The sequence below is a fragment of the Euleptes europaea genome, chromosome 11 (genome assembly GCF_029931775.1).
Source record: "Euleptes europaea isolate rEulEur1 chromosome 11, rEulEur1.hap1, whole genome shotgun sequence".
Classification (NCBI taxonomy): Eukaryota; Metazoa; Chordata; class Lepidosauria; order Squamata; family Sphaerodactylidae; genus Euleptes; species Euleptes europaea.
The window spans coordinates 3,159,816-3,231,904 of record NC_079322.1 but is presented as its reverse complement, the minus strand read 5'-3'; positions in this window follow the sequence as shown (position 1 = coordinate 3,231,904).

The following is a 72,089-nucleotide window of genomic DNA, read 5'->3' as shown; positions in this document are numbered from 1 at the left end:
CATATCTGGAAGGTTGCGCAGACGAAGGTTGGCCTCTCTCACTCTCATCTCCATCATGGCTATTTGATCTTTTACTGTTGTCTGATTTAATTGTATTGCTTCAATCTGTTTTTCTTGGCTTGCTAATTTTTTCTTTGTATCCTTATGCTCTTCCATCACTTGCTTTATTGATGAATCCATTGCTTGCATATCTGACTGCATAGTACTCATTTGAGTTTTTACTTCTTTAAGATCTCCTGTTACCACATCCAATTTATGGTCAATAGCTTGAGATGCTTGGCCTAGATTTGTCATCATAGAAGTTAACTGTGCCATCTGTGTAGACATCTGTGTAGACATCTGTTCAAGCTGCTTATTTGTTGCTTCTGTTTGTTTGGCTAACATATCCTGTAATTTCTTATCCATAGCTAAAACTTGTGCTGAGTCCTTCAGTTTAGTATAGGCAGGGCTATGCAGTGAGCCAGAACGGGTTCGGGTTCCAGACATTTACATATAAGGCTGGTAAAAGTCATGTCCTCAGACAGGGCCCTCCAGATGGTGGTTAATAGAGGGTAATTCAATGATCAGCTTAATAATTTTTCGGGTTGAATAGAGCTGAATTTGGCTTTAAAACAGCTTAATAAAGTTTTGAAATACCAACGTGTTTTACTGGACGCTCTAGGTCGGATCTACCAGGAAGTATTCCGGAAGTTGTATTTGCCGTGGACCTTCTACCGCCTCATCTCGATGGTTGTTTCCTTCAGGAATTATTTCTGTGTTACTCAAGTGCGACGCATATCCGGTCCTCCAGCTTGCTTCCTGTTGTTGTGACTCAGATGATAGAGAGGGTGGTATAGAGGGGCTTCCGGTCTGATGAATCCCTTGCTGCTAACGTGGCAGGAAATTCTTTTTCACCAGAGAATCAGGAAGAAATTCGCCCTCCCCTTCCCTCAGAGTTGCTTCTCATTGGTAGAGATTTTAGTCCGTCATCTAAGCGTCCTTCCAACTCTTTGTTTTGATTTAAGCTGATCTGTTTGATAAGGCTCCTGCCGCTAATCCTGATGGAATTTACAAATCAAACTTTCCCGATTAAAATAAGGGAGGAGCAGAGGTACTGGGAATATCTTCATCTACCCCCCGGTTATTCGAAAATGCCAGTAAAAGACGAAGGGTTCTTTGTACTCACTTAGGCATCGAGAGGTGAGGTTCTTCTCTTAAAATAGTCCTTTATGTTGGTATTAAGGTGGTGGAGGGTAGAGCCTTATGCCAAAGTTGCGTTTTGGCGTTTTGGCGATTCCTTTCCCTATGTGCCCTCGCAGGACCGGCGTCCAGAGCTCTGGGGGGCTTATAAAGCTCCCTCAGAGTCTTTGGGAGGTCACACTGCGTTTATGGGCTGCAGGGAGTTCCTGCTGTCCGACCCACTTGCAAGGGTCGAATTGGGGTGCATATATCACCCCTAAATTAGCGCAAACTTGGATTTCCCCCAGGACAGCCTGAGGGAACGTCTTACTCGTCCAGCGCACCACCCCATTTTCCAGTGGGATACTTCCTTTAAAATTTTCCATCCACTTGATTACACAAGTTTTTATCTGTTCTGCTTCCGTGTCGTGTTTTAGAAGTAGTTTGTATATTTGTATATATTGTGTATATTTTACCCAACAGGTGCTGTTTGGATTTTATTATTATTTTCTCAAATTCTGTTTCTTCTTTCCACTTCCCTGCTATCGTGCAATCACTTTTAAGTCTTGATATCAGTTGGTAATGAGCAAACCAGCTAAGTTTAGGATTCAATATTTGCATGTTTTTATGTTAATCTTACACCACTAAAGAATGGGAGATAAGTTCATTTCTTAACCCACTACTTTCTAGACAGGCTCCAATATTCAGTTGAATGGAGCTTTTTAAAACAAGAATGGAATGATGAGAAGTAGGCTTGCCAACTTCCAGGTAGTAGCTGGAGATCTCTTGCTATTACAACTGATCTCCAGCCAATAGAGATAAGTTTCCCTGGAGAAAATGGCCGCTTTGGCAATTTGGATGCTATGGCATTGAAGTCCCTCCCCTCCCCAAACCCCGCCCTCCTCAGGCTCCCCCCCAAAAAAACCTCCCACCGGTGGCAAAGAGGGACCTGGCAACCCTAGGGAAAAGTGAGGCTGGAGACAAACGTTAGCTTTTTGGTATGGTGACACCAGCCAAGGCTGTCCCTGTGTTTGTTTATATGCCACAGTTTTTGTCAAAGTTTTAATAACATTATGAGAAAAGGTTAGGATTAGGATTTAGGGTAGCAATAATTAGAAAATATGTCCGTTAAAATACATAAATCTGAAGGCTGAAAAATCTGTCTGGCTCTTAAATATTTGGGCTAGATCTAAAAGAAGTTTTGTAAGGCCTCCCCTATTAGTTCACATCCTAGTTCCTTTTATATGGAATTCCAACCTGGAACCACACTTTAAACCAGGATATCAGAAAAATGCAATCCAAATTCCTACAGAAAATTCTCGGAATACCTTCCTGTGTTCTTCATGCATCCTTGTGCCTAGAAACATGCCAGATTCACTTGGAAGCCAGAGCCTGGTTTATGACAACAAAATTCTGGTTACAATGGCACTTTAAGTCAAATTCAAATAGCTTTGTCCATCATATGCTAACAGAATTTGAATGATTCAGTTGGATAACCCATATTGAAACCAAAATTAGATCAATGAAATCCCCTTGGCCTCTCTGCTCTGTCTTACAGAGAATTCAGAGTTTGAGTTGATTAAGCACAGATTTTTAGACATAGAATTGCAGGAGCTCAGAAGATCAGCAAGCAGTAGAGGTTCCCCTCTATGTTGGGAAACCTGGCCACATAATCAGGCTTTGGCACATTACACTACGTGTTTTACTGATCTCCAACTGAGAAGAGCTTATATGCTCACTAGATTTCATGTCCTTCTATCAGCCCTGCTCCACAGAAGATTTAATAACGTCCCATATTCAGACAGGGTTTTTCCCTTTGGGGAGAGCGTAATAGAATCAGTCCTCCATGTCCTACTTAACTCTTCATTGTATGCTAGGGGTCGATCACAATTAATAGACCGATTTTTGCAGACAGGGAATGGTTACCCGTCAAAAACAAGGTGTCCCGTCTTATGACCATACAGGACCCAATAAAAATTGAATTGGTGGCAAGGTTCTTAAAGACTGCAATCAAAGAATGTGATCGCCTTTGTATTAAATACGGGCGGCTTACGACTGCAAAAGCAAGTAATCCACTTAGCCTATTAAATTGATTTTATTGCAAAGCCAATGGGGATTAGATGTACCTGTATACTATGGTTTTAGTGTAATTGTTTTGTATATTTTACTCCAATGCCAATAAAGGCGTTTGTTTGTTCGTAGTTCACATCCTAGCAGCGAGGGCAACTCTCCCTGCCTGGCTAGTGCTCCATGCCATTCCCTCTTTCCAGGGTGATCATCTAGCTCAGAGGTCCCCAGTGTGGTGCCCATGGGTGCCATGTAGTGTCGCCAGGTCCCCTCTTTCCACTGGCAAAAGGTTAGGGTGGGGTGGCCAGCTCCAGGTTGGGAAACCTCTGGAGATTTGGTGGTGGAACTGGGAAGGACACCTCAGTGGGAGAGAGTGTCATAAAGTCCACACTCCAAAGCATCCATTTTCTCCAGGGGAACTGATCTCTGTAACTGAATATGAGCTGTAATTCCAAGCATCCCCAGTAGGGTTGCCAGCTCTGGATTGGGAAATACCTGAAGATTTTGGGGGCAGAGCCTGAGGGCCATAGAGTCCAATTGCCAGAGGGGCCATTTTCTCCAGGGGATCTGATCTCTATCGCTGGAGATCAGTTGTAATAGCAGGAGATCTCCAGCTACTACCTGGAGGTTGTAACAAAGAATAGTACTCGGCTCCCAAAAATGAGCAAAAGTACATCAAGTGCAAGCATATATATTGAGTGCGAAACAACATCAAACACCCGCTCTAAGTGATAAATACAAAATTACAAAATACACACAACTGAACAAGACAAAAGAACGACAAAATGTAGCTGAACACAAAGCTACAGCAATATAATGGTAAGTTCAGAGAATATGTTGTTCCATTATGGTAAGTATAATGTAGGGCTGTTGAATTAAAAAAAATTCGGTATAGTTCGGGTTCTGCTGAATTCAGCCCGTTTAGATTCGGGATATGCTGAAGTCCGAACTCCCCCGCTTCGGGTCCGTGCAATTCGGCGGGAATTCAAAGTTCGGGAAAACAATTCGGCCCAATAAAGCCATTAAAAACACAACCGCGCCTTTCCGCGGCTCTGGGGGGGCATTTTTGGAGGTAGAGGTCCCAAACTTTCAGCGGAGCTTCAAAGGATGTTTCTTGAAAGACCCCCCAAGTTTTGTAAAGATTGGGTCAGGGGGGGCTGAGATATGGTTCCTGAAAGGGGTCCCCCCACCCTTAATGTGCATGTCTGAGCAGAGCTTGCCGCCCACGCAAAAAGCTCCCAGCCCCGACAAACAGCTCAGAAGTTTGCAAAGCATTGCAACACCACTACAAAGTGACACAACCTTGTAAGCAACACCTTTGCAACTGTGCAATGCAACACCTGACACCTGGGAGTTTGCAAACCATGGAAAGGGACAGAGGTAGCTAGCTACGCATAATGAGCAGGAGGGGTGGAATTTCCCCTTTTGCATGGGACTCCAAATGCATTCTTTAAGTCACCATTTGAAAACCAGTTTTGAGCAAGCATCCAAATAGACCTAACCGCTCTTATGAATGAGGGAAAGCCTGAAGACACACAACTGAAACCCCCCCTCAAACCAGGGAGAGAGAGACTCAAGGGGGAACACCCCCCCAGGCAGAACCAGAAAAGCCCCCTTTGGCTTCCCCCCCACCCACAGAAATTGCTCCCTCCCCACACACACACAGACTCTGCTTCCCCCCCCCACACACACACACAGGAGAAAAATTATAGATTAAAGCCCCCAAAGGGGTCTTACTGTGGCTGTCTTCTGTTCCAGCAGGAGGGGCTGGGGAGGACTTGTAATCCAAGACGATTCCAATTAGGCACGGGACGTTTTGCTCTGGAGATGCACAGGATCAACTGATCCATTCATCCCAATAGGGGAAAGGGGAAAGCCCATATCTCGAAACCTGACCCAATGTTTACAAAACTTGGCTGGTCTCTTAAGAAGGCTTGTCTGAAGCTCCGCTCAAAGTTTGGGATCTGCACCCTCAAAAATGCGCCCCCTGCAGCCACGGAAACAGAAAAGGGGGGAGCCAATATTTCTGCCCCCACTGAACCCATCTTTACAAAACTAGGGTGGTATCTTAAGAAGGATTGTCTGAAGCTATGCTGAAAGTTTGGGGGCTGTATCCCCAAAAAAGCGCCCCCTGCAGCCACGTAAATGGAAAAGGGGGAAGGAAAAGGGGTGGAGCCCATATCTCGAGACCCCCTGACCCAATGTTTACAAAACTTGGCGGGTATCTTAAGAAGGCTCATCTGAAGCTCCACTGAAAGTTTGGGGTCTGTACCCCCAAAAATGTGCCCCCTGCAGCCATGTAAAGAAAAAAGGGGAGAGCCCATATCTCGGGACCCTCTGACCCAATGTTTACAAAACTTGGGTGGGCTCTTAAGAAGGTTTGTCTGAATCTCTGCTGAAAGTTTGGGGTCTGTACCCCCCAAAATACGCCCCCTGCAGCCACGGAAAGGAGTGAATGTGCAAAAACACCCCCCCCCCACACACACACACGAGGATTTCCCTCTCTCTCTCTCTCCCCGGCCGGGCCGCACATCAGCTGATTCCTCCAGTACTCAATCCTGACTGATTGGGCAGAAGAAGACCCAGCTTGGCCACCGATTGGCCGGGGAAGGAGAATGCTGCTTACTGACGGTTATGCTGCTTACTGCCGCCCCGAATTGGCCGGATTTATTCGTGAACTCCCGAATTCGCTGAATTTGGTTCCCCGGGTTGCCCGCCATTTTTGAGTTTGGTTCATCCCGAACTAAAAACCACCGAATCAGGGGAAATTCGGATGTTTTTCAGTTCGGGCCGAACCGAATCAACAGCCCTAGTATAATGTTTATCTTCAAAAATCTTCCAGGATTTTTTTTGTCTTGTTCTTTTGTCTTGTTCAGTTGTGTGTATTTTGTAATTTTGTATTTATCACTTAGAATGGGTGTTTGATGTTTAGCACTCAAGATATATGCTTGCACTTGATGTACGTTTTGCTCATTTTTTGGGAGCCGAGTACTATTCTTTGATACAGCCAGTTTACTTAGTACCAGTGCTTAACTTTTTCCAGTACCTGGAGGCTGGCAACCCTAGTCCCCAGGTCCCACCTGGACGCTGGCATCCCTAGCACCATGGCACCCTTTGACACCTTTCCTAGTCCTGCCAACTGTTTTTAGGAAGTGAAAGGGGCTAGGTGGGGCTTTTGCCCAGCAAGGCTTCTGACTGGTCACTGGAGATCTGATTGGCTGTGCAGATTTTTAAAAATGTTGCTTCAGCAGTAGCCACCACAAAGGCAAACTATGCGACTGAAGGTAAGCCCTGGCAGCCGTTTTGTGGCTGGCTCCACCTCCTACAGCAGCCATTTGGTGGAAGCCATTTGGTGGCTGTGTCCCCCTCGCTGTGTGTCAGGCTGCTATCTCGGTTTCGTTATTGCCTCTGTCTCTGTGCTGTATTGTCTGCCCCCCAAGGTCGCATACCTAGGCCTGGGAACTCAGCTCCTGGGAAACTGTATTCATGCGTGTAATCTCCCGCCTTTCCTGCCTTATAATATCTCCCAGCTAGTGAGCCTCTCATAGCTGTCATTTTATTCGTTTGCACTGTATGCCTATTTGATCAGTAAAAGCCATCTGTTTGGACTCTATATGACTTTGTGGTGATTTCTGGTTCTGTGGGCCAAGGGCTGACATTATGACAGCTATCTCTCATCTTCACCGTTCTCCTAGCCAGGCTGGAGCCCAGGGGGGTTCGCCTGCCACTTGGATGGGAGCTGTGCAGCTCTCCAGGTGATCTACTACCCTGGAGCCCTTCTCAGAGGACCCTACTCTGTTACAAGACTTAATCGCTGAACTTTTCCGGACGACCCGAGAGGTTTGCCGCTTGAGGGGACTGGTACAGGCGCAGTGGCAATCTCTTACAGGACGTCTCTGGATGTTAACATCGGAGGATACTGATGCTCGTTTAGATCTTCAGGACTTGGATCAATTACTGGACGATGCCCGATTGGCGACTGAGGATTTACAAATATTAACTGGACTTTTGGATAATCTTATTTCTCGACAAACTCTTTCTACCATGGCGGGAGCCCCGCCGGAGGGTTTTTCCCTGATCCCGGATGCGGCCAGCTGCCAGGCTGAGGCCAAGCGAGTCGCTATTAGCACCGCTCTTCTCCTTGTGGAATGTACAAAGGACACCCCGGTAGCCACCTTGGCTCAAGTTTTGACCCCGACGTTTGGAGCCGAGGCATCCGCACTGGCGGTTCGAGTACAACCTCTGCTGGGCGGGGAACCTGACCCCATACTCTTGCTCCTCGAGACAGAACTTTTGCCGCGCATTACGGCAGAGACTGCCCTAAGACTTGAGAACGCCAAAGTTCTTGCGGATCAGCAAGCCGCCGAAGCGGCTAGGGTCGCAAGAGAGAGAGAGGCGGCGGAAGCAGCCAGGGCGGCTGCAGCAAGGATTAGGAATCAGGCGAACGTGGACACGCGCCCCAAGGACTATGTACTGGGACTATCAGGTCTAACTTTTTCCCCGGCGTTTGTCCCGTCGCGTGCGACCCAACGCGCACGCCGTTTGGCTGACCGACGTCGAGACTCAGATGAGTCTGAAGACGAGGATTTATATGGGGATAGCTCTCAATGGGCCACGAGCTTCCGAACCAGTAAGCCTCATCTTACTGGTGGCCCAAGTGAGGAGGTTCATCTTTTACGAGCCCAGAATCGGGAGCTCTCCGACCGTGTTGATCAACTCCAGGAAGTAATGGAACTTATGCTTCAAGAGAGCAGGCAATTACAACAAACCCTGATAGCTCAGAGACAGCCCGTTCCGATACCGGGTCAGGGGGTACCCGTACAACCACCCGCTAATGTGCCTGCTCCACCCTTACCTCCTGGAGCTCCTGTTGCTCCTCCGCCCGGACCACCCATGCAACCGGGTCAACCCGCGCCCGGCCCTTGGAAGCAACTCAAATTGAGGACTACGTATGACGGATCTCTTGAGACTTTGCCTTGTTTCTTGCATCAAGTGGACAGTTATATGCGAGAACAAGGTCAACTTTTCCCCACGGAAGATAGCCGGGTGCGGTACGTAGCTTCCCTCCTGACAGGCAAAGCGGCTGACTGGATGGTCCTCCAGTTTGACACCCGCTCTCGTGCGATTCGTTCCCTCAACAACTTCATGACTGCCCTGAGAAGGAGGTTTGAGGACCCCTTCCTGGGGGAAAGAGCCAAAACGGAACTCTTACAATTAAAACAAGGCTCTGCTACAGTTCGGGAATTTGCCGATGAATTTCAGCGACTGGCAAGTAAAATTGTAGGTTGGCCCGAGACCACCCTAATCCATCATTTCAGGGAAGCCTTGCATCCTGACATTCTGAACTGGTCTTACATGCGGGGCGATCCCGATACCCTCGAAGGCTGGATCCTATTAGCCGAGGAAGTGGAAAGCCGCCGCCGCTTTATTTCTCTCGTCCGTCAAAAGCACAAGGAGAAGGGCACCCAAAAGCCTCAACCCAAGGCACCACTGCTCGTCCCACGAAATCCCCCACGTCCGCTCCAGGAACGTGAAGCCCGATTTCAGAGGGGTGCCTGTCTTACATGCGGAGAAATGGGCCACTTTGCAGCCGTTTGCCCACGCCGCCAGGAATTATTTCGTCCCAGCACGACAACCCGCGCCCGAGGTCGTCCACCACGCAGAGGCACCGCGGCCACCCGCAGCGCAGCTCCGGGAAGGCCCACACCCTCTGCACTCCATGCCGGGGACCCAGCCTCCCTGCCTGCTTCCAACGACCCCGCCGGGTCTCGGATTACAAGTGCCCCATTGGGGGACAGCTTTCCCTCTTCGGATGAGGAAAACCCTTGGATTTCTCCAGCCTTAAACCTGGAATCTCCCCTCGACTTGTCAAAAAACGGCTCCGGTCTGTGGTGAATGGAGCATCTCCACAGACCTCTCAGGATCTTCCTATCAAACCGAATGCTCCTACCAAAATCAAAGAAGTGGACTCCACCGTCTACGTGGATGCAGTTTTACAACAACTTAACGGAGGTCCACAAATCCCCGTCAAAGCACTAATTGACTCCGGTTGCTGTCGCACTCTCATAAGCGAAGCCACGTTTGCTGCACTCAGAGCCGACTCAGAGGCTTTACCCGCCCCCGTCCAATTTGCTCAAATGGACGGGAGCCAATTCCAGGGGGGTCCAGTTGATCACCGCACCATAGGGGTGGCAATGGGAATTGGTTCCCACTGGGAACAAATAGACTTCACTATAGCCCCTATCCGATTTGAAGTGGTCTTGGGAATTAACTGGATTAAAGGACATAGTCCCAGTATTGATTGGGAAACAAACACTATCTCTTTCGCTAGTCCCACCTGCGACCAGCATCGGCAAAACTTTGCTCTGCCATTTCCGCCCGTTCCAGCATTAACCTCTACTACCCCAGTACCACCGGCTCTACCCGCTGTATACCGGGACTTCGAAGATGTCTTCGACCTTAGGGAATGTGATGCCTTACCCCCCCACCGGGCCTCAGACTGTGCGATTGAAGTAGTAAAGGACTGCACATTAACCAAAAGTAAGATTTACCCTATGAGCGCTTCCGAGCGCACTGTCCTCCGGGACTTTTTGGACAAAAACCTCGCCAGAGGGTTCATTCGCCCTTCGAATGCCCCAAACTCGGCCCCCGCATTTTTCGTCCGGAAAAAAGAGGGCGACCTTCGCCTGTGCATTGACTTCAGAAAGCTCAATGCGGTTACCCAGACCAACGCCTATCCTATCCCATTAATATCGGATATTTTGGGACAATTACAGGAAGGCCGTGTGTTCTCTAAATTAGACTTGGTGGAAGCCTACTACCGAGTCCGTATCCGCGAAGGAGATGAACACCTCACTGCCTTCTCTAGCTGTTTCGGAATGTATGAATTCCTTGTAATGCCATTCGGATTAAAAGGGGCCCCGGGGGTCTTCATGCAACTCATCAATGAAATCCTACATGACCTTCTATATCGTGGGGTGGTGGTCTACTTAGATGACATTCTCATTTATTCGAAAACTGTGGACGAGCATGTGACTCTGGTCAGGGAAGTTCTACAACGCCTGCGTAACCATCAACTGTTCGCTAAACTAGCTAAGTGTGAATTTCACCAAAGCAAACTCACGTTTTTGGGATACATCATCTCCCACCAAGGTCTTCGCATGGACCCCGCCAAAGTCCAAGCCGTCCTCGATTGGACTCCCCCCACCAACCGTAAGCAAGTACAGCAATTTCTGGGATTTGCAAACTTCTATCGGGGATTCATCCCTAACTTCGCCCAAGTGGCTCTACCCATTACGGACCTGCTGAAAACTAAGGGAAAAGTAAGCTCGGCTGCCTTGCCCTCCGCAAAAATCCTATGGACTGAGCAATGCCAAGCCGCCTTTCTGGCCCTCAAACGCCTCTTCACTTCGGAGCCGGTGCTACGGCACCCAGACCCAAATCAAATGTTCATTGTGCAAGTCGATGCTTCCGATGTAGCCATGGGAGGGGCTCTCCTCCAGCAAGGACCGGACGGTCTTCTTCACCCTTGCGCTTACTTTTCAAAAAAAATTGCGCACGCTCAATTAAACTGGCCCATCTGGGAGAAAGAGGCCTCTGCAGTTCATCATGCACTGACTTTATGGCGGCAATTCTTGGAAGGGTCTAAAGTACCCTTTGAAGTTTGGACCGATCACAAAAATCTAGCTGCCCTCACGGGGTCCCATAAGCTATCGGCGAAACAACAACGGTGGGCGGAGTTCTTTGCTCAGTTCCGTTTCACCCTGAAGCACGTCCCTGGGAAGCAGAACGTTCTCGCGGATGCCCTCTCCCGTTTACCACAATATCCGGTAAAACTCGAAAGACCCACCAACTCTCTGTTCACCCCTATGCAACGTGGGGCCCTACCTATGCTGGCTGTGCAAACCCGATCCCAGCATCAGCACACCTTCCCTAACTCGCAAGCTCCGCCAGCCCAACCGGCTGCCCAGCCGCCACCGCAACAGACCGGAGTTCCCGCCCCTCCTACCCCTCCGACCGCTCAGCCGCCTGCAGTCTGCGCGCCGCCGCACGTAAGCACTAGCCCTATAACTGTTTCTCAGATCTCCATGACCGACGGGGGGGCTCCCTCCAAAATCCCCATCTCCGAATCCTTTTTAACTGTCCTTCGGGACCAGTGCCTTTTAGAACGTTCCGCTCATACCCTACCTCCTGGTGTTTTGGAACAAGGGGGGTCCTGGTACAAAGACTCAAAATTGTATGTACCCAAAGCTCTCCGGAAGGACGTTTTACATTTAGCTCATGGAGCCAAAACAGCTGGGCACTTTGGGTTTCTGAAGACCCTTCACTTATTGCGCAGACAGTTCTGGTGGGGGGGAATGCGTTCCGACATTGACTCCTTCATCCGCAGCTGTCCCGTTTGTGCCGCTGCGAAACGATCGCAGGGCAAACCCCCGGGACTGCTACAACCTCTTGAAACGCCCAGCAGACCTTGGGAAGTGATTGCTATGGACTTCATGACTGATCTCCCTCTCAGTGGGGGTAAAACTGTGTTGTGGGTTGTTACTGATTTGTTTTCTAAGCAAATACATTTGATTCCATGCACAGGGATCCCCTCTGCTCAGAAACTGGCCCGCCTCTTCGTGACGCATATCTTTCGTTTACATTCGTTTCCGCGTAAAATAATTTGTGACCGCGGAAGTGGTTTCGTTTCTAAGTTTTGGAAAGCTTTCCTCAAGTTGGTGGGGGTGGAACAGGGATTGTCTAGTGCATACCATCCTCAAACTGATGGTCAAACTGAACGTGTCAATGCTGTACTTGAATGTTATTTGCGTTGTTATGTTAACTACCACCAGGATAACTGGGTGGAACTGTTACCTTTAGCAGAATATGCCTACAATAATGCCATGCATCAATCCACAGGTTTTAGCCCGTTTTTTGCTGTGTATGGACAAGATTTCAGTCCCATCGCTCCTACAGATGATGTAGAGGGGGAGGGGAACCCCGACATTGCCTCCTGGGCACACGCCCTCCGTACCACTTGGCCCTGGCTCGTTAGCAACCTCGACCGGGCCAAACGTAAATACAAAGCGCAAGCTGACAAACATCGCTCCCCCGGGGGTGATCTGCAAGTGGGTGCTTTGGTTTACCTTTCCACCAAAAATCTCCGTTCCACCCAACCGTGCCATAAGCTCAGCGCCAAATTCATTGGCCCTTTCCCCATTACTCGGGTCATAAACCCTGTCACAGTGGAACTGGCTCTCCCCAAATCCTTGAGGCGTGTGCATCCTGTTTTCCACATAAGCCTCCTCAAACCCCATGTTGCCTCTCCACGGTGGCATCCGGACCCACCGCCTGCGCAACCCATCATGGTGGGGGGGGAAGAACACTTCGAAGTCTCCAAGATCCTTGACTCCCGTATTCACCATGGCAATCTGCAATATCTAGTTCGTTGGAAACATTTCCCCCCTGCCTATGACGAATGGGTGCGCGCACGGGATGTCTCCGCCCCCGACCTCGTCGACGCCTTTCACATTGCTTACCCGGACAGGCCAGCCCCCTTGCGAACTGGGAGGGGGCCTTGAGGGGAGCAGAATGTCAGGCTGCTATCTCGGTTTCGTTATTGCCTCTGTCTCTGTGCTGTATTGTCTGCCCCCCAAGGTCGCATACCTAGGCCTGGGAACTCAGCTCCTGGGAAACTGTATTCATGCGTGTAATCTCCCGCCTTTCCTGCCTTATAATATCTCCCAGCTAGTGAGCCTCTCATAGCTGTCATTTTATTCGTTTGCACTGTATGCCTATTTGATCAGTAAAAGCCATCTGTTTGGACTCTATATGACTTTGTGGTGATTTCTGGTTCTGTGGGCCAAGGGCTGACACTGTGTCAGAATTCCAAAGGTTCTCGCAGGCTTAAAAAGACTGAGGCCCCCTGGTCTAGCCCCCGTGCTTCCCTCTGATCCAAGGCCAGCCAGCTGTTGCTTGTCCGCCCAGTCTGTTGCTTTCCCATCCTGTACCCTTGGCTTAATTGCAGGGCATCTGGCTTCTGGAGTCTGACACTCACACTCCTAGTTTGTATCACAACCCGGGAAGAAAAAGACAATCAGAATTTGGAAAAGCTTCTGCAGCTGGCTGCCCAGAAGTAATGTATGCAGGCGACATCCAGTTGTAGGTGGAGAGTGGATGAAAAGCTTATTGAGGCCTGTTAGAGAGGTGTGAATATTCTTTGTGAAACTGTCTGCCTCTCCTCCCCACCCCCTAATTCCAAGTTTGGGGGAGACTTTGAGGTTTAGGTTATCGCTTTGGACCGACTATTGCTTGTATTTGCAGCTGCAAAGATTTTTCTCCTTGACAGAAAGGTGTGGTTTCATGTCCTAGGAGCATCGCCTGGCCATCAGTACTCATTTGTCAAGCTCCTTGAATTATTGAGTTCCACAAAACCTAGAGCAGGTGTTCCCTGGATGCTCATTTTGCCCCACAGAGCAGCAGATCTCATTTATATAATTCTGTTTCTTTCCTTCCTCCAAGGATCGCAGGGAAGCATTCTAAAGTTGTCAACCTCCAGGTAGTAGCTGGAGATCTCCTTATATTATAACTGATCTCCAGCTGATAGAGATCAGTTCACCTGGAGAAAATGGCCACTGGGGCAATTGGACTCTATGGCATTGAAGTCCCTCCCCTCCCCAAACCCTCCCCTCCTTGGACTCCAAGAACCTCCCGCAGGTGGCGAAGAGGGACCTGGCAACCCTAAGGCATGCATAGTCCTCTTCCTCCCTGTATGATTGGCTAGGCTGAAATGGAATGATTGTCTCATGGAGTCCTCAATGAATTTCGAGACTGTGGAGATTTGAACCCCAATCACCCAGGTAACATTCCAGCCCTGTAACCGGTACACCAACATGTTTTGCAGACCTTTCTGTCATTTGGAGTGGAACTGTGCCATCTCTTGAGGCAAGAGTGGGTGAATAAAACATTAAAAGACAGGATTGCCAACTCTGGGTTAAGAAATACCTGGATATTTTGGGGGTGGAGCCTGGGAAAGGCAGGGTTTGGGGAGGGGAGGGACCTCAATGGGGTATAGTGCCACAGAGACCACCCTCCAAAGCAGCCATTTCCTCCAGGGGAACTTATCTTGTTGTCTGGAGATCAGTTGGAATGCTGGGAGATCTCCAGGCCCCATAGGAATGTTGGCAACCATATGGGGTGGATGGCCATTGGCCTGGTTATAACAGCCAAGGCCATCTTACATTGTTAAGTTTCCTAATTCCTTTCTGCAACCCACCCTTTCCACTGCTTCCCAGTTCTTCCAACACTTGGCAGCTAGCCCCACCTTTAGCGAATCCCAAAACTTTCTTTCTTTCTTTCTTTCTTTCTTTCTTTCTTTCTTTCTTTCTTTCTTTCTTTCTTTCTTTCTTTCTTTCTTTCCTTCTTTCCTTCTTTCCTTCTTTCCTTCTTTCCTTCTTTCCTTCTTTCCTTCTTTCCTTCTTTCCTTCCTTCCTTCCTTCCTTCCTTCCTTCCTTCCTTCCTTCCTTCCTTCCTTCCTTCCTTCCTTCCTGTGAGGGGTTCCAATCCCCCTGTGCAGTTTCCATAAAATCACTTGCTCAGACGGTCATTCAGAAACAAGGAAGTTTATTAGAAGCTACAGGAGACTAGGCCCTTACAGGATCAAAGTTGCAAGTGCTTTCTATTTCCCAAAGACAGCAATATAACCCATTCTACACAGCAAATGCCCGTTACATGTTTTGAGAACTTAAGAGATAATCGTGTCTAGCACAGGAACATCAAAAGGTCTCAAGAAGCTCGTTACTGCAATCTACAAACGCCAAGGCCAGAGAAAGCAGGGGGGAGCTGTAGCAAGCGGGGGAAGCGGGGAGAGACATTCCAGCCTGGGGCCTGCTAGAGTTGACAGTTGCAACAGCCTGAACCAAAGTTAGCAAAAGGGCCGCTTGGCTGCTTTTACGAGCCAAAGCGGAAACACACAGAAACGAAGCATACAGACCCTCACACTTCCTTCCTTCCTTCCTTCCCCCTCTACCTTTGACATAACCAAGAATTCATTCATGGGACCAGGTACAACTATGGGTTGGTACAACCTGTTGCGGTCAAATGCCTGTTTCATGAAACACCTGGAAATTAGTATTTCCCCCTCCCCAAATGTGCCTCTCTCCCCTGCCCCCAAAGTGCAATGAAAGAGATTTGTGGGTCGTAATTGGAGAGTACCAGCTCAGGCTCTATCAGGCTCCATCCCTTGCAGTAATTTACAGCCTGGCCGCAAGATCCTTTTTCGGCGCAAATGGTACCATTTGTGATGAATTATTAATGACAAAGAGATGTGTGCCATACGCTCAACCTTATGCCTCCAACGCTTTTGAAGCAGCATTTAGTGCATCACCAAGGAAAAAAAAGAAATGCTTGACACCTTGTAATTTCAGAGACAATGAAAGAGGAGGGGTTTCTTCCTCCGTCCTCCTTTTCTTGTAAGGCAGAGATCCTTTCTGCAGCCCGGCAAAAGTGGGTGGGTGGTCCCATGAGGATACTTGCAAGTAAATGAAACAGTAACCTTACAATCCATCATCCCCAAAATGGTTCCACTGAATGTTTGAGACTGGGGATTCCAGCCTCCAGGTGGGACCAGGACCAGTTGTGCGGTGGCGGCAACTTTTAAAAACTCTGTGCAGGCATTCAAATCTCCAGCTGCAAAGCAGAAGCCCTGCTGGGCGGAGAAAACCCATCTGCCCCCATCCACTTTCTAAAAACACTTGGCGGGCACCAGGAAAGAAGTCGGTGGACACCTTGGCACCCTTGGCATCCTTTGGGAGACCCCTGCCCTAAACCATCTAAGTGAAAACAATGTGACTTTTGAAAAGTATTGTCTAGTCTCACTCAGTAAAACCCATAAATTATATGAGAGGTGACTTCACATTTTAAGACAGAATCCACGTTTGCTAGGAGAAGCGATGCTTACCTGCGTTGGAGAATATGATCCTTATGGCTGAGAATGCTTGCAAGGGGGATCTGGCAAAGTGAATGTTGTGGTTCTGCTTCAGCAGTCAATTATCCAGTTAACTGACTGTCTCATTTGATCCAAACTACTTTCTGTCAGGCAAAAAAAAAAAAAAATGGCCGTGGGTGCAGCAACCTAGCCAGGATTTAAGAATGGGGGGCACATGTGAATTTGTGTACCACTGGAAACAAGCACAGCAGTGACATTTGGACAAGAATGTGGATGCAACAGTTGGGGACAAAGAAGAAGAAGAATTGGTTTTTATATGCCAACTTTCTCTACCTTTTAAGGAGAATCAAACCGGCTTACAATTGCCTTCCCTTCCCCTCCCCACAACAGACACCTTGTGAGGTAGGTGGGGCTGAGAGAGTTTGGAGAGAACTGTGACTAGCCCAAGGTCACCCAGCTGGCCTTATGCATAGGAGTGGGAAATCAAACCCAGTTCTCCAAATTAAGAGTCCACCGCTCTTAACCGTTACACCACACTGATGTAGCCTCTTGTCCTCCAGGATCAGTTCTGTGCTCATGGATTGGCTTAAAAAATAATTTAACACAGCCATCATGTTTAAGCAAGAGCCAGCGTGGTGTAGTGGTTAAAGTGTCAGACTAGAATCTTTGAAACCCAGGTTCGAATCCCCTCTTCCATGGAAACTTGATGGATGACCTTGGGCCAGTCACACACTCTCAGCCCCGACCCTGGCTAGTATTTGGATGGGAGACCTCTAAGGAATACCAGGGTGAGGCTGAGTATAATGGCATCCAGTCCACCTACCTAAGCACCCATTTTCTCCACAGGACCTGATTTCTGTTGTCTAGACGTCAGTTGAAGTTCTGGAAGAACTAGGGTTGCCAACCTCCAGGTAGCAGCTGGAGATCTCCTGCTATTACAACTGATCTCCAGCTGATAGAGATCAGTTCCCCTGGAGAAAATGGCCTCTTTGGCAATTGGATTCTATGGCATTGAAGTCCCTCCTCTCCCCAAACCCCACCCTCCTCAGGCTCTGCCCCCAAAACCTCCCACCAGTGGCGAAGAGGGACCTGGCAATCCTAGGGAGAACTCCAGGCCCCACCTGGAGGTTAGCATCCTTCACTCAGTGGCATTATATCCTGCTATAAACTCTGGCCTCCCCAGTTTCCACCCCCAAGTCTCCAGGGATTTTCTGACCTAGCAAGCCTACAAACCCTCTTGTCCGAAATGCAACAGATCGGGCGGTTGGTTAATTCAAAGGAAGCTGTCTCCCCCCTGTGTCTTCCTGGACTGTGTTCCTTTGGAGGGAAGTTTGGGGCAGATTTTCAAGACAGGTTTAAAATTGCTCTCCAATGATGCCAAACTATTTTAAGGCTCATCCGCCCTGGCATTAATGAGAAGGCTGCTGATACTGTCGCTAGGCAACGGCAATTTGGTTGTGAAACCTCTCGTGGTGCATGTGTCTGCCTGAAAACAAAAGAAAGTTGAGAGGAAGAGCATTTTAATTTGGAGCAGTGGCTATTTCACCACCTCCTAGGCAAGCTCTGAGGCCCAAGGACCACATTGCGTGCGCACGACTGGATTTCTTGCAGCTCGGTTATGCTTGACCAGCAGCTGAATGCATCACCCGCATTACGCTCTGAGTGTGGTGGAAAAGCTGTGACGGTTTGTTCATGTTTGCAATTTACCACTTCTTGCTGCAGCCGTGAGGTGATGGACGTGCATGAATGTGTGAAGCGGCCCTCAATTGAATCGAGTCATTTTCTGCTCTTTTCCTATACCTGGAAGAGAAATGTTCAAATCTTAGTTTCCCTCCCACCGTTTTCCAGCTGCATTGCAGAGCCTAAACCTTCACAGAAGACCAGAATTTGGTTCCATGTAGTCAGTGTTATTTAAAACCTAATGCTAGAGAATTAAAACTTAACAACAGTGGGAAAGCAGGGACTCACAAGAGAGGGGAAATTCTATTTTTCTCCACTCCCGGTTCAGTCTAGGCTTGCCAACCTCCAGGTGGGCCTGGAGATCTCCTGGAATTACAAATGATCTCAAGACTCCAGAGATCCATTCCCCTGGAGGAAATGTCAGCTTTGTTGTGTAGACTCTATGGAATCTAGGGTTGACAGCTCCGGGTTGGGAAATACCTGGATATTTTGGGGGTGGAGTCTCAGGAGAAGAAGAAGGGGAGTTGATTTTTATATGCTGACTTTATCACTTAAGGAATAATCAAACCGGCTTACAATCGCCTTCCCTTCCCTTCCCCCCAACTGGCACCCTGTGAGGTAGGTGGGGCTGAGAGAGTGTGACCAGCCAAAGGTCACCCAGCTGGCTTCATGTGTAGGAGGGGGGATACCAATCCAGTTCACCAAATTAGTCTCCTCCACATGAGTGGAGGGAATCAAACCCTGTTCTCCAGATCATACTCTACCACTCCAAACCACTGCTCTTAACCACTACACCACACTGGCTGGTAGAGTTTGGGAAGGGGAGGAGCTTCAATAGGTATAATACCATAGAGTCCACCTTCCAAAGCTGCCATTTTCTCCAGGTGAACTGATCTCTATCGGCTGGAGATCAGATGTAATCCCAGGAGATTTCCAGCTACTACCTGGAGGTTGGCAACCGTAATGGAATCTTACCTCTACTGAGCTCCCCCGTCCCCAAATTCTGCCTTCTCCAAGCTCCACCCCCCAAGTCTCCAGGAGTTTCCTAAACCCGTGTTGACAACCCTAGTTCAAGTATTCTTCCATCCTCCAGGTTCCACTTCTTCCCTCCCCGCAAAGGGTCATCTGTGTTTCTTTCTTTAGTATAAAAAATAACGATTGTTTGCCATGCCTATGGGTTTGAGATAACAGAGAATGGTGTAATGGCTGCCAATGTCCCAGAGATACCCCTATGGCTCCCTAAAGCAGAGGAGGAAGCGAGAAAGGAAAGGATCTCAACAGGTGCCAGGAAATGGTTTGTCACAAAGAAATTGTCCAATCATTTCTGATTAAAATCCTCCCTCAGGGCATCTCAATTCAGTTCTGTCTCCCGATTATGCTACTTTTTGCTCTCTTGTAAACTATATGTTTGCCTGCAAGAAAGCAAAGAGGAAACATTGTTTTATTTTCTTGACAGGCATCAAGTATGGTATTGGTTCTTGTAGGTTATCCGGGCTGTGTAACCGTGGTCCAAGACCACGGTTACACAGCCCGGATAACCTACAAGAACCAATGAACTCTGACAGTGAAAGCCTTCGACAATATCAAGTATGGTAGTTTTCTAATATGGAAATATAGGCCTTGGCAGAGATTCTTTAACAGAAGGCCAACATTTGCTTTCTGGCAACCTTCATCTCTTTGATCCCCTTTGCTTCTTCTATCATATTAAATACTGTAGTCAAGGTTAAATTATGCTAGGAAGGAGGGGGGGACCCACACTGTTTTAGTATTTATCAACAGCCCAATGGGAATAACCCTTAGAGGGTATTACTAGAGCAACATTTTTAAATGAAACCTCAAATTTGCTTGTGTTCATGGTACAATGCATGATTGGGTGGGTAACTGGGAGACCAATAAGTTGCTATGGAAACTGATATGGAATTCAAAGGCTCAACTTCCCTCTAGCATTGAAGGGAGATTTGGCTACAAGCTTGGAATATCAGAGGGAGAAAGCAGAAACAGCAGGAAAGGCCGTGTGGTTTTGTATAATGTGGGCACAGAAGCACTTCTTTCTTATGTAACATGCGGGTTGATCCAGCCCAAGTTAAACACTGGTAAGTCCCACCGGTAGGGTTACCAGGTCCCTCTTCACCACCAGCGGGATGTTATTGGGGCGAAGCCTGAGGAGGGCGGGGTTTGGGAGGGGAGGGACTTCAATGCCATAGAGTCCAATTGCCAAAGAGGCCATTTTCTCCAGGTGAACAGATCGCTATCGGCTGGAGAGCAGTTGTAATAGCGGGAGATCTCCAGCAAGTACCTGGAGGTTGGCAACCCTACCCAATGGGCAGCAGTTTCAATGTGTCTGTATGGGGGTTCCTTTTCACCAATGGTCAGAATAGCAACTGGGGGGGGGGAGATTTTGCCTCCTTCCGCAGCCTGAATAGCCTAGACTAGGCTTAGGTTGTCCGGATTTGGCAGCTGAGCAGGGTAAACCTTGGTCAGTATTTTGAGGGGAGACCACCATGGAAGACCAGGTCGTTTCAGCCATGTGGGTCTGCAGTAGAACAGCTGGGTTTAAGTCCAGCAGCACCTTTGAGGACCAACAAGATTTTGGGGGTATGAGCTTTCGAGTGCCAAAGCTCCCTTCATCAAAATATAGATGGAGACCCCTGAGTTCTGACTGGGATACAAGTACTCAGTGATCTGCTTTGTGATGTCTCCCCTTTAAAAATGTATTACTTTTATTATGCTTTTTTCAGTTGTTCCTGGATTGATGGAAATTGATTTAGTCTGCAATGTTTATAAAAATTAATTAATTTTGAAAAAAGAACTCAGGGATCTCCGTTCCCACTTGTATCTGACAAAGGAAGCTTTGACTCTTGAAAGCTCAACCCCCCCCCCCCCCCAAATCTTGTTGGGCTCTAAGGTGCTGCGCGACTTGAAGTAGAGTTGCCAACCTCCAAGTAGCACCCGACAATCTCCCACTCTTACAATTGATCACCAGATGACCTAGGTCAGTTCCCCTGGATAAAATGGAAGATTTGGAGGGTGGCATCTATGGTATTAAGTCTCTTCCCTCCCCAAACCCTGTCCTTTCCAGGCCCCACCCCCAAAATCACCAGATATTTCCCAACCCAGAGCTGGCAACCCTAACTCCAAGGAAAAGCAGGGTTACTAAGTGGAGGAAGGCAAATGGAAAACCATCTCTGCTTATCTCTTGCCTTGAAAACTCCACAAAGGGGTTGCCTTAAGTTGCTTGCAGCTTGATAGCACTTAATTATTTTTACTGTAGGCTGAGACTTTGAAATACCCAGTCTGTTTCTTCTGTTGCCTGCCTGACATCCTGCGGGGCAGATCTGGAACTGTACTGAGCGAGAGGTGGATGACCCACCGGGGGCGGAGGGGAGGGAAGTGCAGGCTCGGCCATGACAGCTCAGTCTCCTTTGGCATCATGCTAGACTTGATGTTCTTGAGAGGGAAAAATATACAGAAGACCCCCAATATTCTAAAGATTGGCAAGAAATTATGGATCTTCTGCTTTTAGCTGCAAAAGTGCAAATTGCTAAAAAGCAAACTTACAACTGCTAGAATTACTTGGCATGATTTTTAGTTGTTTTTTGTCAGGGCTGGATCTACATTTTTTTTTTTTTGTAGGGGGGCAAAAGTACAAAATGATGCCCTATATATTATATACACGTTTTTCTTTATATATACATATATAATCACCAACTCTTTTAAACAATGGAATAAATTGTATTAACTTCGATGAATTGTTAATGAATAATTACATGTCGGGGAATGTCAGCTGACTTGCATTGACTCCACTGAAATACATTACAGGGGATGTATTAAAACGAATGACAGGCTAGCTCATTTGAAACAACAGAAGCGGCTGCTCAGCCCATTAGAACAATAGGAACCAGCCAGAGAGAGACTCAGTGACCCACAGTTAACTCCACACAAAGTTGGCAACCGGTGGAAACAGTAGAAAGCACAGTCCCACACAGAGGCAATCAAGCCCACCCCCCAGCAGAACAGGTAAACCCACCCCCTTTTGGCTCCCTCTCTCTCTCTCTCTCTCTCTCTCTCTCTCTCTCTCTCTCTCTCTCTCTCTCTCTCTCTCTCTCTCTCTCTCTCTCACCCACCCACACACACCCACACACACACACACACACAGAATCTCCCCCCCCACATACATACACACAGGAAAAAATTATAGAGAATTATAGAGAAAAGCCCCCAAATGGGTCTCACTGTGTGGATGTCTTCTTCTCTTCCATCAGGAGCAGGGACTGGGACTCAGGAGTAATCCAATACGATTCTACCAGACTCACACACACATACCTTCTGGCCATTTATGCATGGGAGGTTTTGCCTTGGATTTGCCGCTCTTTAGATGCACATTAAGGATTGCCTGATCCCATTCATTCCAAAGGGTGGATGGGGGGGACCCCATAACTCAGGATTGATTAATTGCCTTTTAGTCAGACCCCCGGGCCGGGGTAATGGTACGGCCCAACTGCCGAGGCAACCAGACCCCCTGGTGGGGTAACGGTATGGGCCAACTTGAATGTGTTTTTAAAGGCTTTATTCCAATGGGCAGATGGGTGGGGGGACCCCTTCCGGGCCCCATAATTCAGGACCCCTGACCCAATCTTCACAAAACTTGGGGGTTCTTGAAAGAAGGGTCCCCTCCAGCTACATGGAAAGTGTGGGATCTCTACCTCAAAAAATGCCCCCCCCGGAGCCGCAGAAAGCCGCGAATGTGTTTGTAATGGCTTTATTGCAATGGGCAGATGGGGGGACCCCTTCCGGGCCCCATAACTTAGGACCCCCTGACCCAATCTTTACAAAACTTGGGGGTTCTTGCAAGAAGGGTCCCCTCAAGCTACACTGAAAGTTTGGGACCTCTACCTTCAAACAAGCCCCCCCAGAGCCGTGGACAGGCACAAATGTGCACACTCACCCCCCCACAGGGATCTCTCTCACACACAAACAGACACTCTCTCTTTCTCTCCCCAGGCCGCGCAGCTGGGCTCACACACTCAACCACGACTGATTGGTCAGAAGAAGACCCGGCTTGGCCACCATTGGCTGCGGGAGAATGCTGCTAGTTGCTTACTAACTGACAGTTATGCTGCTGATTTGGAGCTTCCGAATTTGCTGAATTTATTCGGCGTTTGCCCAAACTTGCCAAATTTGGCTCCTCGTTTTCCCGCCTTTTTTTTAATTCGGCTCTATCCGAACCGGAAACTGCCAAATCGGGGGAAATTTGGCTGTTTTTCGTTTCGCGATGAACCGAATCGACAGCCCTATTATGCACCACTAATATTGTAAAGCCACTTTATTGTGAAAAAATTGTGAATTGTGATGCTTGTTAACAATTGTACAGTGGCGGGGCGCTCCCTTGCTAGCTGGCTACACACTGTATTTTACAAGTGTCAAGGACCTAGATAAAGGTTGCACTACTCTGAAATAGGCTTAACAGCTTTTTTATGCCATAAGTGCTCGATTTTTTGATTTCACAGTCTCCTTTGTGTGTGTGTAAAGTGCCGTCAAGTCGCAGCCGACTTATGGTGACCCCTTTTTGGGGTTTTCATGGCAAGAGACTATCAGAGGTGGTTTGCCAGTGCCTTCCCCTGCACAGCAACTCTGGTATTCCTTGGTGGTCTCCCATCCAAATACTAACCAGGGCTGACCCTGCTTAGCTTCTGAGCTCTGACGAGATCAGGCTAGCCTGGGCCATCCAGGTCAGGGCAGGGCACTAGTTATTTCTGTTTGACTACCAAACCTCCAGGTGGTGGCAGGAGATCTCCTGCTATTACAACTGATCTCAGGTGATAGAGATCAAGTCACCTGCATTGGGCAGGGGGTTGGACTAGATGACCCTGGTGGTCCCTTCCAACTCTATGATTCTATGATTCTACACCTGGAGAAAATGGCTGTTTTGGCAATTGGACTCTATGGCATTGAAGTCTGTCCCCCCCAAACCCCACCCTCCTCAGGCTCTGTCCCAAAAAGTACTAATGAATGCATTGGGTTGCCAGATCCAGGTTGGGAAATACCTGGAGATAGGGCTGTCAAAAAAAAAAAATTCGGTACAGTTCGGATTCAGCCGAATTTGACCCTTGTGGGGTCGGTACGGTCCGAAGTCCGAACTCTCCCGCTTCGGATCCCCGGTAATTCGGGGGGATACGGAGTTTGGGGGAAAATTCGGCCGAAGCGCGCCTTCAGGGATTTCCTGAAGGCGCGCGGGGGCCCTTTAAACTGATCTGAGCCTCCCAGCTGGGAGGCGCAGATCAGTTTAAAGGGCAGCCCGCCCCCCTTCAGCGGGCTCCGCTGGAGAGGCACGGGGTGTCATTTAAACTCATCTGAGCCTCCCAGCTGGGAGGCTCAGATGACTTTAAAAGACAGCCGCGCCTCTGCAGCGGAGCCCGCTGGAGAGGCGCGGCTGCCCTTTAAACTCATCTGCGCCTCCCGGCCGGGAGGCACAGATGAGTTTAAAGGACAGCCCGCCTCCCTTCAGCGGGCTCCCCTGAAGGGGGGGCTGTCCTTTAAACTCATCTGTGCCTCCTGGGCGGGAGGCACAGATGAGTTTAAAGGACAGCCCCCCCCTTCAGCGGGCTCCCGTGAAGGGGGGCGGGCTGTCATTTAAACTCATCTGTGCCTCCCGGGCGGGAGGCACAGATGAGTTTAAAGGACAGCCCGCCTCCCTTCAGCGGGCTCCCCTGAAGGGGGGGCTGACAGCCCCCCCCCTTCAGCGGGCTGCCGTGAAGGGGGGGGCTGCCCTTTAAACTCATCTGCGCCTCCCGGGCGGGAGGCTCAGATGACTTTAAATGACAGCCGCGCCTCTGCAGCGGAGCCTGCTGGAGAGGCGCGGCTGCCCTTTAAACTCATCTGTGCCTCCCGGCCGGGAGGCACAGATGAGTTTAAAGGACAGCCCGCCTCCCTTCAGCGGGCTCCCGTGAAGGGGGGCGGGCTGCCCTTTAAACTCATCTGCGCCTCCCGGGCGGGAGGCACAGATGAGTTTAAAGGACAGCCCGCCTCCCTTCAGCGGGCTGCCGTGAAGGGGGGGGCTGTCCTTTAAACTCATCTGTGCCTCCCGCCCGGGAGGCACAGATGAGTTTAAAGGACAGCCCGCCTCCCTTCAGGGGAGCCCGCTGAAGGGAGGCGGGCTGCCCTTTAAACTGATCTGAGCCTCCCAGCTGGGAGGCGCAGATCAGTTTAAAGGGCAGCCCGCGCCTTTCAGCGGGCTGCCCTGAAGGGGGGGCCGAATTGGCCGAATTTATTCGCGAACTCCCGAACTCGCTGAATTCGGCCCCCCCGGTTGCCCGCCAGATTTGAGTTCGGATCCGTCCGAACTGAAAATCACCGAATCAGGGGAAATTCGGTTGATTTTCAGTTCGGACCGAACCGAATTGACAGCCCTACCTGGAGATTTTGAGGGTGGAGTCTGGGGAGGGCAGGATTTGGGGAAGGGAAGGACCTCGGCAGGGTACAATATCATAGTGTCCACCCTCCAAAGTAGCCATTTTCTCCAGGGGAACTGATCTTTATTGCCTGTAGATCAGTTGTAATGTAAGACATGGGGAAACTATATGAAAGCTGATGCAGAGTTTTAAACCCATTTGACTAGCTCAAATGTTGATGCAGATATTTGTTGTATTGAACTATTGTTTTAATGATGCTTTAACTTTGTAATACTGGTCAAGGACTGCAATAAATTATATTGTTATTATTATTAGATCAGTTGTAATAGCAGGAGATCTCCAGGCCCCACCTATAGGAAGGCAACCCTGGCGATGCATGAACCTGGACAGTATGTAGTTCTAGGAAACTAAAAGAAAAAGGGTAAAAGGTGGAGGATTCTTCAGTTCCTCCCAGGTGCTACCATGTTGTGTCTTTCCGTGTTCTCCTAATAAAACCAGTAGTGTTGTTATGAGGAGGGGGATTTATTCTTCTGAAATTTGCTTTTTTAGATATAGGAGATAAAAATGAGGCCGAGGCCAATGGTGCAAAACCAGTTAGAACTAAATGAACATATAATTCTGGTTTCTTCAAAGGTATAGACTAAGACTGTGAAATACTTCGAGGCCAGGCAAACAGACCTGTTTCCATTACTCACAATACAGCTACATTTTCCAGCCAGGAGATGGAGAGGAGTTCTGTAGAATGCAGAGAGTGATGGAAGCAAGTCATTCTCTCCTCAAATGTGTAAATGATATGAAACTTTGCTGCAGAGACAAGTTTACCTTTTCACCTCATCTGTGGAAAAGCTGCCACATAAACGAAAGCGGATCCTTCTTGTCTGCGGGGCGTGTTTGGCATAACTCACAATTTGTAGATGGAGCTGCCATTGCGTACCGTCATATCACGGCCTCAAAGTAAGAGCCTGACATGTGGGAATGATAAAAGTCTCACAAGTGATTGCATGGCGGGATTGAGAGGAGAGAATTGTTTATCACAAGAGAGGGGAAGAAAGGCTATTGGGATGCACAATATTTTTTTTAAGACACATGGGAAGTGTTCATTACTTTCCAAACACCTCTGACACTAGAACTTTAAATATCATGAAAGAAATATGAAGTGCTTATGGGGAACATCTCTGCATGTGGAAAGTTTTGGGAACGAGATAGACATTCACAAAATTAACCCCCTCCCTTTCAGTAAATACTGGAGTAAAATTAAATGTAAAAAATCAGCAAAAAATGGCAATATTGGATTATGTTTAGATTGCTTGGTATTTATATATTGGATGTAGGCGTTTATGATCTTCTGTGAATTATTGTTTATAGACTACGTATCTGAGTCTAGATATGATATTATATGTATTTTATTTATAATCTGCCTGACTCACTAAGATCTAAGTTGTATAAATGTGTGTTTACTAAGTGTTGTACTGTATTGTGTGTATAAAAGTACCTTTTGTTTAAAAAAAATGTTAAGTGAGGGAGCACATTTTAAAGATGTTTTCATAGTGTTTGCTACCTTTGTTATATTTCCCAGATTTTTTTATTGATACTATTAACCCAAAAGAAAGTAGTAGGCCCTAAAACCTCCCGCCACCACCTGGAGGTTGGCAACCCTACTCCAGGCCCTGCCTGGAGTTTGGCAACTCTAGAGTTTGAGATGCCCGCCTCCAGGTGAGACCTGGGGATCTCCTGTAATCACAGCTCATCTCCAGACTACGGAGATCCCTTCTCCTAGAAAAAATGGATGCTCTGGAGGGTGGACCCTTCTTCTTCTGGTATTACATACAAAGTATCTATATCAACATCTTTTTCCAGAAAGATATGTTTAAACTACATTCCTTGGAGGTGTGTTTTTACAATTCAAAACACATTTCAGTAAAATTCTGGTACCATAAGCACAAAGTCCACCTGGAATAAATCTAATAATACATACCCAGGCTCATATACAATTATTTATTTGTTAATTAAGGTTTATGTGTGCATAATATGTTTTATTAGACCACTGAAGAAGGCCTGGTGGCCGAAACACGTTTGTCATGTGATTTTAGATGATCAACCCTGTATTTGTTGCCATAAGGATTTGTTTCTAATATATGTATGAGTGCTTTATAATAAGTATACTTCCTTGTTTAACTGTACTTAATTTCACCCAGCCTTTTGGGTACTCAACTTAATTTTTGACCATCATAGTGAGCCTTGTGAGAGCAGAAAATGGGCATATACATTTTGTAAAAAACAAAAACCCTATTTAAAAAGGCTGTCCTACAGAGACTTCTACTATCTGACCGGGTTGTGTACATTGATTAAAAACAGTTAAAATATTTATTGCAGTGTGCATTACACTTAGGGTTGCCAACCTCCAGGTAGGGCCTGGACATCTTCTATAATTACAAGTGATCTCCAGGCGACAGAGATCAGTATCCCGGGAGGAAAGGGCTGCTTTGAAGAGTGAACTCTATGGCATCCTACCCTGCTGAGGTCCCTCTTTCCTAGGGTTGGAAGCTCCGGGTTGGGAAATATCTGGAGATTTTGGAGGTGGAGCCTGAGGAGGCTGGGTTTGCAGAGGGGAGGGACTTCAGTGTGGTATAATGGCATACAGTCTTCCAAAGTGGCCATTTTCTCCTGGTGAACTGATCTGTGTTGCCTGGAGATCAACTGTAATCCCAGGCGATCTCCAGCCACCAACCTGAGATCGGAAACCCTACTCCCTCCCCAAACTCCATCCTTCCCCTACATCCATCTCCGGGAATTTCCCAACCCAGGGCTGGCAACCCTAACTGAAGTTTATATGTTTATCTGAATTAACACCTTTGTATTGATCTCAATTTATAAAGCACAGAACTGGATTGCCATGTATGTATATGGTCTCCCTGAAATACCAAAGAAAAAACAATATCAATTCTTCAGTCTTTACTGTAGGGTTGCCAGGCCCCTCTTTGCCACTGGCGGGAGGTTTTTGGGGCAGAGACTGAGGAGGGTGGGGTTTAGGGAGGGACTTCAATGTCATAGAGTCCAATGGCTAAAGAGTTTAACCTCATATACGTAGTTTCTCAAAACTATCTCTTGGTAGAGGTTTTGTTAAAATGTCTGACCATTGTTGGACAATACTGCAATTTTACAAACCCCTTCTGGTTCAGATCTCTTATAGCATGATATCTTATATTTATATATCCCCTTCTGCAGCTTACAAACCAGCCTTCACTATACTTTTGTGCATACCCTTTTGCTACCTATAGCCTTTTTACCCTTTAGCAATTGAGTAAGAGTCCAAGGGTTGTCATTATTCAGTGCTTCAATTTCTTCCTTTGCTCCTTCCGTCCACCTGGCAGTTTCTTCTGCAGGAAGGTTGTCGACTTCTTTCCAAGTGGAAGGAACACCATTAGACACTGATCTTGCAACATATGATAGTCGCTCTGCTGGCACTCTTTTGTTAATTTGGGATGAGCGTCTAATAAAAGGCTTTGCTTGTTCATCCATGTATTTACACTAATTTCTTTCTTCTGACTCTGTTTCCCCTTCTGCTTGTAGATTATCTTTACTTGGTCTAAGAATCTCAATTTTTTCCCATCTTCTTCATTTACCCATAAATCATATTCTTTTTCATCAGTCTGTTCTTCTTTGAGATTTTTCTGATTAGGATCAAACCCACAAGATTGCTCCCCTTCTTTAAAATATACAACACTTCTCACTCTCACTTCTCCTGTCTTCGGATTGAGAAATCCATAACCTTTACATCCTTTTTCATATCCAAATATTATACCTAACTCAGCTCTATTGTTAAGTTTGGACCTTTTCTGTGCTGGCACATATGCAAAAACCTTTGATCCAAAGGCCCTGATAAGCTTGATATTTGATACTCTTCCAAACCAGAGTTCAAATGCTATCTTATCTGTAGCTTTTGTTGGCAGTCTGTTTTGCAGATATGTTGCTGTCATTACTGCTAGGGCTGTCTATTAATTTTTTGGGGGTATATTTTGGGTTTGGGTTTATTGAACCAGAAAACATTTGGGAAATCCAGAAAACCCGAAATTTCTGCAAATTTTTGGGTCAATAAACCCGGACCTGAAATATGCCGAAAATATTCGGCACAGATCCATGCTGCTAAGTTTGGCAGCGTGGATCTGAACCAAGTCCCCCACCCTCTCGCCTCCGCGGGACTCTGCAGGACTTCGTGGATCTCTTTAAAGCCCCCCCCTTCCCGCCTCCCTGGGACTCCTGCGAAGGTGGGCGGGGAGGGGACTTGGTTCAGAGTGATACAGAGAGAGACGACTGACTGAATCTGAGTGAATGACAGTTGGCAGCGTTGGTTACAAGTAACTGCCACCAGAAGGGAGGGGCTGATATAGGATCTGGGGATCCCCCAGAATTCCCCCTCATCTCCAGACTATAGAGATTAGTCTTTGCATTGAATGGTGTACTGTAAGGCATTGTACCCCACTGTGGTCCCTGTCCTTCACCCCAAATCTCCAGGAGTTTCCCAACCTGTATCTGGCAACCCTACCTGGGGAATTCTGGGCCAACCTCCAGGTACAAGCTAGAGATCTCCTGATATTACAACTAATCTCCAGCCAATAGAGATCCGTTCACCTGGAGAATATGGTGGCTTTGGCAATTGGACTCTATGGCATTGAAGTCCCGCCTCCCCAACCCAACCCCTTTTCAGGCTCTGCCCCAAAAACCTCCCACCAGTGGCGAAGAGGGACCTGGCAACCCTAACCTGGAGGCTGGCAACCCTGGGGAGAACTGATCATTCAGTATTCAAACTACTGTTAAATATTGTGAGCACAGTGATCAGGGACCTCTTGTATCCATAGAAGCTATCATAACTGTGTTAAGGAAGCAGGAAACAGCCATCCCCCCCTCTTCCCAGAGAAGCTGTGCCCGTCAAAAATGTCCTCCTCATCTACTCATTTTGTACAGCCTTTGCTTCACAATATTACTCAATATAGCCTTGTGTCTAGTTTTGAAATGTTATATTTACACTCACTTATATGTGTCTTACCAATATAGGACACACTTCTTACATCTGTTGAAGCGGGCTGTAGTTCACAAAAAATTCATATCACAATAATTCTTTAGTAGTTCAATCGGTAAGAAATCTATTTCAGTTTATCACTGTAACTTGACCTAGCACAAAGGCAGAGGCAAATTGGCTCATGTAGTGGTGCTGGATGAAAAGTACTGAGAACACTGGGGTTGATTTTGCTGACATTGAAAAGATTATGACACTTGTCGTATAGCAAAGTAGCTTTTACCAAGTACCCACCAACACAATATTAATGATAACAACCCAATACCTGAACTGGAAGTTCTAACTTCTGTTCCACATGTATAACCACTAAAAGAGATTAATATTCCATTATCATGCTCGTAAAGGGTGGACTACTTCTGAAAGTTAAAAGAGAAAGGTCCAAAGCAGCATTACAGTTGAACAACAATGAGACAAAAGTAATGACTACAGGAGAATTACACAACTTTAAGGAACTTTACACAATGAGGAAATTGAAATTGTTGAAGACTTTCTATTCCTTTGCTCCACCATTAACCAAAAGGGAGAGTGCATCCAAGAAATCAGAAGGAAATTGAGACTGGGAAGGGCAGCCATGAAGGAGCTAGAAAAGATTCTGAAATGTATGGCTGTGTCACTGGCAACCAAGATGAGATTAATTCATGCCATCGTATTCCCTATTACTATGTATGGGTATGAAAACTGGACAATGAAGAAAGCGGATAGGAAGAAAGTAGATTCCTTTGAAATGTGCTGTTGGAGGAGAGTGTTATGGATACCTGGACTGCCAAACAACAACAACAACAAAAAACACAAATAAGTGGGTTATAGATCAAATCAGGCCTGAGATGGATTGATTCTATAAAAAAGGACACAGCCCTCAATTTGCAAGACCTGAGCAAGGCTGTTAAAGAGAGGACGTTTTGGAAGACATTGATTCATAGGGTTGCCGTGAGTTGGAAGCGACTTGATGGCACTTAACACATACGCAAAGGGTGGAGGAAGGGGAAGTATCCTTTTACTATTTTATTAGATCTTTGGGAAATATTAACGCCTCTTCTGTTCATAATAATAAAAAAAGGTTTTCTATTATAATACAATTAAGAACATTCTAAATTGCCAAGCACGATAGGGATGACCGATGCAGTATACTGCAGAACTATGACATCTTGTGATTTGGATGTTATGCCCCTGTTGATAAACCTCAAGACCGCATTAGCCTTTTTTTGATGCTGCATCACACTGATTGCTCATCTGTAGCTCACAGTCCACCCATACCACAAGCAGCCTGGCAATTACAGTAGCAGCCATCAGCCAGGCTGGCTTGTCTTGCTCCAGTCCTGGCTTGGCTGATGGGTAGGATTGCCAGGTCCCCCCCTCCTAATCGGCAGGAGGTTTTCGCGGGTGAGGCTGGGGTGGTTGCATGGGTTATGTCACTTCCGGTTTTACTTCCAGAAGCGCTGCATCACCACGGCCGATTTAACACTCAAGCCCATTTTGAGGTTTGAGTGTTAAATTGGCCGCGGTGATGCAGTGCTTCCGGAAGTAAAACTCAAAGTGATGTCATTGTGTGCGCGCGCCCACATGCACACACGATTGACACTCTGGAGCAGCTGCGTGGATTGGCGGGCAATTGCCCACCAAAACCACCTACCTGGCAACCTTATTGATGGGCCTAGCATGATCTGTTAGGCATGTTTGCCTCAGTCTTGCAGAAAGGCAAGTCTAGCCCACAGTCAGAGCGCCCTTTCTTGTGCCCAGACATCCTTGTGCCCCTAGTAGCTGCAGCTAGAACTACATTAATGGATGCAGGGGCCCTCCAGCCGACTTGGGCCTTGGGAATCCCCCCCCCCCAGTAGGGTTGTCAGCTACAGGTTGGGAAATACCTGGAGATTTTGGGAGCAGAGCCTGAGGGGGGCAGGGTTTTGAGAGGGGAGGGACTTCAATGCCATAGAGTCCAATTGCCAAAGCAGCTATTTTCTCCAAGGGAACCAATCTCTGTCAGCTGGAGATCAGTTATAATCTCCAGCCACCACCTGGAGGCTGACAACCCTACCCCCCATCCCCCTCCCTCTCGGCAGCCCTGGGCAGTGCCAAGTGGAGCTTTTGCCCAGCACAGTTTCTGAAGGGTCATGGGAGAATGGGTTGGTTGTGGAGATTTTTTTTAAAAATGATGCTCTGGCAACAACTGCCCCCACAGCACAACTATCTTCACTGTCAGACTGAAGGTAAGCTAGGCAGCCATTTTGTGGCTGGCTCTGCCTCCTGCGGCAGCCATTGGGTGGCCGCACCCATCACGCTATGTCAGAACTCCAAAGGTGCCTGCAGGCAAAAACATGGTTGGGGGCCCGTGCTCTATAGCATTATCGTATGAATGGCACGAGTTAGTGTTTAGAAACTAATAAAACACAAAATAGAGATGATGGTTACTTTTTTTTTTTTTACTGGTGTCTGTCATCTGGTTTCCCTGAGCAACAGCCAAAAAGAAATTACTGATCAGATTACTTTGGCAGAAGCCGCTTGGCAGCCAGACAAGACCAGTTGCATAAATATAGTGTTTCTCATATGGAGCACATTATGGGGTTCAATGGTTCAGTGCTGGTGTTGGAAATCATTTCCCTCAGTGATGAATGAGTTTACAGTAGTGGCAGAAAATGCTGAGAACAAACTCGAGTAGCATAAATCTCAGGGTCCTAATTCCCTTAGTATTTTGAAAGAGAATGCATTATGTCGGTAGAACAAAATGAGCATAAAAATGGACACGTCCCCTCCGCCCTGTCACTTCATCAAATAACCCTTTCAAAGTGCCTTTCTCAGAGTAAAAATTACAGAAGAAATCCTAAACTATCAATGATTAATCATCAGCCTAACTGACTTTAAAAACAGACATGTACTTATATTACTTGGCAGTTCAATCCTTGACCAGAGCCTATTGAAATGCCACATACTGGAAAACTGAAAAGTGGCATTGTTTCATGCCATAAAGGCACAATTTTCAACATAAAGGGTTATATTCTCTTTATATTCAACATATATTCTCCTACTCTCTTCTGGATCAGAGTAACATGCCTATTATAGGTGCTGTAGAACACAGGCAGGATGGTGCTGCTGCAGTTGTCTTCTTTGTGGGCTTCCAGGAGGCACCAGGTTGGCCACTGTGTGAACAGACTGCTGGACTTGATGGGCCTTGGTCTGATCCAGCATAGCCTTTCTTGTGTTCTTATAATAAAACATCATACTTTTTTGCACCAAATCTCATCATGACTAAATCAAAATATTTTTTTTAAAAAAACCAGCAGAATTGTATCCATTGTGGTGGAGAAGAACTTGTAAGAATGAGAAAGATGCTTTTCATTAAGAATGTCCAAACCTCCCTTGACATTTTTGGCTACCCTTATCGAAACAACTTTGGCTACTCCCACAATTCCTCAATATTTTTCCTGAGGAAGAAATTATTAAAATTGGCCTTCACTAGTTAATGAGCTAAAATAGGGGTCCCCAACCTTTTTTAGCCCATGGGCACCTGTGAAATTCTGATGCAGTATGGTGAGCGCAGCCACAAAATGGCTGCCGCAGGAGGTGGAGCAAACCACAAAATGGCTGCTGCACTTTACCTTCAGTGAAGATTTTTGTATTGTGGTTAGGGTTGCCAAGTCCCTCTTGGTGACCAACGGGAGGTTTTTGGGACAGAGCCTGAGGAGGGCGGGGTTTGGAGAGGAGAGGGACTTCAATGCCATAGAGTCCAATTGCCAAAGCAGCCATTTTCTCCAGGTGAACTGATATCTATTGGTTGGAGATCAGTTGTAATAGCAGGAGATCTCCAGCTAGTACCTGGAGGTTATAAAAAAGCAAAACAAGCACTGATGGCTAACTAATAATCTTATTGAATCATGAAATTTACAAAGCACAATAAGGCAACTAGGGCTGTTGAAATTTTTTTTTGGTATAGTTCAGACTCAGCCGAATTCGGCCCATCTGGATTCAGGATATGCTGAAGTCCGAACTCCCCCACTTCGGGTCCGTGCAATTCGGTGCGAATTCAAAGTTCGGGAAAGAAATTCGGCCGAATAAAGCCATTAAAAACACAACCGCGCCTTTCCGTGGCTCCAGGGGGGGCATTTTGGGGGGTAGAGGTCCCAAACTTTCAGCGGAGCTTCAAAAAACCCTTCTTGCCAGACCCCCCAAGTTTTGTAAAGATTGGGTCAGGGGGGGCTGAAATATGGGCCCCGAAAGGGGTCCCCCACCCTTAATGTGCATCTCTGAGCAGAGCTTGCCACCCACGCACAAAGCTCCCAGCCCCGACAAACAGCTGAGAGCAAGGGTGGGGCAGGTGCTAAGAAGTTTGCAAAGCAACACAACTGCAAAGCAACACTGCAAAGCAACACAACTGCAAAGCAACACCTGACACCTGGGAGTTTGCAAACCATGGAAAGGGACCGAGGCAGCTAGCTATGCATAATTAGCAGGAGGGGGTGGAATTTCCCCTTTTGCATGGGACTCGGGACCAGGAAAATGCATTCTTTAAGTCACCATTTGAAAATCAGTTTTGAGCAAGCATCAAAATAGACCTAATCGATCTTATGAATGAGGGAAAACCTGAGGATACACAACTGAAGCCCCCCCTCAAACCAGGGAGAGAGAGACTCGAGGGGGCACACACACCCCAGGCAGAATGGGCGAAAGCCCCCTTTGGCTTCCCCCCACCCACAGAAACTGCTCCCTCCCCACACACACACAGACTCTGCTTCTCCCCCCCACACACACACACACAGGAGAAAAATTATAGATTAAAACTCCCAAAGAGGTCTTACTGTGGCTGTCTTCTGTTCCATCAGGAGGGGCTGGGAGGAATGGGTAATCCAATATGATTCTATTTAAGCATGGGAGATTGCCGCTCTGGAGATGCCTACAGGATCGGGTGATCCATTCATCCCAATAGGGAAAAGGGGAAAGCCCATATCTCGGGACCCCCTGACCCAATGTTTACAAAACTTGGGGGGTCTCTTAAGAAAGCTCGTCTGAAGCTATGCTGAATGTTTGGGGGCTGCACCCCCCAAAATGCACCCCCTGCAGCCACGGAAAGAGAAAAGGTGGGGAGCCCATATTTCTGCCCCCACTGAACCCATCTTTACAAAACTTGGGGGGTTTCTTAAGAAGGCTCGTCTGAAGCTATGCTGAATGTTTTGGGGCTGCACCCCCAAAAAAGCGCCCCCTGCAGCCACGGAAATGGAAAAGGGGGGAGGGAAAAGGGGTGGAGCCCATATCTTGGGACCCCCTGACCCAATGTTTACAAAACTTGGGGGGTCTCTTAAGAAGGCTCGTCTGAAGCTCCGCTGAAAATTTGGGGTCTCTACCCCCAAAAATGCATCCCTGCAGCCACGGAAAGGAGTGAATGTGCACACGCACCCCCCCCATGAGGATTTCTCTCACTCTCTCTCTCTCCCTGGCCGGGCCGCACAGCAGCTGATTCCTCCAGTACTCAATCCTGACTGATTGGCCAGAAGAAGACCCAGCTTGGCACCGATTGGCCAGGGGAGGAGAACGCTGCTTACTGACGGTTATGCTGCTTACTGATGCCCCGAATTTGCTGAATTTATTCGTGAACTCCCGAACTCGCTGAATTCGGCTCCCCCGGTTTCTCGCCATTTTTGAGTTCAATTCGTCACGAACTAAAAACCGCCGAATCAGGGGAAATTCGGCTGTTTTTCGGTTCGGGCCGAACCAAATTGACAGCTCTAAAGGCAACAATATTTGCACATGCAAAGATGACTAATGTCACAAATGATTACAATTGCTCAAAGTTCTTAATTTCCAACAAAAGTACTGAAATAATGTCAGCCAATTGTAGGCTTGGCGAAATCTTCTTAGGCAGAGACACCCATTCTTTCAGGGAAGAAAAATGAGGGCGCCAATATTCAGAAGATTGTCAATCCCCGAGATGGGAGCCCGGTGCTGAGCCCATTTCGCAGAAGCTTTGTCTAGCGGGAATTCTTAATGCAATTGATAAACATCATATTGCGCAGTATAGCTTCACAAACACTTCAGCAGGATCCTGCTATGGGCACATTGTTGGGAACCCCTGAGTGAAAATGTTAGTTGATTAATATAGCAGTTGTATTAATCCGTGGCACAGAGTGGTAAACTGCAGTACTGCAGTCAAAAGCTCTGCTCACGACCGGAGTTCGATCCCGATGGGAGTCGGTTTCAGGTAGCTAACTCAAGGCTAACTCAGCCTTCCCTCCTTCTGAGGTCGGAAAAATGAGTACCCAGCTTGCTGGGGGTACACCAGCATGGTGCAGTGGTTAAAAGTGGTGGTTTGGAACAGTGGACACTGATCTGGAGAACATGGTTTGATTCCCAACTCCTCCACATGAGCGGCGGAGGCTAATCTGGTGAACTGGATTTGTTTCCCTACTAACTACACACGAAGCCAGCTGGGTGGCCTTAGGCAAGTCACTTTCTCTCAGCCCCACCTACCGCACAGGGTGTCTGTTGTGGGGAGGGGAAGGGAAGGTGATTGTAAGCCGGTTAAAGTCTCCCTTAAGTGGTAGAGAAAGTCAGCATATAAAAACCAACTCTTCTTCTTCTTCTTTTTTTTCTTCTTCTTCTTCTTCAGTAGACGACTGGGGAAGGCATTGGCAAACCACCCCATAAATATAGTCTGCCTAGTAAACATTGGGATGTGACGTCACCCCATGGGTCAGGAATGACCTGGTGCTTGCACCTTTACCTTTAAAAAAAATCAATTAAAACTTGCAACCCCAACAATGGCTTTGATCCAGCAAAGCGCAAGCAGAATCATAAATGGACTTAGGACAGTTCCACTTGTGAAACAGCTTGTGTAAAACCTTCCTCCCTATTTATTAGAATGCCCAGACGTTGGTTGCACAAAATCCTGCACAAAAGGAAACACAAGTTGGGGTACAATAAATGTGACTTAGCACAAGCACCTTGTATTTCTGCTTGCAGAGGAACTCTGGCACAAGTGGAATTCTTGCACTGGATCTGACATTGAGTCAAAGAGCGCAATCTTGGGGGGGGTGGAATTGGCTTAGGAACTGCAGTGACCCCATGCTGGCCTAAGTCTTCATTTGTCCCATGATAATGGGCACTTACGATGGCACGGGGGATACTTCCGCTGGCACTTGGGGCCGTAGCACTGCACCAGCCTCTCCTGCCAGTGCAGCCTTCCGCCGACGTTCACCAGGTACAAGCCAGGCACCAGCATGCCAGGTGGCCTTCCCAGGGTGGTTCTGGAGACAGAGCTGCTGTTAAGCAACTTCCTAACCCCTTTCAGGCTGGGAATGCCCTCTTTGCTCTTCCTGCGATGTACACCACCTTTTCAGGCGGCATAGCCCCATGACGTGCTATGGAGCAGTTCCACGGGGCTCGCAGGTAAGGGCAGCATTCTGGCTTCAGTGGAGGAACTGGGTCCTGCTGTGAAAGCCGCACATCGGCTCCTAAGCTGACTTGGGCCCCCCCTTCAGGATTGCATTCTTAGTCTTCGATTATTATTATCACTTAAAATATTTTGATACCACCTGGGTCCACAAGGAGGCAAACATTTTTAAAAAATCAAAACATTTGAACAATTAAAATACCATTAGGATTATAAAATAATTCAATTGAAAACACATAAACAACATATTGGGGGTATGGCTATGACCCACTCCAGTCAATAGGGTTGCCAACCTCCAGGTGGATGCTGGAGATCTCCTGCTATTACAACTGATCTCCAGACGATAGAGATCAGTTCCCCTTGAGAAAATGGCCGCTTTGGCAATTGGACTTTATGGCATGGAAGTCCCTCCCCTCCCCAAAACCCTTCTTTCTCAGGCTCCGCCCCCAAAACTTCCTGCTGGTGGTAAAGAGGGACCTGGCAACCCTACCAGTCAACATTCTATCTGCTGCACTTTGCACCAATTGAAATTCCTCCTGACCACTTTTCAAGGGTGCACCTGAGTGACCGCAGCATTCTGTCCCAACTACAGCTTCTAGAGACATCCTTGAAATTCCTGGGGTACTGTATTTCAAATTTCCCTTTGGGTGATGTTTGGGGGGCATCTTGAGTGGATGGGGCTTCACTGCCTCTTGTCCTTGTCCTGAAAACACCATGTCTGTTTTTGCTAATTCCTTGCGGTCACTTTCTCCTGCTACTTCTCCGCTTCCAGCTGGGAGCTGTTTTTCCCAGACAGAACTGGCTAATGGTGAAGAAGAAGGAAGAAATACTGTCTGGGTAGCCGAGACGATTAGCCTGTTTTCTTGCCAGCACAGAGACAAAAGACATTCAAGAGTGGATCAAGGCCAAATATCCAGATCTAATTAAGGTTGGAGATACAGCCCAGGATTATAAATACCCCCAGTTATACCACTGACAGTGATTTGTCCTCCAGAAATTCAGGCCATTTCTGTTAAAGGAGAATGACTCTGCTGCCTTTTGCAAGGTGAAGGGCCAACCCTATCTACAAAGAAGGTAATTCCCAAATAGGATTAGATTTCACAAACATCCCAAACAAATGTGTTTGCTTTGAGAGAGCATTTCCCCCTCTCCCCTTATTGCTGTGTCAAGTCACATTGATATAATGTGTATTCAAATAAATACTGGGGTGGTTTGCTTTCTTAATAGAGAAAAAAACCTATTACAACATGGCTAACAAACTTCCAGGCCACTCCTACAATAAGAGCAAACAAGTAACCACAATGTCAGGGCTTAAACCGTGTAATGGGACTGGGATTCTATGCTTGGAAAGCAAGACAATAAAGACAACGACTGGAAAACTGCTGACATGTAACCTGATCATTGCCCTCTCTTGGATGGCCCAGGCTAACCCAATCTCGCCAGAAGCTAAGCAGGGTCAGACCTGGTCAGTATTTGGATGGGCGAGGTCCAAGGAAGCCCAGGGTTGCTACAAGGAGGCAGGCAATGGCAAGCCACCTCTGTTTGTCTCTTCCCTTGAAAACCCTTACAGGATTGCCATAAATTGGCTGCGATTTGATGGCACTTTCCACAGCCACAAAGCTGATCAATCTGGGCTATGCTGATGGCGCAGAATGATCAGCTAATGTGTCCAGAGTTGAGAGCTCGAGGAGAGCTCTTTAACTCTTTTGAATATCTTATGAACGGATAGGTTGCTAGATTATACTTTTTTAATCAATGTTAATTTCTTGAATGTTTGCTTTGCTGGTCAATGACTGTAATAAATTGAAATTGAATTGATAGGATGTTTGCATGAATCAGACTGCATGGAGCCATCTGTCAGTACATGCCCCTGTTCACATGTTTCATCGGCTTTCACCACACTGCAGTGCAATCCTAAGAAAAGTTACTCCACTGATTTCAATGGGCTTAGACTGGAGTAACTCTGTTTAGGATTGCACTGTAAATCTTACAAAAAAGGCTGCAAGATTTGGGAATGTTCAGCCTGGAGAAGAGGAAGTTGAGGGGGACATGATCAGGCCCATCTTAACGCATGGGCACGATGGGCACTTGCCCGGGGGCCCCACGAGCATAGGGGCCCTATGCTAATCTGTGTATGTTAAGTGACTTGCCATAAATAAATTCTACTACACAGTAGTGTAGACTATACTAAACTATAAAATAATATTTGCTGCAATGTTATTGTGTTACAAATGGACATTGTTATTTGTCTCTGATTTAGTTTTTATTCCTGTGAGTGGTTGTCGTAGGGGCCCCAGCACACTGGTTTGCCCAGGGGGCCATAATGCTGTTAAGACGGCCTTGCACATGATTGCTCTTTTTAAGTATTTGAAGGGCTGTCACTTAGAGGAGGGCAGGGAGCTGTTCCTGTTGGCAGCAGAGGATAAGACACACATTAATGGGTTTAAATTGTGGGTGGAAAGGCTAGATATTAGGAAAACTTTTAACAATAAGGGCAGTTCAGTGGTGGAATTGTTTGCCCAGAGATGTTGTGGGTTCTTCCTCCTTGGAAGTGTTTGTGGAGATTGGATATTTGTTTGTCAGGGATACTTTAGATCATCCTGCATGGTGTGGGGGATTGGACGGGGTAGTCTTTAGGCCCCTTCCAACTTCTTAATTCGATGACTCTGTGATTGGAACAGTCATGTGACACTTGATTTTATACAACAGTTATGTTGCACCTGAGGCAATTTCACACATGGAAGTTCTTGGCTTCTTTACTATGCATGATTATTGTATCATTGACAACTGGCAGCCAAATGTGTGACCTGCCTCCATTGAAAAGTATTGCGTTTGAGGTGATTTCAGTTGATCTAGATGTCCTAAAGGATGTGTATGAATGGTGACGGCCCATTCACACCTTCAGATTACTACTGTTCCTCTGTACCCAGGTACCCACATTGTCTGAGGCTAGACTGATGGTGGCTTGAGAAACGGCCTTCTCAGTTGTGGCACCAAAACTTTGGAACTCCATCCCTAGGGAGATTTGTCTGTCTCCCTCTATCGACTTCTGTCACCAGCAGGTGAAGAAGACTTCTTTGTTTCATCCGGCATACCCCCAATAACAGTTATTGGCCTCCTCCCTGGTTATTCGTATGTCTCTTATTGGCCTTCCTCCCTGATTGTGGTATTGTTTGTTCATGTGTTTTTATTGAATTATTGTAGGCATACTTCATTTTAAATGTTTTTAATGAAGAAATGTTTAAATGTCTGATGTTTGCTGCCTTGGGGACCCCATTTGGGTGGAAAGGTGGCATACAAATGTTTTAAATAAATAAATAAATATTCCTACTCCCCCACTATAAGCCCCCACTGTCCCACATTTTCTTCACTCTCGTGTGTTTCAAAAAGATTTTGCAGCTACCAAATGTTTTCAAGCAATTCTGTTTTTTATTTACTGTGTTTTGTTGCATTGCTGTTTAGTCCATAACAAGGGAGGGGGGGAGCTCAGAAAATAAGGTAGCCATCACAGAGCCTGACAGTTCATTTTAAAAGCAAGTTGAACAAGGAAAATCGATGGAGAGCTTTTAACCTAAATGATGTCTCTAGCGTAAGGAGAGAGAGAAAATTAGCAAGCTACAAATGAAAGTGCCAACACTTGCTTCTCTTGAAATGCTTTGCCCATAATTTTTAAATATCCCTGTTTTATAGAAAATAAAATTCAAACAGTTGATTAAATAGATTTCTAGGACCCTCATTTCCAAAGGATGTGGGAACTGAGGAGGAGAACAAGAAGAGAGATTTATTGACCAGGGTTGCCAGGAATCAGATACTTTGAATATCTGTATGGAGAAGGGTTGCCAGCTCTGGGTTGGGAGATACCTGGAGATTTCAGGGGTGGAGCCTGAGGGGAGGGGAGAGACCTCAGTAAAATATAATGCCCTAGAGTCCATCCTCCAAAGCAGCCATTTTCTCCAGGGAAACTGATCTTGGTCATATGGAGATCAACAGTAATAGTGGGAGATCTCCCGGTGCTACTTGGAGAGTGGGCAACCCTGGAGGTGGAGCCCAACCTGGACTTACCAAATTGTCATAGGAGCCCAGGAGAATGTGTGCCAATAGCTGCAAGCAAGGATATGTCCTAGCTCAGCTGAGGCAGTCCAGATGCTGCCAGAGCAGGTGGGTCCTTGGTGGAGGTGATCCCAAGGGAAGAAGGGCCATGCTGGAGCCAGAGTGATGTAGTGGTTAAGAGAGGTGGACTCTAATCTGGCAAACCTGGTTGGTTTCTCCACTCCTCCACATGAAGCCAGCTGGGTGACCTTTGGTTAGTCACAGTTCTCTTAGAGCTCAGCCCCACCTCCCTCACAAGGTGTCTGTTGAAGGGAGAGGAAGGGAAAGAGATTGTAAGCCAGTTTGATTCTCCTTAAACGGTAGAGAAAGTCAGCATATAAAAAACAACTTTTCTTATTCTTCTCGGTACCTGGCTGCCCACTGGTTTCTGGGCAGCCTTCAGCTGGCAGGCTGGCAGGCTGCTGATCCAGCAGCAGTCTAGTGGGGTGGGGCTGGAAAGTAAGATTGTCAATCTCCAGGTGAGGCTTGGCAATCTCCCAGAATTACAGCTGATCTCCAGACAACAGTTCCCCTGGAGAAAATGGACACTTTGGAGGATAGACTTTATGGCATTATACATTGTTAATGTCCCTCCCCAATCCCCCCTTCTTAGGCTGCACCCCCAAAATCTCCAGCAATTTTCCAACCCAGAGTGGGCAACCCTACTGAGAAGGCACACAGGAAGAAGCCAGATTCTTCCCTGACCTTCTGTGAGACTGTGGGGTCTTATGAGGGGCCAACAGATAGGAGTGGTTTCCTGCTCCCTATGAAAGTGGCCCTAGAAGCAGATCAGGGAGGAGCTGGTTGACCTGCTTTGCCACTGAGGGATCTGTGGCCAGAGAGGAGGAGGAATCAGGTGGGCAGCAACACCTCTCTCATTCCTGAGTCCTTGAGCGACCTCTGGGCTCTGCAGCAGACATGGCAGAGGGCAGGGATTGTGGGCAGGAGTGGGCAGAGCCTCTCAATCTGATGTCCTTCAATGGGGTCATGATACTGGGCAGGCAGGGTCAGCAGCTGCTTCCTAACTCCACAATTTCACATACGTGTTTTAAACACACAGGAGGCTACCCTATACTGAATTAGACCATCGCTCTATTTGTCCCTCAAGGTCAGAATTGTCTACTCAGACTGGCAACAGCTTTCCAAGATCACAGTTAAAGGTCTTTCCCACCACCCTGATCCTTTTACCTGGAGATGCCAGGGACCGAACAAGGGACTCTGCACTCGGAGCAGCGGCTCTTCCACTGAGCCACAGCCCAGAGGAGACTATTTTCTCTCCATTTTAGGCTCATTGGCTATGTGGTGATTAAAGCAGCTGACATAGCCATATGCGTGAGGTACTTTATAATTTCCAGGGCATGCCTTTAGCTTTTCATCTTGGGTCACCAGCATTATGCCCTGCAGAGGTCCCTTCTCTCCCCAAACTGTGTGCTCCCCAGTCTCCACCCCCAAATTTCTATGAATATCCCAAGCTGGAACAGGCAACCCTTTTTTCACCTGATGACATAAATGCTCAAGAATTTTTCACTCCCAGTTCAAAATTGGCACATTCACTGTTGTGGGTCTTAAACAGGTAGCATGCTTTAAAACATTATTATCCAGTTCGTTCGTTCGTTCTCGTTCTCTCTCTCTCTCTCTCTCTCTCTCTCTCTCTCTCTCTCTCTCTCTCTCTCTCACACACACACACACACACACACACACACACACACAAAGAGCAGTGACTCTATGTGCAAGCAATTGGTTCAGATACTTAAAGAAACATCTGTGATTTTGAATGGGGAACATGATGTGCAATGAAGCCAGTTGCTGATAATGATACGCATGTGAGAGCCACATTGACTCGCTTTTCATAGAGAAATTGTCAGTGCTTTGACTGGGGAACATGTTGTGCAATTAAAGCAATTGTGGGTAATAACAGCACATGCAAAGCACAGCACAGATTCCGATCCTGATATCAAATTCAGGCAGAAATATCCACAGCACTATATAGGCAGGCTTTGCTCAACCCTATTTTCAGTCTTCTCTGATTCCTTTATTGTTTCGAGCTCATTCTGCCCTCCATTCTAGCTTGAGAAGATTTCCTAAATTGATTCTGGAATTGGTGCTTGTGCAGTTTTCTTGAGTTTTCAGTTGACCTGGATGGCCCAGGCTAGCCTGATCTTGTCAGATCTCAGAAACTAAGCAGGTTTGGCCCTGGTTAGTATTTAGATGGGAGGCTACCAAGGAATTCCAGGGTCGCTATGCAGAGGAAAGCAATGGCAAATCACCTTGGTTAGTTTTTTTGCCTAGAAAACCCTACTCGGTTGCTATAAACTGCCTGAGACTTGACGGCACTTCACACACAGACACACACACACACACACACATTCTCCCTTGCATCCCTTTCCCTTTTCTGCTTTCACAAAGGTGAGCAGGTGTCTTAATAAAACATTGCACAAACATTTTTCATGGGAACATATTGCAGTTGTACTGGGATTCATGTGATGTGGTGTTTTACTGATCTGCACATCTGCTTCTCTGTGTTGGTAAAACGTGGCACCCTCAAAAATCTTGCTGCAGTCATGCATACAACTCCTTCTAAATTGCTTTTTGAAGTGTTTTATTCACATTTTAGTGATGTAGAGTAGGGTTGGGGAGACATAAAAGAACAGTATTCTGTACAAAATTTAGAAGCAAAGAATGAAACAGTAGATGATAGCTAATGTATCAGATCTGCTAGGCTTGATAATGCAAAACTCCAAAATCCAAGATGTTTGGATGATGAGATGTTCAGAATTTCCCCCTGCAGTTCACTTACACAACTTAACAGCTTACCTCTTGTCACAAAGAGCACACATTTTGTTTACATTTATTGACATAGCTTTAGGTTTCATGTTTTAACAGTAATCTGCGGTGCATGAACATGTATTAATCCATCAAGTCATCATTTACTACAGAGAAGTCAACCACATTCCTGCTACCTTATTTTGCTCTACTTTGTCATCATGGTATGTCTCATTTTTTTAAAAAAAGGGGAAAAACAGGTCAAAACTTGGGCTGCTTAAATCCTATTTACTTCATTGGGATTTAAACAGCCTATATGTGTGCAGGATCATTGCAGCTCCAATATTTTACGATTTTAAAATGCTTCCAGTGCTGGCCATCCTTTTATTTGGCTGATATATTTTCATGCCATATTTAGAGGCACCGAGGGATTTCGATCAGAACCATCACCTTCTAAGCCCCTGAAATATGACTAGTTTTGTTGAGGACAGGTTACGGGAGAGGGAATCCTATTTCTTGCAAAGAAAAGTCTGTGCAAAAGGGAAACCTACATACTCTGCTACTTCAAAAATTGATGTCAGCTAGGTAGCTGCATTAGTCTGTAGCAGCAAAATGAAGCAGAAATCCAGTCACACTTTAGAGATTAACAAAATGTATTCCAGCATAAGGTTTCATGAGTCAGAACTCACTTAATCAGACGCATCTGACCTCAAATGATGAAGTGAGTTCTGCCTCATGAAACCTTATGCTGGAATACATTTTGGTAGTCTTGTTATTGGGCACCCATTTTATTTTGAAAATTAAAGCATCTTAGAGCCCAAGTAGATGTTACAGACTCTGTGGCCATTTATGCATGGATGAATTTGCTGCTCCCTCAAAGCTCTTTTTTAATTTTTTTATTTTTCCACTCTCTCTCTCTATACCACCTCGAGTTTTGTTGTATTAAAGTACCTCTAATTACTGCCTTCCCCACATCCCAAACAATATCTTCTGGAGTACCTTTATCTGCGTTTTCCTGAAAATAATATTGTATTTCTAATTTTATTTTGTCTGCTATCTTCTTATTTTTTTAATAAATATTCATTAATACTCCAAGATTTGTTACTCTTAATTCCCATATTCATTTGCAACATCAGTGCATTATGATCTGATAGTACTTTAGGTAAAATTTCGAGGTCATCTAATTTGCCTGTAATATCTTTAGATAACCATAGCATATCTATTCTCGAATGAGAGCTATGTCTTGAGGAATAAAAAGTATATCCCCTTTTGTTGCCATTTTTCAGTCTCCATGCATCGAACATTTCCCATTGATCTGTTAAATGATTAAAAATACCAGGTATTTTACCTTCAGATTTCCCCTGTTTTTTCTTCGTTGATCTATCTAGTCGAGGTTCTATTACCCCATTAAAATTGCCCATCCATATCATATTTTCAATAGCATGCTCAGCCAATATTGATGTTAAATCCATATAAAATAGTTTCTGATTATTATTAGGTGCGTAAATACCAACTAGGATTATTTTTTGGAAACCACACAAAATCTCCACCATCAAAATCCTTCCTTCTACATCTTTATACAACATCCTCGGTTCAAATATTAAAGGGATATACATAGCTATTCCATTAATGTTTTTCTTTTCATTACATGATGGAGGAAATTAAACAGGCAGAAATACAATTAAGAAAAGTACAAAATAAATTACTTAAACAAGAACAGATCGATAAAATAAAAAATTTGCAACAACAATATGAAATTTTATTAACTGTGGATATAGAAAAAAAATACTGTACAACAGGCAAAGACTCTTCGAACATTCAAATAAACCAGGTAAAATGTTAGCATGGCAGCTTAAACGCAAAGAGAGGAAAATACCAATACTGAAAATAGGGAAGAATGGTAAAGTTCTATCAGATAAACAAAAAATTATAGAAACCTTTATAGATTACTATTCAAATCTTTACACACAAGGAATAGTTTCAGAAAAAGAAATAGAAATATATTTAATACAATTTGAATGGGATAAAATAACACAGGAACATAAGGAACTGTTAGATGCTGAAATAACAATAGAGAAATTAAAATCTGCAATAAATAAAAGTAAATTAAATAAAGCACCAGGAGAAGATGGATTTATAGCTTTTTATTATAAAGTTTTTGCAGAACAACTTTCACCATACTTATTGAGAGTGATGAATAATTGTATACAGGGAGGATCTATTCCAAATACCTGGAAAAAAGCAAATATAGTGTTAATTCCTAAATTAAACTCTGATTTAATGGTAGTAAAAAATTATAGACCAATATCATTATTAAATAACGATTATAAACTGTATGTAACGATCCTAGCAAATAGACTGAAGAAGGTATTAAGTACTATTATACATGAAGATCAAGCTGGATTCCTTCCAGGGAGATTGATTAGCCAAAATGTTAGAGTAGTATTAGATCTTTTAGAATATGCAGAATTTGATACTACACCTTTGGCAATGATATTTTTAGATGCAGAAAAACATTTGACAATGTAAATTGGAAATTTATGAGAAAAGTGTTAGAATATATGGATTTTGGTGAAAAATTTCAAAGGGTTATTGGAAATATTTATACTTGTCAAACTGCTTGGTTATTAATTAATGGGGAAATATCCTCACAATTTGAAATACAAAAGGGCACCAGGCAAGGTTGCCCTCTTTCACCTCTGTTGTTTATAATTATATTAGAAGTTTTGATGAGAAAGATTAGAAACAATGTAGAGATTGTAGGCTATAAAATAGGGAGAAATCATTATAAGGTTAAGGCATACGCGGATGATTTAGTGTGTTTTTTAACTGATCCTGTTACTCAGATTGTTGAATGGAGTAAAATGATTGAGGTTTATGGAAAGCTAGCAGGTTTTAAAATAAATAAAAATAAAACCAGAATACTGGTTAAAAATATCACACCCTTGCAGCAGCAAGAACTAACGGGTATTACGGGTTTTGCTATTGAGCATAAAGTAAAATATTTGGGAATATGGTTAACTCCCAATAATTTTAATTTATTCAAAAATAATTATGATAAAATATGGCAGCAAATAAATACAGATTTGAAAAATTGGGAAAAAATACCCTTATCGTTGTGGGGTAGAATATCGGTAATCAAAATGATGGTATTACCTAAGATGCTTTTTTTATTCCAAAATTTACCGATTATTAAGGGATTTAAAAATTTTAAAAGTTGGAAAAAAGATATTTTAAAATTTTTGTGGGGAAAAGGAAAACACAGAATAGTGTATAACAATTTGATTCAATTAAGAGAAACAGGAGGATTACGGTTACCAGACTTGCAACAATATTATGAGGCTTCCTGTTTTCTCTGGTTAAAAACTTGGATTAAGTTAGAAAATTCTCGATTACTAGAATTAGAAGGTTATAATCTTCGTTTTGGTTGGCATGCATATTTATGGTACGAGAAGGAAAAGGTAAATAGGGATTTTAAAATTCATATTATTAGAGTTGGGTTATTCCAAATTTGGATAAAATATAAAAAGATTTTAGAAAATAGGACTCTGGGATGGATTAACCCAACAGAAGCTTATATGAGGAGGGGAATACAGTTAAATTTGGATATAGAGACGTATAGGAATATTATTGAGTGGAAAGAGAGTAAATGGGTTTTAAAAAGTAGGGAAGAATTAAATATAACAGATTGGTTTGTATATTATAGGTTACAAGATATTTTTAATAAAGATAATCAACTCGAATTTAATAAAAACAAATCCGAGTTAGAAAAAACATTAGATAAAGGAAATAAGGGAATAATTGGTAGAATGTATAAATTATTGATTACAATCAATCTAGAGCAAGAAAGAATCAAACCAGTCATGATTAAATGGATGAAGGATTTAGGATTTAATATAGATTTGGATAAATGGGAAAATTTAAGGAAGAGGGAATTTAAATTTACAATAGCCAATGAAATTAGAGAAAATTTATACAAAATGTTTTATAGATGGCATATAACCCCAATTATGGTGTCTAAGATGAATAGTCGGGTAAAAGGAATATGTTGGAAATGTGGGAATCCTCGTCTCTGTAGAGCTTTTTGCTTGGCTAGATTGAATGCTAATCCTTCTATGGTAATGCAGGGCAGAATTCTGAATATACCATACTCAGACAGGATCTGCCCTTGCTTTTCTGGCTCTATTGACACATTAGCCCATGCCCTTTTGGAATGCCGCTTTTACGAGGAACTTCGATCACACTATATTTCCCCCCTTTTAATATACAAATCCAATGCCTCTTGTGAGAGTCCCCAGCTAGTTGGGCAAACTTCGCCAAATCAATTGCTCAGACTTGGATGCGGAAACAAAAGATTTATTGAAGGCTTCAAATAGAGAAGACAGGCTCATGGATTCAAAGTTGCGAGTGACTAGCTTATCGGGGTTACAGTATTTATCTACTACAGGGCACGAAGGTTCACACGCATGGGAGACATGGGAGGTTACAAGGCAAACCGGTGCAGCATAAAACATCAAACAGTCCTAGAGAGACAGTGAGGGCTATCTGCATTTCAAGGCCGGAGTCAGCCCGAGGGAGTGAAGGCAGAAGGCACAGCAGGGGAGGAGAGGTGGCACCTGGGCAAGAAGGACGAGGCGGGGGACTCAGGAAGATACACAGAGGTGCGAACTGCTTGTACGAGTTCAAAGAGGGAGAGATAGAAACAGATAGGAGCCAAAACCAGATGGCCCTCACATTCTGCCCCCCTTAAGGCCCCCCTCCCGCGAGTTCGGGAGGTCGAGGCTTCTCGGGATAAGCGCAATGGAATTCGTGTACGAGCCGGGGGGCGGCCATGTGGGGGGCTGCAACCCATTCATCGTGCGCGGCGCCTAGATGTTTCCACCGAACAAAGTAAAACAGCTTTCCCTTTTTCCATTTGGAATCCAAGACCTTGGACACTTCCATGTGGGTATCCCCACCCACAACAGTGGGCACTTCTGGTTTAGAAGGGGGGTGGAACTGGGGAGCGGAGACGAATGGCTTGAGCAGACTGATGTGAAAAACGGGATGTACCCCGCGAAGGGTTTTGGGAAGCTCCAGCTCCGCAGTTACCTCGTTAATCACCCGAGTAATGGGGAAGGGGCCCACATAACGGTCGCTGAGTTTTTTACAGGGCCGGAGGGAACGCAGATTCTTCGTGGAAAGATAAACCTGTTCCCCCACCCGGAGTTCCCATCCCAGTGACCGGTGTTTGTCAGCCTGTTCTTTGTATTTCCGCTTGGCCCGTTCAAGGTTCTTCTGTAGCCAGGGCCAAGTGGAACTGACCGCCTGCACCCATTCCTGCATCTCGGGCACTGCCTCGAGTTCGGGGGAGACGGGGGCGGCACCGAAAGGGCCGAACTCGGTTCCGTATACTACCCGGAACGGACTAAACCTCGTGGAGGAGTGGGGGGCATTGTTGTATGCGTATTCAGCGAAGGGTAACAGGTCCACCCAGTCATCCTGATGGTAATTAACATAACATCGGAGATAGCACTCGACCACGGCATTTACCCGCTCGGTTTGGCCATCAGTTTGCGGGTGGTAGGCAGACGAGAGACCCTGTTCTCCCACCCCCATGAGTTTCAGGAAGGCTCGCCAGAATTTGGCAACGAACTGGGCCCCTCTGTCGGAGAGGACCTTCCTAGGAATCGAGTGAAGCCGGAGGACGTGGGCGACGAACATCTTGGCCAACCCCTGCGCCGACGGGAGCCCAGCGCAGGGGACAAAGTGGACCTGCTTGGAAAAGAGGTCCGTAACAACCCACAGTACGGTCTTGCCCCTGCTGGGGGGTAGATCAGTGATGAAATCCATGGAGATCACCTCCCATGGCCGGGTGGGGATCTCCAGAGGTTTTAGAAGCCCTGGGGTTTTGCCCCCCCTGTTTTTGGCGGTGGCGCATGTGGGACAACTGCGAATGTACAATTCTACATCCCCTCTCATGCCCGGGCACCAGAACTGCCGCCGTACCAAATGCAACGTCTTGACAAACCCAAAGTGACCGGCCAGCCTGGCCCCGTGGACCAGTCCCAAAACCTCCCTGCGAAGAGAGGCTGGGACATAGAGTTTTCCTTCTTGCACCCACCAGGACTCTCGCTGCTCCATACCGGAAGGGAGCGTTTGCTGCTCTGCTTCCTGTAGGGACGCTTCCCGGAGGTGCTGCTGGAAAGCCTCCGGGATTCCCTTGAGCGAGGGACCACTGGGGTGGCGGGTTTGAGACCGGGTGGAGACTGCCAAACCCGGGATCTCTCCCCTTTGCTCAGGAGTGAATAAAGAGTCCACAGGACGGTCAAAATCGTTGCGGTACTGGGGCAGTCGGGATAGGGCATCGGCTAGGGCGTTTTCCTTGCCAGGTACATGTTTGAGGGTGAACCGAAATTTGGCAAAGAGTTGGGCCCAACGTATTTGCTTGGCGTTGAGCTTTCTAGCTCCTTTGAGAGCCTCCAGATTTTTGTGATCGGTACACACTTCAAACGGGAATTCTGCCCCCTCCAGAAAATGCCTCCACACCGTGAGGGCGTGCTTAACTGCCGCGGCTTCTTTCTCCCAGATGGCCCAGTTGATTTCAGACTGGGTAAACTTCTTGGAGAAATAGGCGCATGGCTTTAAAGCGCCATTTTCGTCCCGCTGCAGGAGGGCCCCTCCCATAGCTACATCGGAGGCGTCCACCTGGACCACAAACGGTTTGGTGCAGTCCGGGTGGGCCAGGACCGGTTCGGACGAGAAGAGTAGCTTCAAGTCCTCAAAAGCCTGCTGGCAGGGAGGGGACCACTGTAGTCGGGCCGAAGGCAAGGCGGCATTGGCACCTTTTCCCTTAGTGCGCAGAAGGGAAGTGAGAGGAAGAGCCACTTGCGCAAAGTTGGGAATGAAATTGCGGTAAAAGTTGGCGAACCCCAGGAACTGCTGCAGTTGTTTGCGCGTAGTAGGGGGTTCCCAATCTCGCACCGCCTGAACCTTTCCGGGATCCATTTCCAACCCCTGGTGAGAGATTACATAGCCTAGAAAGGTAATGGAAGGCTGGTGGAATTCACACTTAGACACTTTGGCATATAACTTGTGGTCCCGTAACCGCTGGAGGACCTCCCGCACCAGTCGGACATGCTCTTCCATTGTTTCAGAATAAATGAGTATATCATCCAGAAATACCACCACCCCCCGAAACAACAAATCATGTAACACTTCGTTAATTAACTGCATGAACACACTCGGAGCCCCAGAAAGTCCGAACGGCATGACTAAATACTCAAACATGCCAAAACAGCTCGAAAAAGCCGTTTTTGGCTCGTCCCCCTCTTTTATGCGAATGCGGTGGTAGGCCTCCACTAAATCCAGTTTGGTGAAAATCTGGCCCTCCTTCAGTTGTGCTAGTAGGTCTGGAATGAGAGGGAGGGGGTAAGCGTTAGACTGCGTGACAGCGTTGAGCCTCCGAAAGTCAATACACAGTCTCAAGTCTCCCGTTTTCTTTTTGACAAAAAAGGCGGGGGCGGAGTACGGAGCTTTGGAGGGGCGGATGAAGCCCCTCGCCAAGTTAGTGTCCAAATAGTCCAGCAACACTGCCTTTTCACTGGGGCTCATGGGGTACACCTTTCCCTTGGACAACTTGCCGTCCCCAACTATTTCAATCGCACAGTCGGTCTCCCGGTGTGGTGGCAGTTCGTCGCACTCCCGCACATCAAACACATCCGAATATTGGGAGTATTCCGAGGGTAGGTTGGGGGTATTGGAAACGGGTCCTGGGGAACCCACTAGGGCGGCTGCCGGGGTCCCGGTCATGCGGTCCCTGTCATGCATGGCGCAGGGATCCTCAGGGAAGGTAAGGGTCCGCTTGACCCAATCAATAGAAGGGTTGTGGCCCCGTAGCCAGTTCATTCCCAGTACTACAGGGGCAACTATGGGAGCAATGGTAAAGTACAGCCGTTCCCAATGCTCCCCTACAGTCATGACTATCGCGGTAGTCCGGTGAGTGACAGGCCCCTTTTTAAAGTCACTCCCGTCCATCTGGGAGAAGCGGAGGGGACCCGGGAGGCGCTTGCGGCGGACCTGCAATTTCTGGGCCGCCTCCTCGCTAATCAATGTGCGGGCGCACCCCGAGTCCACGAGCGCGGGGAATTCTAAAACTGGGCCCCCCGTGGGTAATGAGAGGTGAACCCGAATATAAACATTATCTTCCTGGGCGCTTACCATCGGTGGAGCTCCTTGCACGAGGGTCGGTGCGGTCTGCTGAGGAGCCCCCCTTACAGCAGACCGACGGCGTTTTTTGCCGGCACATCCCACTCTTCCTCCTCGCTGGACGAGGGGGACGTGGTATTTGTAATCCGTGACTCGGCGGAGTCAGAGGTTGCACTGGCAATCCGGGGTCCCGACGGACCGGTCGAACTGGCGATCCCATCCAGGGCGTGCGCGTGTAGTGCCGAGGGGGTGCTCCGACGTCCTGGAGCGTTGCTTCGGCGTCGCGACTGACCCTCTGCGGGGGCTTTCTCTGGTTCGCTCGGGACGGGGCGAATGGAAGCCGGGCGTCCGGAGCGGGATGGGCATTGGGAGGCGAAGTGACCCTTTCCTCCACAGACCAGGCACACCCCTGCCTCGAAGCGCTTGCGGTGCTCCGCTGGCGTGGGGCCGCTGCCGCCTGGGGTGCGAGGGTCCCGGATCCCACCTGCCTTGTCTCCTCTTGGTTTGAGGTCACGGCCGGAACGTTGCTTGGACAGGTTCAGGAGCTGCTTCCGATTTTCGATGTCGGCAGCGTGGCGCACCCAACCCTCAACGTCAGGGGGGTTGCCTTGCATAAAGGCCCAATGCTGCAGGTCCGGGTTTAGGCCCTCCCTAAACAACTGCACCCGGGTAGCCTCACTCCAGTCCAGAATCCGACTCGACAGAGACTGGAACTCGCTCGCATACTGCGCCACTGACTTAGCCCCTTGGCGTAGTTGCATCAGAGCGGCTTTGGCCCGCTCCCCCAGATTCGGGTCCTCGAACCGGTTACGGAGTGCGATCATAAAGTCATCCAAACTCCGTAGCACCGGGGAGCGGAGCTCGTACTGTAACACCATCCACGCGGCCGCTTCGCCTTGCAGGAGGGAGGCCACATACTGGACCTGAGACTCCTCGGAGGTAAAGGTCCTGCCCTGCTCCCGCATGAAAATGTCCACTTGGACCATGAAAAAGGTCAACTGGTCCCCCGACCCATCATACGTGATTTTCAGGTCCCGGCGGGCCGGGGTGCTGGAAGGAGGCGCGGGGGGAGCCGCCGGTGTCCCATCCGGAGGGTTACCCGGCGGGGGCTGTACCTTCAGCGCGTCCATGGCCGCGGCCATCTCCTCCATCACGAGCTGCATGGCATCTATGCGCTCCACCATCGCCTGGCGTTCCTCCTGCCACTGTCTCCGCTCCTCATCCATCAGAGCGTCCCGACGAGCGGGGTCGTCCTCGAACCCCGTACCAGTTAAGGCCAGGCGGCGGTGCTTTGCCTCGGTCCGGGAAAGCGACCAACCTTTCGGCGAGTCCAGCCAAGTGTTAAAGGTGGTCTTGGGACGCGTGCCCGGTCCCGGGCCCGGTCGGGGCGCACCTGGCACCTTCTGGTCCGGTTTGTCTTTCGGGGCCGGCTTGTCCGGGGCACCGCTTCCATCCGGCGAGGCCGGAGGGGTCGTTTTTTCCTCGTCGGCTGACATAGCTGTCCCGTAGGGTACAGATGCAGAACGAAGAGGCAAGGACTCGCAACTTAATGTGAGAGTCCCCAGCTAGTTGGGCAAACTTCGCCAAATCAATTGCTCAGACTTGGATGCGGAAACAAAAGATTTATTGAAGGCTTCAAATAGAGAAGACAGGCTCATGGATTCAAAGTTGCGAGTGACTAGCTTATCGGGGTTACAGTATTTATCTACTACAGGGCACGAAGGTTCACACGCATGGGAGACATGGGAGGTTACAAGGCAAACCGGTGCAGCATAAAACATCAAACAGTCCTAGAGAGACAGTGAGGGCTATCTGCATTTCAAGGCCGGAGTCAGCCCGAGGGAGTGAAGGCAGAAGGCACAGCAGGGGAGGAGAGGTGGCACCTGGGCAAGAAGGACGAGGCGGGGGACTCAGGAAGATACACAGAGGTGCGAACTGCTTGTACGAGTTCAAAGAGGGAGAGATAGAAACAGATAGGAGCCAAAACCAGATGGCCCTCACACCTCTGTGACTGACATAATGCCTTTTTTACTAAGTGATAGGGACCCCAAGGCTTCATTGTCAGTGGCAAGATTTGTTTCAGTCCTTATATCCCTCCAACACTAGATATATGCTGCTCAAGATCAATTGATCAAGGAGCTTCTAAGGGATAAAAGGAAAGGAAATGTGGGAAAGAAAGAGGAACTTATATGCATGTCTGGTGGACGTGTAAAAAAATTAAAAACTTATGGAAAAAAATAGTGAAAGAAACAAACAATTTGATTAATGGTAAAGTGAAAAGGAAACCATCATTTTGTCTGCTGGGAATCCCACCAAATGATATTTACGACCGGGATAGGATTATTTGCCAATACAGTTTTGCTGCTGCAAGAATTGTGATAGTTAGTGTATGGAAACAAACAATTAAACCTTCAATTATAGACTGGAGAGAGAAATTATGGTTATATATGAGGATGGCCAGATTAACGGAATTTCTGCATGGAAATGATATGGAAGAATTTAAACAAACATGGTCTAAGGCCACCTCATATTGGGATAAGATGGCAAAAATGGATTTTATGACATTATTTAGTGAGTTATAGAAAATAATTTTTTAAATAAAATAAAATTTTAGATAATGGGTAAATAAAACTACCAGACACTTCTTCGGAAGTCTGGTGATGGGTCACTTTTTTTCAGTGGGTGGGGGGAAAAGGGTATTAGTGAATACTTAGATTGATGATGTTTGTATTGAATATTGAAGTGTACTGAATATGATGTATAAATACCCTTTTACAATTTTCTTTTTTCTTTTAATGTTATTGTATTTTCTCTTTTTTCCCTCTTTTTATATTGTATGTTTTGTTAAAAATTCAATAAAAATTATAAAAAAGCTCTTTTTTTAATCCGCCTTTTAAAACTCTTATTAATGGCACTGAATCAAATGAGAAAGTCTGATGTTGATTGGAGCCTCGAATTATGCAGTGATATCCCAACGCGCAGAACTTTGCTCCGATAGGGCTGGGTTATCTCAATGGTGTTCCTTCCACAGCCATTAACACACCTCTTTCCCCACCCTCTGTCATCCCACACATGTGTGGGGAGCGGAGGCCACCCTCAAAAAAGCCTGTTTTCCATTGGTGGAGATCTCACTAAGGACTATGTCGTCCTTTTTTTCCCCTCCCCAATAAAATAGCGGTATACCGATAAATTGGTACTTCCCTCATGGGAGGTCTTGCCTTGGATTTGCTGCTCTCCGGATGCACATCTTCCCCACCCAAATTATCAAAACTGGAAAACAAGAGGTCTCAGCATTCCCTGCAATGGAAAAATATGCATCTACAGAGCGACAAATTCAAGTCAAAACCTCCCATGCAGAAGTATCTTGATTCCCAGAGCAAAGTTTTCTTGGCAGCCCAAAGCAGATGCTGCAAGAATCCCAGCTGCACAAAGAGAAGCAGGGTGTGTGTTGTGTGCCTTCTGCACAGGGTAAAAGGGTTGGGAGGATCACCCCCCCGCTGCCTTTTCCTCAGAGCCGCAACCCGTTCACTGGAACCTCCTGAATCCTCACAGATCCCCCCACCATGGCCCTGCTCCCCGAAAGAGAGAGGAGTATTTCCTTCAGGGAGCAGAATTCCAGAAGCTTTTCCCAGAGCATGCAGAGAATTTCAGAGCTTTTCTCCTGCAAGCCCCCCCAAAGGCAAAATGTGGTCCCAGTTAGGGCTGTCGATTCGGTTTGTCCCGAACAAAAAAACAGCCGAATTTCCCCCGATTCGGCGGTTTTCAGTTCGGATGGAACCGCATTAAAAAAGGCGGGAAAACGGCGCACCGAATTCAGCGAGTTCGGGATGATCGACGAATAAATTCAGCAAATTCGGGGTCTCCGAATCAGCAGCATAACCGTCAGTTAGTAAGCAACTAGCAGCATTCTCAGCGGCCAATCGGTGGCCAAGCTGGGTCTTCTTCTGGCCAATCAATCGCGGTTGAGTGAGCCCAGCTGCTGCACAGCCTGGGGAGAGAAAGAGAGAGTGTCTGTTTGTGTGTGAGAGAGATCCCCGTGGGAGGGGGGGTGCGGGTGCACATTGGCGGCATTCCACGGCTCCGGGGGGCATTTTGGGGGGTAGAGGTCCCAAAATTTCAGGGTAGCTTGAGGGGACCCTTCTTGCAAGAACCCCCAAGCTTTGTGAAGTTTGGATTAGAGGGTCCCGAGATATGGGGCCCGGACGGGGTCGGCCTCCCAAATCGCCAATTGGAATAAAGCCACTTAAAGCACATTGGTGGCATTCCGCGACTCCGGCGGGCATTTTTGGAGGTAGACATCCCAAACTTTCAGGGTAGCTTGAGGGGACCACTCTTGCAAGAACCCCCGCGTTTTGTGAAGTTTGGATCAGAGGGTCCCGAGATATGGGGCCCGGAAGGGGTCCCCCCAAAATCACCCACAGGGTCCCCTCTTGAGGTCCCCCCAAAATTGCCCACAGGGTTCACACTTGAGGGCCCCATATCTCGGGACCCTTTCATCCAATCTTTACAAAACTTGGGTGTTCTTGCAAGAAGGGTCCCCTCAAGCTACCCTGAAAGTTTGGGATCTCTACCTCCAAAAATCCCCCCCGAGCCACAGAAAGGCGTGAATGTGTTTTTAATGGCTTTATTCGACCGATTTTTTTTCCCGAATTCGGAACTAGGGCTGTTGAAATTTTTTTTGGTAAAATTCGGATTCAGCAAAATTTGGCCCATTTTAATTCGGAAAATGCCAAAGTCGGAACTCCCCCGATTTGGATCCATGGAATTTGGCGCCAAGTTTCGAGTTTGGGGGAAAATTCGGCCGAATAAAGCCATTAAAAATGCATTTGCGCCTTTCTGTGGCTCCAGGGGCATTTTTTGGGGTAGAGGTCCCAAAATTTCAGGGTAGCTTGAGGGGACCCTTCTTGCAAGAACCCCCAAGTTTTGTAACGATTGGGTCAGCCCCCCCCCCCGAGATATGGGGCCTGGAAGGGATCGCCCCCCCAAAAAAATTGCCCACAGGAATAAAGCCACTTAAAGCACATTGGTGGCATTCCGTGGCTCCGGGGGGCATTTTTGGGGGTAGAAGTCCCAAACTTTCAAACCCCTTGGGGGGGCTGTCATCCCCCCTTCAGAACACTTCTGAGGGTCCCAGGGTCTGTCATCCCCACCCTAGAACACTTCTGGTGGCCCCTGGGGCTTTCAATCCCCTTGGGGGGATGTCATCCCCCCTTCAGAACACTTCTGAAAGTCCCAGGGTCTGTCATCCCCCCTTCAGAACACTTCTGGGGATACCTGGGGCTTTCAATCCCGGTGGGTGGCTGTCATCACCACCTCAGAACACTTCTGGGGGTCCCAGGGGCTGTCATCCCCACCCTAGAACACTTCTGGGGGCTGTTAGCCAAAATGCCCGGTTATGAATTGTTATATGGGGGAATTAGCGAATCAATAACCGGCAATGGGCATAACTTGAGCTGGGATGCAACCTTTATCTACCAGAGTCCATACCATGACCAGTAAAGAGGCAGAAGTAATGGAATTAGGTTAAAAGGAATTTACTCAGATTATATGTTCACACGCACATACAAAACTGCACATACACATCACATAACATACAGAGTCTAGGAATCAAAGAGAGGAATAAAGAGACTTTTTTGCCATGTGGCAGGCAGAGGAGAAAATATACTGCACCTCTCTTCAGAGTAGTTGTCCGTCCTGAATTCCATGCAGCTTTGGGGGATAAAAAGGGGACAGGGGGGGGCTAGGTGTCCAAGCATGAACACCCACTCTGGCAGAGTGTCAGGCAGTATGGAGGGGAAGGCCCAAGGAAGAGAGAGAGAGAGGGCAGGGAGCACGCCAGTTATACTGTTTTTCTGGGGGCAGGGAGAAGGGTTTCACCCCTCCTAGGTTCCCAGGTGGCAAAAAGGTGACAACAGACTTAATCTGTGGCTTGGGGTGGAGTAGTGAGAATTTGGAAATCTATTCTGATTCCAATGGCTTATGCAACCCCAGGAGAAATCAGGAGTCTCACCGATTGGCTTAATGGCTTGAAACAAAAGGTGCGATCGCTGCTAATGTCTGGAGATCGTTGCTGAAGAGCGAGTCATTGTTATCTTAATGTCTGCTGAATGGCTTTGCTGAACTACTCCGATGTTGCAAGAGGGGGTGGTGCTGGTGCAGGCTACATGCCTGGACATATTCCCTACAATATGGCTTTCACTAGAGCAGGATACACAGGAACATGGTTGCCCTCTGGTTTGCTGGAGGGACTACTTTGGCTGCTGCTCTTTGACTGCTGGTTTCGAGGGATGAAGAGAAGTCCTTTCCATGGCGGCACAGGCTTGCCACTTGGTCTGGAGAGGCTGCTGCACACATCTGCCGGGGTTGCCATGACCAGTCCAGGAGATTGGCAACCCATTAGGCTACAGGGCCCCTGGGGCTTTCATCCCCAATCTAGAACACTGCAGGGGTCCCTGGGGCTTTCAATCCCCGTGGGTGGCTGTCATCACCACCTGAGAACACTTTTGGGGGTCCCAGGGGCTGTCATCCCCACCCTAAAACACATCTGGGTGTCCCTGGGGCTTTCAATCCCCTTGGGGGGGGGCTGTCATCCCCCCTTCAGAACACTTCTTTTTTATATATATTTTTTATTTTTATAACATAAAATATAAAACATAAAACAAAACAAACATATACAATAATAAAAAAATACAAAAGAGTATCAATTATTTAAACTACTTAATACAATCAAAATTCAAAAATACCCTTTCAACCCTCCACCCACTAAAAAAAGTGATTCATCACCAGACTTCCGGAGAAGTGTCTGAACAGTTTAAAGATTACAATGTTAACATTAACAGAAAAATATAAACCTCGTTTCTATAACTCATTAACTAAAATAGTAAAATCCATTTTCGCCAGTTTATCCCAATATGTGATGCCTTTGCCCATGTTTTTTTTTGAATTCTTCCATACCTTTTCCTTGTAGGAATTCTGATACTTTGGCCATCTTCATATACATCCATAATTTTTCTCTCCAATCATTAACTGAAGGCTTATTTACTTGCTTCCAAACTTTTGCTATTATGATTCTTGCAGCAGCAAAACTGTATTGACATATGATCTTATCATTTTTGTCCATTTTATCTTGTGGAATCCCCAATAAACAAAATGCAGGATTCCTTTTTACTCTAATATTAATCAAATTATTAGTTTCTCTTATTACTTTTTTCCAAAAAATTTTAAATTACATACCACATATCCACCATGCATGCATAAATGTTCCTCTTTCCTTACCACATTTCCAACATAAATCCGTATCTCCTTTTTTCATTTTACTTATCATCACAGGAGTTATATACCATCTATAAAACATTTTATATAGATTCTCTCTAATTTCATTAGTGATTGTAAATTTAATTTTTTTTCTTCCATAAATTTTCCCATGTCTCCAAATCAATATTCTAGCTCTTTCATCCATTTCACCATTACTGGTTTAATCCTTTCTTGCTCTAAGTTTACTTTAATTAGTAATCTATATATCCTACCTATCAGTCCTCTATTTCCCCAAATTAATATATTTTCTAATTTAGATTTATTTTTATTAAATCCAACTAACTTTTCTTTATTAAATATATATTTTAGTTTATAATACATAAACCAGTCTTTAATTTTAAGTTCTTCCCTACTTTTTAAAACCCTTTCTCCTTCTTTAAAATCCATAATTTCTCTATAAATATCCATATCTAAATTTAGTTGTGTCCCCCTTTTCATAAATGCTTCTATGGGATTAATCCAACCTGGTGTTTTATTTTCCAAAAACCTTTTACATTTTTTTCCATATTTGAAATAGACCGAATCTAATAATATGAAAATTAAAATCTTTGTTTACCTTATCTTTTTCATACCACAGATATGCATGCCATCCAAAACGTAAGTTAAAACCTTCTATTTCTAATATTTTAGAATTCTCTAACAAAATCCAGGTCTCTAACCACACAAAACAGGATGCATCATAATACATTCTCAGATCTGGTAACCCCAGACCTCCTGTTTCTTTTAGTTCAATTAAATTATTATATGCTATTCTGTGTCTTTCTTTACCCCATAAAAAATTAAAATATATTTTTTCCAAGTTTTAAATATCTGAACCCCCTTTATAATTGGTAAATTTTGAAACAAGAAAAGCATCTTAGGTAATACCATCATTTTAATTACCAAAATTCTACCCCATAACGATAGGGGTATTTTTTCCCAATTTTTTAAGTCTATAAGAATTTGTTGCCATAGCTTAATATAATTGTTTTTGAATAAATTAAGATTGCTTGAGGTTACCCATATACCCAAATATTTTATTTTATGTTCAATAGAAAAGCCAGTCTTTTTTTATAAGTCTTGCTGCTGCCCAGGGGCTGTCATCCCCACCCTAGAACACTTCTGGGGGGGCCTGGGGCTTTCAATCCCCTTGGGGGGCTGTCATCACCACCTGAGAACACGTTTGGGGGTCCCAGGTGCTGTCATCCCCACCGTAGAACATTTCTGGGGGTCCCCGGGGCTTTCAATCCCCTTGGGGGGATGTCATCCCCCCTTCAGAACACTTCTGAAAGTCCCAGGGTCTGTCATCCCCCCTTCAGAACACTTCTGGGGGTACCTGGGGCTTTCAATCCCGGTGGGTGGCTGTCATCACCACCTCAGAACACTTCTGGGGGTCCCAGGGGCTGTCATCCCCACCCTAGAACACTTCTGGGGGCTGTTAGCCAAAATGCCCGGTTATGAATTGTTATATGGGGGAATTAGCGAATCAATAACCGGCAATGGGCATAACTTGAGCTGGGATGCAACCTTTATCTACCAGAGTCCATACCATGACCAGTAAAGAGGCAGAAGTAATGGAATTAGGTTAAAAGGAATTTACTCAGTTTATATGTTCACACGCACATACAAAACTGCACATACACATCACATAACATACAGAGTCTAGGAATCAAGGAGAGGAATAAAGAGACTTTTGCCATGTGGCAGGCAGAGGAGGAAATATACTGCACCTCTCTTCAGAGTAGTTGTCCGTCCTGAATTCCATGCAGCTTTGGGGGATAAAAAGGGGACGGGGGGGGGGGGCTAGGTGTCCAAGCATGAACACCCACTCTGGCAGAGTGTCAGGCAGTATGGAGGGGAAGGCCCAAGAAAGAGAGAGAGAGAGGGCAGGGAGCACACCAGTTATACTGTTTTTCTGGGGGCAGGGAGAAGGGTTTCACCCCTCCTAGGTTCCCAGGTGGCAAAAAGGTGACAACAGACTTAATCTGTGGCTTGGGGTGGAGTAGTGAGAATTTGGAAATCTATTCTGATTCCAATGGCTTATGCAACCCCAGGAGAAATCAGGAGTCTCACTGATTGGCTTTATGGCTTGAAATAAAAGGTGCGATCACTGCTAATGTCTGGAGATCGTTGTTGAAGAGCAAGTCATTGTTATCTTAATGTCTGCTGAATGGCTTTGCTGAACTACTCCGATGTTGCAAGAGGGGGTGGTGCTGGTGCAGGCTACATGCCTGGACATATTCCCTACAATATGGCTTTCACTAAAGCAGGATACACAGGAACATGGTTGCCCTCTGGTTTGCTGGAGGGACTACTTTGGCTGCTGCTCTTTGACTGCTGGTTTCGAGGGATGAAGAGAAGTCCTTTCCATGGCGGCACAGGCTTGCCACTTGGTCTGGAGAGGCTGCTGCACACATCTGCCGGGGTTGCCATGACCAGTCCAGGAGATTGGCAACCCGTTAGGCTACAGGGCCCCTGGGGCTTTCATCCCCACTCTAGAACACTGCAGGGGTCCCTGGGGCTTTCAATCCCCATGGGTGGCTGTCATCACCACCTGAGAACACTTTTGGGGGTCCCAGGGGCTGTCATACCCACCCTAGAACACATCTGGGGGTCCCCGGGGCTTTCAATCCCCGTGGGTGGCTGTCATCACCACCTCAGAACACGTCTAGGGGTCCCAGGGGCTTTCATCTCCACCCTAGAACACTTTTGGGGGGCCCTGGGGCTTTCAATCCTCTTGGAGGGCTGTCATCACCACCTGAGAACATTTCTGGGGGTCCCAGGGGCTGTCATCCCCACCCTAGAACACTTCTGGGGGTCCCTGGGGCTTTCAATCCCCTTGGGGGGCTGTCATCCCCCCTTCAGAACACTTCTGAGGGTCCCAGGGTGTGTCATCCCCCTTTCAGAACACTTCTGGGGGTCCCTGAGGCTTTCAATCTCCGTGGGTGGCTGTCATCACCACCTGAGAACTTTCTGGGGGTCCCAGGAGCTGTCATCCCCACCCTAGAATGCTTCTGGGGGTCCCTGGGGCTTTCAATCCCCTTGGGGGGCTGTCATCCCCTACCCTGAAAGTTTGGGACCTCTACCCCCAAAAATGCCCCCCCCCCCGGAGCTACAGAATGCTGCCAATGTGCTTCAAGTGGCTTTATTCCTGTGGGCAATTATTTTGGGGGGTGACCCCTTCCGGACCCCATATCTCGGGACCCCCTGACCCAATCTTTACAAAACTTGGGGGTTCTTGCAAGAAGGGTCCCCTCAAGCTACCCTGAAATTTTGGGACCTCTACCCCCCAAAATGCCCCCCAGAGCCGTGGAATGCCGCCAATGTGCACCCGCACCCCCCCTCCCACGGGGATCTCTCTCACACACAAACAGACACTCTCTCTTTCTCTCCCCAGGCCGTGCAGCAGCTGGGCTCATACACTCAACCGCGAATGATTGGCCAGAAGAAGACCCAGCTTGGCCACCGATTGGCCGCTGAGAATGCTGCTAGTTGCTTACTAACTGACGGTTATGCTGCTGATTCGGAGACCCCGAATTTGCTGAATTTATTCAGCGATCACCCCGAACTCGCCGAATTCGGTGCGCTGTTTCCCCACCTTTTTTGAGTTCGGTACCATCCGAACTGAAAACCGCCGAATCGGGGGAAATTCGACTGTTTATTTGGTTTGGACAAACCGAATCGACAGCCCTACTCGGAACTTGGCACCGAATTCCATGGATCTGAATCGGGGGAGTTCGGACTTCGGCATTTCCCAAATTAAAATGGGATGAATTTTGCCAAATCCGAATTTTACTGAATTTTTTTTCAACACCCTGAGTCCCAGTATCCCAACCTCTAGAGAAAAGGAACAAAAGCTATTGATAGAGAAGTCTGGTGCTTTATCGCAAGAGTCGGAAAAACATTTTCCCCTTATGGGAGGGCATGCCTTGGATTTGCCACTCTCTAGATGCACATTTTTACCAACAGAATGTTGAACACTCAAAAACAAGCACCCCTGCCTGCTTAGAAAATTCACGAGAAAATATGCTTTTATAAAGTGGTTAATTTAAGTCAAACCTCAGATGTCATGAAGAGCAACATGGGAGGTCTTGCCGTGGATTTGCCACACTGTAGATGCACATTTTATCCAAAGAATGTTCAGAAGTCAAAAACAAGCACCCCTACTTGCTTTGAGAACTCACGGGGGAAGATGCATCTAGAGATAGAGGGGGGGGGGGTTATGAGACCACGGAAAAAAGTTGCCGGGATCTGAGAAAGACTGAGGCAGGAGAAGCATATGCTGCATGGCAGTGGTGAGATAGAAAAATAGCAATATATTGATAAAGGAAATGAAATTTTTTTAAAAAATAACGGCAAGTTGTTTGCATTCACGCTGCACTCTGCGTGCGAAAAATGAACAAGGAAATGGCTTCCTCCCTCGACGGCAGGTTCGGAAAGGGGATCGGGGATGGGTTCAGGAAGAGCAGGTAGGCAGTACAAAGGCAGGGGATGGGCGGAGGAGAGGCGGGGACAAGATCATTCGCGTCTTTTAATTATTCATGCAACCCAGCACGGATTCTTCACAGCCACAGTGGGGCGGTCCAAAAAAGTCGCATTAGAACCGCTTTTCCAAAATGCGAGGTTTGAGATCTCTGGCTGTGCAGTGGGGTCTGATTCATTGATTTCCCATGTAAAACTCAAGAAAACCTGTGGGGTACTTCAGCATGGATTGTGCAGCAAATTGCCATGCATAAATGGTCTGTGAGTTTTCCATGGGGACTTGAAGCTATACTGTAGCCACTAGTTCCTGGTGTCAGCTCTTGAGTAAATGCACAACCAGTACTGATACAAGTCAGGACTGCTGCACAGGAGAAGGAGGAATTATTGCCTTCTCCACATGCTGTTTTTGGCAGCTGAAACAGCCCATGGTCTTCAGTGTGAGGGGGAGGGGGGAAGAGTTAGCTGGCTCCCAACAGAGCAAACATCTGTTTCAGCCACTGAAAACAGCACAGAGGAGAAAGCAGGAATTCCTCCTTCTCCCATGCAGTGGTCCTGATCCTAATTGGGTCCTGCTTTGCATTTACTCATGAGTTGCCAGTGGGAACTCATCCTCATGGCAAACTCGTACAGTTAGTAATGTATAGTTAGGCTCTTAGCACTGAAGTTATTTTGTGAAAATAATTCATATTGTTTTCCCCATTTTTATCGAATGCTCTTTGATTTTAATTAGGCTGCTACTAAGTACATGGATTTTTTCCAACATTGTGCATTATTACTGAACCAAATGCAGAAGTTAGGGATGCCAGGAATATTTGGGATTTTCCAGTCCTGAAGTTTTTAAAAAGCACTTATTGTTTCAGAAAAGGCTCCCAAGTAGGCAATGAAAAATGTGGTGACAACCAATTTCTCAGCAGTAATTCCAACTGGAAAGGACTTCGGTCTGTGCTTTCAACTGGGGAGTGATGTACAATTGAGCTACATCAGTTGTGCTTTTAAACAGGGAATGATACAATTACCCTGACTGTGTTGTGCTTTCTGTAATTGAGAAAAATGTGCCAACTGCCCGTGTGATGTTCTACGATGGTGCACAGTGACTATTTGGAGGTAGAACCATCATGGCAATGAAAAAAAATGCACATCTCCATCTGCAAATAGCTATCATGGGCATGCAACACCAGTTTTCAAGGAGGCACAAATGTCCGGGAAAAAGAAATGGGATAGTTTTGTGTATCCCTAGGAAAACTTGCACATTCTTGTATTGATTTCTTCATTCATTCATTCGTATGGCTTCATCCATGTGCTTCACAGAGTCCTGATTAGAAGAGATGGCAATGTAAAATCTGACATAAGGAAGGCCACAGAAGGAGAGATGCAGGAATGGAGGCTGGGAAGGAACAGAAGACCAGGCATTCATTCTAGTACTTGTGTTTCAGCTTTGGTTCATTGGGGAAGAGGGACATTTATATTGCTGAAGAAACATAACGAAGGATGGAACAGCGCTCTTTTAGAACTGCACAGGGGTGATTTGAGCACACAGCATGTGCTGTTACACCACACCTGAGCATTTTCTTTGTGTGTGCACATGTTTTGTGGCTGCCTGTGGTCACATTCCATGACATTTCTACATCTACATAAAGCGGGAGCATATCCTCAGAACTGGGAATCTGACGGCACTAATGCAGAAAAAGGGTATAGTTGAGCTTCACCCAAGAGGTGTCATGAACGTCAACAAAGCTTCCTTTGGACGGTGAAATATATATGCTAAGAACAAGAGGAGAAAAAAGCTAGATGCACATACAGTTGAACAGGCCGGCAGCCTCAGCTCACACTAAGGCTGCCAGCTCTAGCATGGGAAGTTCTTTGAGATTTGAGGTCCGTGTCTGGAGAGGACACAGCTTGGGGAGGGGAGGGAGCTCCACATCAGGGTTGCCAGGTCCCCACCTACCTTGGGTGGGAGCTTCTTATGGGTGGGGCTGGGTGGAGGGATTGGTGTGCGCTTCCGATGCTACTTCCGGTTTCCTAGCCCCCTGTGTGCTTTTCCCTTTGGTATCAGTCACTCTTGAAATGTGCAAATGTTCTTCAGGCGTATATTTTTTCCTGGAACTACACATCTTGTGTCTGGATGCACAATTTAAAAAAAAATCCTTGCTACAGCTAATGATGCTGTACCATTTGTTTTGAAGACCCTTCTATGTCAAAATGTATAGCAACGTGCAAGGAAAAGACCCAGGGGATTCATAGTGAGGGCAAATAAACCTGGATTTAGAATAATAACATAACTTGGCATTTATATACATTTCCAGCTTTGTGTCTTAATCATCTTGTAATTCTTATGTAACCCTTTTTGCAGTAAAAAGATGCCCCTGTTCAAAACCTGAAACACCAGAACACTTAGACAAGTAACATTTATTGAGAGGGGAGGGGAACAATAACATCAGACTTGGAGTGTGAAATAAATCAGTGTGAATACCAATTATATTAACCAGTCCCAAAGTCTCTTTACAGCACATTCCTCAGCTGAGGAGTACGGGGATGGCGGGGAAGAGGCGCAGCGGCGCCTCTTCCTAAGCCGCTCTCCATACGCCGTGAAACAAAAAAGGCATTTTGCTGCTTTTTTTTGTTTGTTTGTTTAACCGGGCCTTTTGCCCCATAGGGAATAGAGAGGCTAAAAAGCAGGTGCAGAACCGCCATTCCTGGTGCCGGCGGGAGTGGCTGAAAAGGGATAGGGAGCCGCCTAACTGGCGGCTCCTCCCCCGCCCCCGGAATGCCCCCCTGTGCCGACGTGGCCTCTCCACGCCATTGCCGGTGCCGCGGAGAGGCCGCACCGGTGGAGGGGGGAGGCGTGGTCCCGCGGCGCTTGGCTGCCGCCGGGACTGGCCTCGCCACCAGCGTAAGTACGTGTAATTGCACGACTACACACAGTTATGCTGGCGGCAAGGTCACGCCGCCTCCTATAGAGTTTCTGCCCAATTCTCAGGAATGAGCTGTTAGTCTCTGGGTCCTGGCTCACAAACTGCAGGCAGGTTCCATTCTCCTCACAGCCACTGAGAGAAAAACCATTCTTCCCCACAGTCCCAGCAAAGTCCCAGTGACAGTGACACTCAGTCCAGAAGATGGCCACTCTTCTGCCAGCTGCCGTTCTTGGTGTCCCCGGCGGTTGTCTTCTCTGGAGACTCTTCTCTCAATTCCCCACAACATCAGGAGGAAAAAACCTCAGCTTCTCCTCTATGGGATTGAAGTCCCTCCCCTCCCCAAACCCCGCCCTCCTCAGGCTCTGCCCCCAGAAACCTCCTGCCAGTGGCAAAGAGGGACCTGGCAACCCTAGATATACTAGTGAAAGGAGGGATGCCAGAATGGTATAGCCTGATCTTGTCAGAACTCAGAAGCTAAGCAGGGAGACCACCAAGGAAGGCTCTGCTGAGGAAGGGAATGGCAAACCACCTCTGCTTCTCACTCACCTTGAAAGCCCTGTCTTGAGGTCACCATAATCAGCTGTGACTTGACAGCACTTTACACACATATGCAGCAATGGAAATTCCTAGGCAATCATTTTATGACCCTAATTAATGTGGTATCATATGTATTACTCTGGATATTTTCTCCGCCTGTCAGTCTGTCTAGCAGTAATTGGCACCAGAGCAGCAGAAAAAAACAAACCTGTCCCTCATGGCTTAGGTTCCCATTGATTTAAACTCAAGCTAGCAATGTACCCATTTAAACTAAACAAAATACAGTGGGAAGTTACAGTGACAAGGGAAATGGAAAGCGACCCACCAGGGAAACAGGAGCGTCTCAAGAGGCGTTTGCAAATGTCTCGAACAGTGTGAATGCCATTAATAAATAAACAGGCGAATGAGCATCAGAGAGAAAACCCAGCAAATAATCAAGGAAGAAGGGGGGAAATGCACTGAAGTAGCTTGATGAGACGGGTCGCTCTCGCCCTGGGATACATGTAAGATGAAACCCAAATAATATGAGACATGATCAACAGAATCTAGCTGGAGAATTAAAATTCCCTTTCCAAGGGTCTAAAAACCAACACAATATTTTGCAATTTTTGTTAAAAGAATCAGAGCCTTCCTTTTAAAATATTCTTTGACAGTCACCCACATTTATCATTCTTCTTCCAGTTGTTGCTGCACTGCAGTACTCTAGTTGTTGATGCACTGGTTATGAATCATGCTGAAACCACTAGGCTTTCTTATTTCTAAATAAACTCTAGTCATATTTAAGTGAAAACAGCTATTTTATTTAAAGAATCCCCCTTTACCTCAGAGCTACCCCCACATGCTGACTGTTCTGTTGTTCTGTCAAATATAACTAAGCCATCCTGTTCTTTGTGGCCAACTAACCCAAAGTCCAAGGCAAGAGCCTTTGGTGACAACAGAAATAAGTAGGAAGCGCTAAGGAAGGCCTGGAGGCAGCAGAACACAACTTCAGAACAACAAAAACCTGGTTCTTGTAGGTTATCCGGGCTGTGTGACCGTGGTCTTGGTATTTTCTTTCCTGACGTTTCGCCAGCAGCTGTGGCCGGCATCTTCAGAGGAGTAACACTGAAGGACAGTGTCTCTCAGTGTCTCTCAGAGACACTGTCCTTCAGTGTTCCTCCTCTGAAGATGTTCTTTGTTATGTTCTTAAGATGCCTGCCACAGCTGCTGGCAAAATGTCAGGAAAGAAAATATCAAGACCACAGTCACACAGCCCGGATAACCTACAAGAACCAATGAACTCTGACCGTGAAAGCCTTCGACAGCAAAACCTGTTCAAACAGGTACAGTTACACCAGGATTGGTTTGTTTGCATGTGTTGTCAATGAACGTAAGTGCAATCCACAGTGGTGAAACACCACACACACACAAAAAAAAACCATTGTGCAATAATATTTATGATCACAGAACAATTATTTTTTGCAATGTGCTAACAATGAACACACACATCGATGTAGTTATTTAATCAAAGAACAAAGAACTCCAAACTGGATGAAAAAAATTATAGTTTAGAAATACTATTACATGAGAAGTACTGACTCTTAGCTCTGAGGGGAGGCAAGCAAGGCCTACCATTACAACACCAAATACTCACAACACCCAGTAGACTCAGGTCATAAAAGAAGCAAACAGTGAGGTCATGTTTTAAGAAGACAATAGCATTCAGGTTAAACATCATAAATGAGTGACGTTTGTTTCCCTCTCAAACTCAAAGAAAATCTTAGGTGTCACATAGGTGAGACGGTACTTCTAGGCAGGTCCCACGTCACACAAGGCTTTAGAAGTCAGTACCAGCATCTTAAGTGAGACTTGGAAGCAGATGGGTAACCTATGCAGGATGTCAGCAATATGCTTCTCTTTCTGGGGTCAATTCCCCAAAGGAGATGTGTTGGGATATTTAAAACAACAGATGATGAGTGAAACAGAAGAATTGGCGTTAAAGACTAAGTGGAACCTATATATTGATTGGGTGAAAAGTGGAGAAGCCAACGAAGAGACTTTAGTAAAATTAAAAAGACTATGCACGTGGCTAAAAATATGAAAATATAATCTATTTGACTTGGTCCGTGGGGGGGGGGGGAGGGAGATGGGGGGGAAGGGGTTAAAATTGTATTGGAAGAAAGAAAGTGTAATTTTGTAATTATAAAAGTATGGAGATGTAAAAATGACTTCCAATGCAATAAAAGGGGGGAAAAAACTTTTTTAAAATTCCCCCCCACAAAGGGTGTATTGCAATACAGCAACTCAGTCTTAAAAATGCAGAAGCAAGGATCAATATAATCAGATTGTTACCCAAACTAGACCCAAGGCAGCGATGGGGTTAGCTTTTAAAGGGTTTCCAGACATATAAACAAGGGGTCTATTATCCCTGTATATGGGAGTTTTATTCCAGAGTGATATTCCAAGGGAGAAAGTAACAAAGATCAACTGGTTCAAACTAAATGAAGTCTTTATTCACTAGCAATCCGTCACACGACTAAAAGTAAACCAAACTACAAACCCGAGAGCTGTTGCAGGGATGTCCAGATAGTGTGGTAACCTGGGAGACTTTTCAGCATGCTGAGCTAGTCCTTATATGGGGAAGAGCCCCATAATTAGGCATGAAGCCCCACTTTCCCAGGATCCAAATTGGTCCAAGAAATAAAGTTTGGATTTGACTGGGCAGTTTTAAGGTAACTGCTGCTCAAATCTGGTGGGAAGATTAGGAGGTGATACTCCAAGGTGGAGCAATCATTGGATATGTTTAGCATATCATCCAAGAACTGGGTGTGAAACGATGGTAAAACTATCCTCTTGATGGCTTAGCCTGGGTGGAATGGACGTTAGCCTGCTTTTATCAATGGTTGGGTCACAGGTGAAACTTACAGGTTAGACATTAACTGGAAATTGTTCATGTGGCTTTGGCAAAGCACCCCTTGAAGTAAGGGATATATTTGTATTATGCATGCCTTAGAGCTGGGGTATGAAAATGTTTTATGAACACCAGTGACATCCTGCCTCCCTGACAGAATGTGGCTTGGTCATGGCAGACCAGGTGTGCTTTTTGAGACTCATCCTAGGGATCCCTATTGTACAGATTTTTAAGGGGGTGCCCTTCCAAACAGCTAAGAGATGAGTGGGGATCAGATCAAGGAGGGAGTTCTGGGGTCTCACAAAATCAGAGTCCAAGAGGTGAACCAATTTCTACACGGGGGCAACTGGAAAAATGCACCGTTGGCTATTTCTCAGTGATCTTGTCACAGTTGTTTGGGATCCAATAAAACCCTTGTTTTCTTAACCAACTTTTTCAACTGTGACCCAGTCAAGTGTGGGGCGTGGATAAAGCAATCCCCTCTACGAGCCCTACGTTGCCAACCAGCATCACCTCTGTCATGTTTAGGTTCAGTTTTAGCTTGTTTGAACACATGAAGCTGCCTTATACTGAATCAGACCCTTGGTCCATCAAAGTCAGAATTGTCTACTCAGACCGGCAGCGGCTCTCCAGGGTCTCAGGCAGGGGTCTTTCACATCACCTACTTGCCTAGTCCCTTTTCTCCCTCTCCCATAATACTAGAACATGAGGTCATCTGTTTAAGCTGGAGGGTGACAGATTCAAAACAGATAAAAGGAAGTATTTTTTCACACAACGCATAGTTAAATTGTGGAACTCCCTGCCCCAGGATATGGTGATGGCTGCCAACTTGGAAGGCTTTAAGAGGGGAGCAGACATATTCATGGAGGAAAGGAATATTCATGGCTATTAGTTAAGATGGATACTAGTCATGCTGCATACCTATTCTCTCTAGTATCAGAGGAGCATGCCTATTATTTTGGGTGCGGTGGAACACAGGCAGGATGGTGCTGCTGCAGTCGTCTTGTTTGTGGCTTCCTAGAGACACCTGGTTGGCCACTGTGTGAACAGACTGCTGGACTTGATGGGCCTTGGTCTGATCTAGCAGGGCCTTTCTTATGTTCCTTTGTAACTGGAGATGCCGGGGATTGAACCTGAGACCTTCTACATGCCAAGCAGATGCTCTACTACTGAGCCAAAGCCTCTCCCCACATGTCCCTCCCCCGTGTAGTCAGCACACAGCCCTTGCCTAAGCACAGATGGCTG